Raw genomic sequence first — 71840 nt, 5'->3', positions numbered from 1 at the left:
CTGGGACAGCAAGGCAGTGCCCTGACCCCAGCAGTCGTTCCCATAGCAGGTGCCATGATTACAGGACAGCATCCTTGGGAGGCACATCTTCAGAACCATCATGGATCTGTGTTTAAAGACCGTCTGAGACTGCAGAGAGCTCCCTGACACCACCACACCAGGTCCTCATGACGTCCTCTATGTCACAGCCAAACTTGCTCCTCCTCTGTGAGTGCCACCGCCCCACAGTGCCGCTATTGGGAAACAGAAACCCAGTCATCCGAGTTCCTGGGCTTGAGCAGTCTTCCTTCCAGCCGGTCACATTAATAACTATGATAAGGCCTCACCAGGAGGCACCTGGTGAGGCAGGATTTGAACCAGGACCTAGTTACCGGTATAGACAGCCATACATCAATGTGAACTGAGAATAACTAGGAGGTTACCAGAGCCAACCCTTGGGCCCAGAGTAAAAAATGGGGGCAAGTGAGTAGCCAGGCCCACTCAGAGGCATCTCCCCCAGCTTCTTATCCATCCGTCTTTTCATATATTAATCAGATTTGCAAAGCAGTGGGCAAGGCAATACCACTCTTAGGAACCTTGCTTGAGCTTCTCAGCAACTCTGGCCATATGGGGAGGTCAAGTACCTAGAGATGGTGCTGTGGGGGGTTGAGTCCCACAGACCTCAATGAGGAGGCAGGGCAGGTACTCTCTGGGGTCGCCCTGGAGAGGGAGAGAAGATAGGAGCAGTTAGGGCAAAGCTTGTCTGGATCCAGGTGGTGCTATTGATACCTGAGGTGTCCAAAAGGGTGGACAGTGGGTTGGGACAACAGAAATCCCAGGGGTTGCTCATGCTTGCTAAACTGTGAGTATTGGCTCCTGTTAGAATTGATGCTAAAGCCCAGGCACCCAGGGTGGGAGACTGCAGCTGGGCGGGCAGGTGGCCAGGCTGGCCCCACCCACCAGTAGGACAGATCTGAGGATGACATCTGCTGGTCCTACCCTCAAGGGTGACTGGGCCTGGCAAGGACAGAGGAGAGCCAGTGCATCTGACAAAGAGGTCTTTAAAACAAAAAATCTAAAAGATGACTCTCACGTAGGCAAAAAGATGTTCAGACAAATTAAACCTGCTTAGGCCAAATGCCTAGGTTAGAATCCACTACCTAAAGCCTTGTGGCCTTGGGCAAGTGTCCTGGCTGGAATGGGCTGAATGGTGTCCTCCAAAAATATATGTCCACACCATAACCCCTAGAACTTGTGAATGTGACTTTATTTGGAGAAAGAGTCTTTTTGCAGGCTTTGCATCCAAGGGCAAAGTGTTACAAGAGGCACTTGGGGGAGAGAGGCATACACAGAGGTAAAGCCCTGTGAAGATGGAAGTGGAGATTGGGGTGATGGTAGTCACAAGCCAAGAAATACTGGGAGCCACCAGAAGCTGACAGAGGCAGGAAGTTTCTCCAGGAGAGCCTTGGAAAGCAGCTCAGCTCTGCAGGCACTTCAGCCGTTGCTGTCTGGACTCCAGAACTGTGAGAGAATAAGCTTCTACGTTTCAAGCCACTCAGATAATTTGTTACTGCAGCCACAGTGCACTAGCATATATAAAACAGGTTAATCATATCTGCTCTTCACAGTCATAAGTTATAGAGGACTAAAACAGGAGTGCTCATAAAAGAAAGTATGTAAAGATCCAACAATGGGGGATCCGCATAGGTCACGTACATTCATAAAAAGGAATAGTATGCAGCCATGCAAGAAGCTTGTGGACAATTGTCACTGATGAGACAGATATTCACATTATAATATCAAGCCAGAAAAACAGAGTACCTGAATAGTAAAGTACAAATGCATGTGAATCCAATTTTGTTTTTAAAACTATGCCCAAAAAAGGAAAAAATCACACTGACCATCTTTGGGTGATATGATACCAGTTCTTTATTTTCTGCTTTATTTCTTGTAATTTCCAAATTCTCCTCAGTGACTATTACTGTTATTATAAGAAAATAAAAGAGCTGTCCCCAAATTTTCTTCCTGCAAATATCACACAATTGTGCAAGGTCGAGGGGCACTGAGGTGGCTCAGTCAGTTGAACCTCCATCTCTTGGTTTGGGCTTAGGTCATGATTTCAGGGTCCTGGGATCAAGCCCTGAGTTGGGCTCCAGGCACAGCCAGAAGTCTGTTTGGGATTCTTTCTCTCCCTCTCCCTGACCCTGCCCTCTCTCTCTCTCTTTCTCTCTCTCTCTCTTTCAAAAATAAATAGTTCTTTGAAAAAATTGTGCAAGTGTCACTAAAGACCCACTTTGTTTCCAGCTATAATCTCATGAGGTCCTTATAGAAGCCCCATGAGTAGCTCTCACTCTTACTCATTTTGTAGGTGAGAGAACCAGGCACCAAGAGGTGATAGCCCAACCCCAGAGCCAGCCTGTGGCAAATCTGGGCAAGGAGCACCTCCAGCCTGCCTTCTGAGCCTTGGGGGGCCCAGCAACCCATAAGGATGGCCACCACTCTGGCCTCATCTCCTTTCCCTGACCACTCCCAGGGCTTGGCCATGTCCTTCAAGTCAGGATGGCAGATCAAAGTCTCAAGTGCCCTCCAGGCAGAGATAAATAACAGAGAGAGAGAGAGAGAGAGAGAGAGAGAGAGAGAGATCCTAGGATTCTGCTTTCTTATTTTTAAATGAAATGAAGGATAAATCATTTCTGCTAACTGTTTTTACCTGGCTGTAGGAAATGATGCATCGCCATCTTTTAAAAGAAAATTAAGCCTTTAATTCCATGGCACATGTAATAAAATGGCACTTCAGCTCCCTGCCCTGAATATATGGCCCATCATGTCCTAATTTACTATTTCGAAGCTGCCTGAAATGTTCTGAAGTTATTAATGTGGCAATATATTCAAGCACAAAACCCAGCCTTCAAATGCTGTGAAGCACTCAATTAACTCAATGGATGGCCATGTGGGAGCCAAAGAGGTAACGGCTAGAGGCAGGCCACGTGAGCAAGGTGCACAGCTGGCCTGGCCCTGGGCCAGAGCCTCAGTTTCTTCCTCTGGAAAACAGAGATGATGGGACCTAACTCACAGGTGCAAGCTGCCTGATGTGACCCCGAGATCCTGAGGAACACCCTTGCCCTCCCTTACCTGGATCTCTGACTGCACTACCATCTCATCTCTGCCAAGAATGCCCCAAACGCCATCCTCTCTATTCTGACTTGCTCACCATCTGCAGGGGAGCTGCTGCGCATCCATGAGCGTACCAGTGCTTAGCACGTTCACGCAGCGCACACAAGGGGCAGTTCAACCCCAGGTTCTGAGCTGGCACATCCCGCTGCACTTTGAAGACCAGGCATTTATGACCAGGGAACCGGCCCAATGATCCATGCAAAGGTATACTGGGGTGAAGTCTCAACATTAGAGAAAGGACGGGGGCCAGGGGCTTCTGTGTCTGTCCCCTTCTGCACATCTCTTCTCTCCCCACAGCATGTGGTGCTAACCCACATGGCCATGGCCAACTTGCAGCCAGCATCACGAGCTCTCCTTGATGGCTAGCACCTGGAATGGCCACTGCAGGTGTGCTTCTGGATGGGCCCACCCGAGTGAGAGCCCTCCTGCAGTGCAGAAACTTCCAAACAGGCTCAAAGGTACTGCTGGGGTCCCTGGGGTTAAGGACTCCAGACCTTTCTGTGGGCCCCCTCAGCAGGCTGGCCCAGCCCCCGGAAGGTACAGGCAGCCCTGCCACCCTACACGTTCTCCAGGATAAGGCTCATCTGCTGTTTAAGGGACAGAGAGCGGGGACTGTTCAGTTAGTCGTCAGCAAACTTGTAAGAGGAATTACAAACCTACGTTTGGAGAAGGCAAATGTCAACTTCTCAGGTGTGGACGTGATCCCGTAGCAATGGCGGTGAGCAGAACTCCCTCTGATTGCTGACAGCTACTGCTGACACCAATTTTCTGGAGGAGCCAGGATGTCTGGGCAACCGCCAAGTGAAGAGCAAATTATTTACATAGCAATAGGACCTCTTTCCTAGGATTGCTGTGATTATTAAAATGAGTCAGTGTGTGGTGATCAATCAGTCACATAGACATGGTCACCACCTGTCAGTTGTGGATACCAGCCCCTTGCATGGCGGTTTCCCAAACATACACAGATTCTAGGTGGCAGACAGTGAGTAAATGCTCAGTACTAAGAGGCCTGCTTGGGTGTCTTCCTCATCCCTCACACTCAAGCCTTCAGAGCCAAATTCTATTCCAGATGACCTCCTCCTTGCTCTCCTTGAATCTCAGGGCCACCATCTCTTGCTCACCGGACCCCTACATGTCCTTCTGATTGGCGCCCTGCCCCCATCTCATCCTACAACATTCTGCATTCCATTCAGCAACCAGAGAAGTCTTTCTAAAATGCCCATCAGATCCTGGTGGCCCTCCGATTAAACCCACCACTGGCTTCCTGTAACACTGAAGAAAATGCAAACACTGTGCCCTTGTCCTTCAAAACTCCACACTCTTTGCCTCAAATACCCCACCCCAATCCCCAAATTTAAGCTGCAGGAAAGCAAGGACCCTGTCTGTCTCCTTCACTGCTGTATCTTTGCTGCCTGGCCCACAGTGGTCATAAAACAAATGCTTCTAGAATAAAGGAAGGCTACAAATCCAGGCAAACTCACTACACTGCTTTGCACCACTAAACAAGGGAAGACACTCAAAAGTAATCACTTCAACTAAGCTAAGTTCAATCCCTCCTCCTAACCTAGGCTATATCTCTAAGGGGCCAAGGTGGCCTGGAGGGAAAGTGGCCCTAGAGGGACCACCACATTCAGCTGCACAGGCTGTGGACTGCACAAATCCAGGGATGCCGTTGATATAGGACGATGCTCCTAGAGTTTTCAGATGAGGCAGTGGAGCAGCTCTGCCCCCCCCCCCCACACACAACCTGCTCCACTGGGGATGAGCCCCCTTTGAGCCCCCTTCCTCAGCCCTGTCCAGACCCTCCTGTACTCCTCTGCCCTCAGTTAGTTTCCTCCCTAAGAATTTTCAGAGCAATAAACCAGAGAAAATTGCAAGTGATCATCTCCTGGGAAGGGAAGGGGATAGAGCGTTGGACAGGGACTGTGGAGACTTTGGCACGATTAAATCCAGCTTTGGGTCCTGTCTCTGCTGCTCACTGTGTGCTCTTGAGCTCAGCGTTTTTCCAAGCCCTGGGCTGCCAGTGCACAGAAACGCTTAGAACCCGTGAGCTGTGCCGGACTGGGTATCCGAATGGCAAGGCTGGTAAAGACATGGCAAAGCCGGAACCTCGTGGCCGACTCAGTACACAGCAACTCCACCAGCATGAGGAGCTTCGCTTCCGAGAGAGTCAGCACACCCTTGCCTGCTTTTATTCACCATAGAGGTAAGCACGAAGTTACCATGTCGCTTCTTGCACGAGGCCACTGCAGCTTGGAAGGTCAGTGGCTGCCCGCCGCCCCACACTGGCGATGGTGGGACAGTAACTGCCCTGGCCCTACAGGTGAGCCTTACAGCTCCTGTGTGGCAGCGGTGTTCCCAAGGCCCTGGAGCATAGGAGTCAGATATCTTGCTCTTGACAACTCAGCCCACTAGGTCTGCAGGGCCAGGGACCGCCACTCCCACCCCACCCCACACCTGCCCTCCCATCTGCTCTGTGGGGTCCATCCCAGTGTCTAAAATCAGAATGGGGAAGAGGGTAGGCCTCCCGAAAACAAAATCTCGACCCCGTAACTGAGCTTGGCTGTCAAGTCACAGGCTGACGCTAAGTCTGAAAACAGGGGACATCACTGACAGTGCTGATGACAGCCCAGCTGGGAGAGTGGCTATATTTAGCCACATGCTTGACCTAAGATGCTATCGGGAGCAGAAGCACAAGGTTGGGGAACAGGAAGGAGGTGGTATAGAGAGCCCCCACCCCGTGCCGCCCCAGCTGTGCAGCCTTGATTAACTGCTCGGGTAAGTTTCCACTTCCCGAACAATCTTTGTTTCCAGCGTTAGGGAGGCTTTGTGATTTCCAAGTGCTTTTGGCCTGGAGGGGGAGGCTGAAACCAATCGGCTCTATTTGCAGCAGGAGGAATTCAGCACAAGAGAGTTAAGAAGCATGTTGGCCACGGGTGACAAAGCCAGGTTTTGCTTCCGTGGCCCTGGGTGCCTGCACCAGGGGGAGAGTCTCTGTGCCATGCTTCGGTGCCAGGAGGGGAACCCAGGCTATTTAGCAGGATGGATCCAAATCCCAGATTGCAATGCTCTCCCTCCTAAAATTTTTGAAAAGATCAAATGAAATAGAACATGAAAAGTATACAACACAGCAAACGGTGTGACTTTCTCCCCCTTTCCCTCTCCTACTGGGCCATTGTACAGATGAAGAAACAGAACAGAATACTCCAAGACGGTGATTTGCCTGAGGTCTCAGCCAGGGTCTCAGCAGTATCCGTGTTGCAGACACATCAATATTTCTCATCTCTGGGTTTGACCTGTGTTAAATGGTCCAAGAAAATCGAGGTTGGGGCGGAGGTGGTGGTGCTAATTTCCCAGAAGCAATCTTACCTCTGCTCTTTGAAGTGTCACGAAATTGGCTGGAGACTGCTCCCATCAGCAGCACGGCACGAGGCTGCTGAAAACACTTTTAGCACCTGATTAAAAAGGAGCCTTCCCTTCCTGAGCAATTACCAGCCTGCATCTCCCGGTTTCATCCCAAAGACAAGGAAGATGAAAGGCTGGCCTCCAGATGCTCACCCTGCAAAATACTGAATGCCCTGACCATGCCCGCCGTGAGGTATGCCAGGCCCAGCTTGGGCAGAGGTGGTTGGAGCTGCTGGACAGCAAGCAGGGCTTGCCATGGCGGTCACTTGTGTCCTTTCAAGCTCTGACACGGGCCCCCCACCTGGGCTGTAGCTGCTGTGGTCTCAGTCATAACCAAGGACATTTCTGTGAGTGGTACGCTCCATTTCCTACAGCTCATAGTAGCAAAAAGCCATAAAAAGGAAATACTCAATGTTGCCAGAGATGTGGTCAAACAGGCAGGCTTCCCATTGCTGGTGACAGCAGAAAACCATTTGGCAAGACGTGTGCAAAAATCTTTGCTCCAGTAATTACACATCTACAAATATATCTTAAAACAAGTCTAAATAAGATTAAGTCTTACCTAAAGACATCTTTACTGTGGCATTTTCCAAGGAGCCAAATACACTGAAATCCTAGAGTATGGAATATTAAACCATTAAAAATAATGTTTCTGAAGAAACCAGAGTAACACAGAAATCTTTTTATTATAATGCTCAATGGCAAAAGAGCATTATGAAATTGTCCTGGTGAAATTGGCCACAACTATATAAAAAAATTAGTGACCTCAACTGTATAAAAAAATTAGGGGGGCACCTGGATGGCTCAGTCAGCTAAGCATCTGACTCTTGGTTTCGGCTCAGGTGATGATCTCATGGGTCATGAGATCAAGCCCCACGTCAGACTCCGGGCTCAGCGAGGAGTCCGCTTGAAAGATTCTTACTCCCTGCCCTCCTCATTCTCTCCCTCTCCCTCTCTCTGTCTCTCTCAAAATCAATAAATATTCAAAAAAAATTAGAGAACTTATGAGTGGAGGTTTCTATAATTAACAGACTTTCTTTTCTTTTTTTTTTTTTCAGACTTTATTTTCTGTAGCAGTTTTAGGTCCACAGCAAAATTGAAAAGAAGTATAGGCTCCCTATACTCCCTACAAGCATAGACTCCCCCACTGTCAACATCCTGGATGGGGTTTCTCTTCCTACTTTTTCCTACTCTTCCCAAAATTGTCTATTATGAGAAAACTACATTTTGTTAAGAAGGAAGTAGGAAAGAAGGGAGGGAGGAAGGGAAGGAAGAAAAGCAAGAAAAGGAACACCTCATACCAAATGAAGAACGCAGACAAGGTTATGGCTTTTCACTTTCCAACACTCTTTATTTCACCAGCCATTAGAATTCCTCACCATTAAAAAAAAAAAAAAAGAAAAAAAGAATTCCTCACCATTTTGACTTGTGACCTCATTCCCCCAGTCCACATGCTTCTTCCCAGGGAGGGGAGACCATGTTAATAAGGCTTTATCAGCAAAGCAGCCCTCCTGAAAACTCCAAATTTCAGCAGGCCTCTAAGGGAAGCTTCCTGAGCTCACTCTCCCACTCTCTACACCTTAGGCTGTACACACATGCACACACACACATGCACACGCACCAAGGCCAAAGGGAGAACATAGCAGCAATGTCCACAATAGCCAAACTGTGGAAGGAGCCTCGGTGTCCATCGAAAGATGAATGGATAAAGAAGATGTGGTTTATGTATACAATGGAATATTACTCAGCCATTAGAAATGACAAATACCCACCATTTGCTTCGACGTGGATGGAACTGGAGGGTATTATGCTGAGTGAAGTAAGTCAATCGGAGAAGGACAAACATTACATGATCTCATTCATTTGGGGAATATAAATCATAGTGAAAGGGAATAAAGGGGAAAAGAGAGAAAATGAGTGGGAAATATCAGAGAGGAGACAGAACATGAGAGACTCCCAACTCTGGGAAACGAACAAGGGGTGGTAGAAAGGGAGGTGGGTGGGAGGTGGAGGTGACTGGGTGACGGGCACTGAGGGGGCATTTGATGGGATGAGCACCGGGTGTTATGCTATATGCTGTTGGCAAATTGAACTCCAATAAAAACAAAACAAAACAGAACAAAACAAAACAAAACAAAACAAAACGGAGAACATGACCTGCAATGTCAGCGGCCCGCCAGCAGGGGCCGAGCGCTCCAGCTGGGTGGGGGCCAGGGCCGTGTCTGTATCTGAGCCTCCAGTACCCAGAACCAGGGACACAGGAATCTTAAATGAATGAGTGGATGCATCAACAGGCCCATTTCTGGCCCTCTCTTTGCAGCGTTAACTTGGGAAATGGGATGTTCTGGGCAGTGACGGTGGAATTTACATATATTAGATCCTGCCACAGGAAGAACATTTAATACCTGGCCCACTTTAATCTCTGATAGGTCATTCTAAGAGCCAATTCCATCCAATTCTGTGCCACAGAAGAGAGAAGCCAGGACTGAGGTTTACCACCCACACACCACATAACCTTGGAGCCCATTCCTTCTCTCTCAGGGCCTGGCTCTCCCCAGATGTAGAATGAGGAGGTAGGATGACCTCTTTCCAAGATGCTATGATCCCATTAAAGATCACCTGAATATATGATGAATTCTCAGCATGGAAGCACTTACAAAATATGACACATTTTATTTCTTGTTTCATACATAATGATATGTACAAAGAATTCAGGGTAAGTTCCTTAGGAGATTTTCTAATTAGAAAATAAGATCCTTAGAAAGCCATGAGAGCTAAGAAGTGAGCTAACAGTGGAAATCCACTTCTTGTTATTTTTTTTGGTAAGATATAGTGCAAATTCTGACCCCCAGGTGTGCCTGTGCCACACACATACACACACGCACACACTGTCGCACACTCACACATATGCCCATAGGCATTTCCCTTCACCACTCCCACTGCCCCCCTCAAATGACTGTATTGTAAGTGCACATGGAAAATGTTTAGGAATGAGGCCACCCAGTAGAATCTAAAAAGGGAAAGATGAAACATGGGTCTCAATGAGGAGAAACGATACCTGGGAAGTGGAGGCAACCAGCTCCTTGTGGGATTTAAAATAGATCAAACACTGGGCTGTTTTCGTCTTTCTGGGGAGGAAAGCATTCAGGGGTGACCTGCTGACTTTTTGCCCAGAACATGTACTAAGGGCAAAGAGGCATCCTGGCACTGCTTTCTGTTGCCTAAACAGGTGGCCCCAACCAGGCAGGGTCTGTCCAAAGAAGCTTCTTGCTTCAAAGACCACAAGTAACATACCACTCTCCTAATCTGAGCTGCTTCGCACGGAATGCCCATCTCAGGTTGAGCATGGAACAAAAGACCGAATACACATCGCTTATTTAACCTGTATCAAAACTGCCAGATCAATATTATTATGCCCATTTTATAGATCAGACCACTGAGGCAGAGAGTGGATTAACAATGTGCCAGTATGGTCAGTAAGAGGCCAAGCTGGACTATGTAGTCTGGTACCAGACCCTTTCTCTTGTCTGACTGCTGTGTAATCCCCTTTTATCTGGAAAGGTTGGGAGGGGCATGGAGAGGTGGCCAACATTTCTCAGGGGAAGTGGAGAACATTCCCTGAGGTCACAGCTCTGCCTTTTAAGTCTTGCTCTTCTTTCATCCCTTCCGTTCTTGCATCTCCACATCTCTGGCAATGGAGTTAGACCTGAGATAAGAAGCTGCTGAATACTCAAGCTCCACACCCATCTTCACAGACCCTCATGTCTGGGGAAAAAGTTCATGGGAGTTCTTGGGTCCAGAGTCAGGAACCATGGCTCTGAGTTCCAGCTCTGTGCCCCCTCTAGTGTCTGACTCTGGATGAGTCATGCTGCTCTCTGGGTCTTGGTTTCCCACCTATGAAACCTAAGGGATGGAAGAGGTCATGTGTGAAAATGCTTTGTTAAGGCCAGCAGTAGCAGGAGAATCTCCTGGAGGGCTTCAAAAACAGAACTCTCTGAGACAACCCACAGAGTCTGAACCAGTGGAGCCTGAAAAATCTTCATTTCTAACAAGCTTCAAGATACTGCTGCTGCCATTCCAGGGTCCGGCAAACATCCAGATAAGAGTGAAGGGACACGCGGTGAGAGGTGTGTTATGGAGCTGGAGGGCAGGGTCTACATCAAAGGGAAGTTGTTCCCCTTGCCACCACCCCTCACTTTAGGGCAGTGTTTCCTAATTCCACATAAAGATCATCTGTGGTGCTTATAACAAAACAAGACAGATTCTTCGACCCTGACCCAGATTTACCAAATCAGAAGCCCCAGGGAGAGGCCTGGTAATCCATATTGGAACAAGCTTCCTGGTCAGTCTTATCATCAAGGTGGTTGGGAAACACTGTAGCTTAACCACTAGTTCCAGATGGCAAAGATTTCCTGTGAAAGCAAATGGTCTATGTCCCTCCCCTCCAAGTGGGGACATGGTAATAAGTGACAGCCTCTTTTCCGCAAGGAAGAGGTATCCTCCCGCCTCCTAGTGAATACCTTATAAGTCCTGCAGGGCAGACTTCAGGGGTTTCAGCATTAGGACAAGTGTCAAAGAAGGAAGGGGACCTTAGTGGACTTCAGTGTGGCCCTCATCATCAGCACCAGGAGAAATCTAACCGGAGCAATGTAGTCATTCACTTGTATGTAGGCAGCTGTGTCCCATCTCTGGTCCCAAAAGATCCCCACACCAAGGAACCAACAGCACAGCTTGAAGCAATAGTTCCCATCCTGGCTGCACATCAGATTTGCCCTCCCCTGTATGTGTGGCTGAATGTGGCCCCAGACCGATTCTTTTTTAAAGATTTTATTTATTTATTCATGAGACACACACAGAGATAGAGAGAGAGGCAGAAGGAGAAGCAGGCTCCATGCAGGCAGCCCAATATGGGACCCAATCCCTGGACCCCAGGATCACGCCCTGAGCCAAAGGCAGACGCACAACCACTGAGCCAGCCTGGTGTCCCAGCCCCAGCAAAATTAAATCAGACACATGAGGGGAGCCAGCATCACAATATAATGCCCCACAGGTGATCACCATCTGTAGCTGGGCCTGCATTAAAGGGAAGAGGTGACACCCCAGCAGCTGCACACCTTCCCAGGCTCTCACCCTTGATCACCCATCAAGTGGTCAGCCCATCAAAAGTCAGTTACAAACCATATGGCATGTTCAATATAAAGACTCTAATTTAAAATAAAACCTCAAGGGACGCCTTGGGTGGCTTAGCGGTTAAGCCCCTGCCTTCGGCTCAGGGCGCGATCCTGGAATCCCAGGATGGAGTCCCACATCGGGCTCCCTGCAGGGAGCCTGCTTCCCCCTTTGCCTGTGTCTCTGCCTCTCTTCTCTCTGTGTCTCTCATGAAGAAATAAATAAAATCTTTAAAAAGATAGAATAAAACTTCATTAAGTGATGTTTACTTGCTTCTTTAAAAACGGATATTTTTGAAAAGATGCTCAACATCACTAACCCTTAGAGAAATGCAAATAAAAACCATCTCATACCCATTAGGATGGCCACTCTAAAACTGTTTTAAAAAGAAAGAAAAGAACACGTGTTGGTGAGGATATGGGGAAATGGGAGCCCTTGTACCCTGTTGGTCCCACCAACACTAAGCCACTAAGAAAAACCACATGGCAACTCCTCCAAAAGCTATAATTAGAATTACCCATAGGATCCAGCAATCCCATTTCTGGGTATATACCCAAAAGAAATGGAAACAAGATCTAGAACAGATATCTGTACACCCATGTTCATAGCAGCACTATTCATAATGGCCAAACCCTGGAAACAAACCAAGTATCCATGAATGGATGAGTGGATACACAAAATGTGGTCTATACACACAATGGAATATTATTCAGCCTTAAAAAGGAAGGAAATTCTGACACATGCTGCAACATGGATGAACCTTGAGGACATTATGTTAAGTGCAATAAGCCAGTCACAAAGAGACAAATACTGCATGGCTCCACTTATATGAGGTACTAGTGCAGTCACATTCATAGAGACAGAAAGTAGAATGGTGGTTTCCATGGGCCAGGGGAGGGAGGATGGGCAGTTAGTGTTTAGTGGGGACAGAGTCCCAGTTTGGGATGCTGAAATAGTTCTGGAGATAGATAGTGGTGATGGTTGCCCAACAGTATGGACATTCGTACTGCCAAAGAATTATACACTTAAAAATGCTTAAGATGATAAATCTTATGTCAAACGTATTTAGCCATGGTTTGTTTTTTAATTTTAAAAAGCTTGATATTTTGTGGAATTGCCTGGGGTCTGCTCCATGATAAGGTGGATTTTATTTGAATCAAGTGCCTAAATCAGGACTAATGCTAAGGGAAGCGTGGCATGCATGTGTCAGTGTTCAAAACACCTTCTATCAAAGGCACAAGAGAACCCAGCCTCTTGCCAAACACAGAAACAATCCACCAGAGAAAAACTGTAAGGGAATAAAAGTTGGTCTCAGAGGGTCGGCCCGTATCAATGCCGGGCACGTGTTTACCAGTATGTTCTGTTCACTGACCCTTTCATGCTTTCATTCATTTATTTACTCTTTTGCTGTACAAACAATCGCCAGGCCCTGGGGCAGGAAGGAGCAAGAGGAGCCCAGAGTATAGGCTCTATGTCGGTGAGCTCACAGCCCAGCAGGTCCTTCTGGGGAGAAGTGGCCTAGTGTAGAGGAAGAAGGAAAATGACAAGTGAGGGAGAAACAGAGAGAGGAGAGGCCGTGGAATCTCTCACAGGCTGCTTTGGAGCAGTTGGAGGGGAACAGATAGAAGTTCCCTGTGGGGCTTTGTCCGGGAACAAGGTTTCCAGGAGGCCCAAGGCAGAAGGTCTGGTACCTTCTGCAAACCCTGGCACACAGGAGGGACCCAGCAAATGTTGGCTTGTGACATGTCAGAGCAAGGCCCATCGTATGAGAAGTACAAAAGTGCCACCCAATCTGGGCCTGGGAATGAGTTTCAAATGCAGACCAAGCTGCCCGTGCCTCTTGGCCTGGGTGGGCAGGTGAGGGAAAGAGAAATGGGGGAGGCTCTGACTCTGCCCACGGGTGCGTGCTAGGAGGCCTCGCTACTCATCAGAGATATTTTGGAGGGACAGCTCTTCTGAACGCCTATCTCTTTTCTAAGCCAGGGATGGATTGTTTTCATTTCATTCAGAATGAACAGCAACGCGAAACTGGATCCAATTTCTGATCAGTGTCATTTCTCAGGCTTGCTCAGAGAAGACAAAATCCATTAAACTACCCCCCCTGTTCCCCTATGAGAGGCACTGAGCTCCCCATAGCAGCAAGATGGGAGCTCTTGAGGGTAAAGACTCATTTTATGTGGATCAGTGACTGGCTTATTGTAGGTGCTTAATAAATATTCAATCATAACAATCTTAATTACTGGATTACATCATGTCTGTCTTAGGGTGGGATATAAATAAATAATGCCATAATAATAATGAGGCTCTAACGGAGGGCTGCTCAGTTTGAGCTCCTACTACTTCGCAGGCGGTTTTAATAAATTTGGGTGGATTTCATATTTCATAAAGACATATCTGCTCACAGCAGGTAAATGCTTCTGGAGATAAGCCTTATATAGTATTAATGCCTGCAGAACACGTCCTGGTTTATGTCCTGTTCAAGGTTTAATTCAACACAACATAGCTCCCAGTTCTCCAAGCGATTGATGGTATCCAGTGGTGAGGAGGGTGGCGGGGCTGGGCATTCAGGGCTCTGGCCCCACTGCTGGCTTTAGGGAAGACGTTGAGACAGGCCAGCTTTATTGTGTGAGCTACCAGTCTCCAACACTCTCTAGACCACCCCCTGCTTAGAAAGCAATTGAAAACACCAAAGTCTTCTCCTGACAGGTTCCGTAAATGAATGAAGTTATCTAAGGGCTAGCTGGAGGGCGCATGCCCGGCCCCTCCAAGGGGCAGCCCTAGCCCCTCCTCCCATGCATGAATGCCATCCAGTGGTGCCTAATCTTCCATTAAAAAGAGCCAAACAGGCCGCTACCCACAAAATCTCCTGGTCTTTAAATGCTGCTAACCAATCCAAATTATTTTAAAGCAAAACCCTCCTGCAGCCTTCTGGGCCACACCTGGCTTTATGAGAATCTGGGGTTTGAAGCTGAGAGCCAGGGATGTGTAAGCCATGGTATGTGCTGGTCCCTCCATGAAGGCCAGGAAAGAGCCCAAATCCCCTTCCTAATTGTTGGGCATCTGAGGTATGCACTAGCTTTGTTGTCTGCTGGACACACCGTGTGACTCCCATGAAATCCCCAATACCCTGCCCTCTCTGCTGGAAAGTGTGACAAGGTTGTTGAGACTTCCTCAGAGGACTGCACTAAGAACCAATGTTTCATAAAGTGATGGCGAGCCCTCTGTAGACCAGACGGCACCATCTGTGCCAAGAGAAGAGTGACTCATGGATGCCCAGGATATTGTGTGAAACCTCCCTGAAGTCCAGCCTCTGGAAACTTCTGGAAGCAGAGCTAGTCTTGGGGTAAGTGGAGATCTGAATGTCCCAGGTAAGGGAAATGGTGACCTGCAAAGCTACTCATCCACGAGTGTAGACTGGTTCTGTCCTCACCTTGCAGGTTGCTTGAGCCAGCCCCTGTCCCACTGTGCGTGTCCGCTAACTACTCTGTGCCCTAAAACAGGACAGGAGAATGCAAATGAACCTCCCCCGGTGGAGCTGAGGTGCCTGGAGTAGGTCTTGGCATCCTCTATTCCCCAACAGGAAACTAAATTAAAGGTACATGAGCTGGGCGGCCCATCTGTGATTGGGAGCACCTTCCACTTCCCTCCTGGGACCCTCTGCAGCAGAGGCAATGCCTTAGGGACTTTGGGATATGCAAGGATCTGAGAAGCAGTATTTGCCCTAGACACGGTCATCACAGCACTGGCCACAGGGGCGTGACCTCCCCAGCCCTTGGGAGAAAGTAGACAGCTACGGACTTTCTAGAGAAACTCCTGCCCTGGGGTATTTTTAGTACCACCATCCCATATAGCCATTCCAGGGGTGTTAACATCATGGGTGAAATTAGCCACTCACCTTTGCCAGGGGAAGGTGGCTCCAGCAGGGCGAGCAGGTGGGGGAACTGAAAGTGCCCCACTAAAACTCTGCACTCAGGTTTCCTCAAGCTGGTGCAACTATGATCTCTTATCAAAAGTAGGAACAGGTTTTCTTCACCCTGCTACAAATCATCTCAATGAAAAATGCATTATCATTTTTTTAAAAAAGGAAAAAACACACACATTCTGTTTATAAAACAATATCTGTTAGTTGTATCCTTTTACCTCATGCTTAGTGATATGTTACTAGAGAACATCTCTTGATGTGACTACAGTTTTATAGGGTTTTTTTTTCTTTCCATGAATATGCACATTTTTGCTTGATTACTTAATCAACCACCATAAATATTTTCTTCTATTTTAAGTTTTTAATTTTTAAGCATAGCCTTACCCAACCAAACTCTAAAATTGGACATTAATTGTTTCTGGTGTTTTGTATAGCAGCCAGCATTTGTAGAGATGATGGCCTTCTTGAAGCCACTTAATATCAAATAACCCTAAGTGAGGTTACCAGACAGACTGGAGTCTACGGGTTGGGCCAGGCAGCCCCAGGTGCCATCTCCTTTGCCACGTGGCCTGAGGGACAGTCTCAGATCTCACCCTGGATCCCGCGGAGCCACCTGACCACAGTGTTCTCAGACTCCCTGCTGTGTCTCTCTCCTTCCCCAGAGCTTCCATCTCCCCCTCAGCTCACTCTGGCCCTCTTTCTCTCCTCCCTGCCCTAGGGAATTTTTTTAAATTATAGAACTTTTCAAATGTCTACAAAAGTTCAGAAGATAGTAAAGCAAATGCCCAAGGCCAAAAAATCATGGTTCATGTGCTCTAACCCATGTCCCCATACTGCATGACTTAGAAGTAAGTCCTAGACATAATTTCATTCCATTCATAAATATGAGTGTAGGTCTTGCTAGATAATAAAGCTTCTTTCTTTAACATAGTATTACCACGCCTAAAAATATGAGCCATGACCCCTGAACATTATCAAATACCCAGGCAGCACTCAGATTTTTCAAGTTGTCTTAGGTTTCCTATGTTTGTTGGAATCAGGATCCAAAAAGAGTGTATACGTGGCATTTCACTACTGTGTCTCTTTAGGGAAGCCTGGATGGCTCAGTGGTTGAGCACCGGCCTTTGGTTCAGGGTGTGATCCTGGGGCACCAGGATCGAGTCCCGCATGGGGCTTCTTGCATGGAGACTGCTTCTCCCTCTGCCTGTGTCTCTGCCCCCCTCTCTCTCTCCCTGCCTCCCTCTCTGTGGGTGTGTGTGTGTCTCGTGAATAAATAAATAATATCTTTAAAAAAAATAATGTGTCTCTTCAGTGTCTTTTAATCAAGTGATCCCACCTACCTCAATTTCAATGGTTTATGTGCAAAAGAAATTGACCACTTGTCCTGTAGAGTTTTCCATACCCCGATTTTGCTCCTTGCTTCCTCACAGGGTCATTTAGAGATTTTCTCGGTCCCTGTTAATCCTTTAATCTGGTAGTTAAATCCAGGGTTAGGAACTTGTTATGATTCAGGCTTGATTTTTTTTTTGGCAAGAATACTTCATGGGCAATATGTATTTTCATAGGGGCCCCATGATGGTTGTCATTTTAACCCACCGTTTTGTCGGGGGGTTTGAAACTGATAATATTCCAATTCTATCCTTCCTTCTTTATTAGATAGACTGTTCTTCATCCATCATCCATAGCTCCTTGGACTATTCTATATGGTTCCTTCGGGGAAGTCAGGCAAGGTACTCAACACTATTCCACTTTTCAAAAGAAAGAAGCTGCTCCGTATATCTGCCCAGGGGGCCACGGAGGGTGGCTTGAGTTGTTATTTTTTTCAGTATTGTTATGAACTCGTGGGCTCAAGCAAATTCAACGTGTTTCAGTCCATATGGTGTTTTCTTACACTGTTCTACTTTCGCTGGTGGGAACCTCTTCATGTTGGCACCTTGTTTTTTTGGTATCCTCTCAGGGGGTTTTCTTAGCCTGTCTGCCTTACAATGTGACAAGGGGTTCCAGACTCTTTCTTATACATTTTCTGCTCAGGGAACTTTTGTTCTTTTTAATGAGAGATCATGTTTAGAGACAAAAATCTTGATCCGAAGGAGATTCATTGCTATTATGTTAGTTGTGCCTTTTTATTAAGCAATGCTGTTCTTTTTTAAAAGAAAGTAGGGGATCCCTGGGTGGCGCAGCGGTTTGGCGCCTGCCTTTGGCCCAGGGCGCGATCCTGGAGACCCGGGATCGAATCCCATGTCGGGCTCCCGGTGCATGGAGCCTGCTTCTCCTTCTGCCTGGGCCTCTGCCTCTCTCACTCTCTCTCTCTCTCTCTGTGACTATCATAAATAAATAAAAATTAAAAAAAAAAGAAAGTATATTTTGATTTTACGCTTGATTTTTTTATGTTTGATTTTATATACTCTCTTTACTCTATATTGATATTCAATATAAATATAGCAGTACTGGGTTTTACTTACCATTTTGACTTTAATTTTTTATTTATTTATTTATTTATGATAGTCACAGAGAGAGAGGCAGAGACACAGGCAGAGGGAGAAGCAGGCTCCATGCACCGGGAGCCCGACGTGGGATTCGATCCCGGGTCTCCAGGATCGTGCCCTGGGCCAAAGGCAGGCGCCAAACCGCTGCACCACCCAGGGATCCCCACCATTTTGACTTTATATCTGCATCTGTTTTCTCTAACACTAAAAAACAAAAACAAAAACCTTTGCTTTATAATGTCATTAACATACTTACTAATTTGTTTTATCTCTTTCCATCTATATTTCTGAGAACAGTTCAAAATTTTACGTAACAGTTAATTTTGTGTTAGGCTATGTCCTGATTATGGATGTTAAGTCAAATTAATGTATTCCCAAATAATTCTAAATCATTCCCCTCTGTGAAATTAGGCCACCTACACACTAAATTCATTTGTTTCATTTACTCTAATTTTTAGGGATTGCCTTTTTTAAAGTTTTGGTTTAATCTAGCTTTATAATCTGGCAGGTACCTACATGGCTCCACATCAAATCCACCAAACACGGGACTCAGAGAAGCTCAGCTCCTATTCCCATTGTCGCACACACCTTTGCCTTCCCTTCCCTACAGGTAACCATTTATGGGTTTTTATTTATTCTATCGTTTTTCTATAATATAAGCAAAAATATATAAATACTCACAGATTTATATCCTCTTCTTTTTAAGTAAATGGCAGCATAGGGTCCTGAGAGTCTCCCTCTAGCCCTGGGAGCAATGGAGAAATGCTCCTCATTGCTTTCTACAGCTGTGCAGTGCTCTACCCTGTGGTGGAGCCCCACTCATGGTCCTCCATTCATCAGTTCCTCACCGAGCTCCCAGGTTTCTCAATCACTGCAAACTGGCTGTCACTCTCCTACCCAACTGAGATCCAGCTCAGGTGCTCAGAATTCCATCACAAAAGAGCCTTCTTCATCAGCATGTCGCACTGTGAGTAGCTACCTGGGTCAACCATTTGCATCCTCTAGTTTACCATTAGCAATAGTCATGTGAAGGAATTATCAAACTGAAGTTTGGAGAAGCCAAATCACATGCCGGAGATGACACAGCTCTTGTTGGTAGGTCTGGGAATGGAATCTGTACATCTCTAAGGTCAAAATCTACAATCTTAGCCACTCAGCTATACATACTCTCCTGGCCATGCCTCCCAAAGTTCTGCCAAGTTCTGCCAAGTATCATGAAGATTACAAGTGGAAATAGGTGGCTGGATCTACCTGGCACCTATGACCCACATCCAAAGGCTTCCAGGAGGCGAGACCACAGAGAGGCAGCAGGACAAGTGGGAGCCTACTGATGCTCAGTGCCGAACTCCTGAATTCAGGCCCCAGCCTCATCTTCTCCTATTTATTTAACTCATGTCCTCAGACCTCTTACCTATAAATTGACCTCAGAGATTCAGTGAGGATAAAGCTTCACCCTGAGTGGGAAGCCATTCTGGAGCAGTAACTCCTGGAAAACCACCTGTCACAATAGTGGAGTTGGCTGTGCTTGCTTAGGAGCAGCTCCTTCTTCTCCAGGGGTAGGTAGTTCCTGGGCTAGCAGGGTGAGCCCCACCTGGGAACTTGTGAGACATACACACTCTGAGGGAGGGTCATGGCAATCTGTGTTCTCAGCAGCCCTCCAGCTGCTTTGAGAACAGCTGCCCTGAGATAAGGCCCACACTCTTAGTTGGTAATGGTGGGGTGAGATGCAAGGCGGTAAGGAGCCCCCTCACCTGCACTGCTTTCCCATTCATCCACTAGCATGTGTTAGGTGGGGACAAGAAGGCAGACAAAATTAAAATCCTCTTGGAGCTTGAATTCTGGAGAGAGCATAGACAAGGCATAAACCCATGACCGAAGAAGGAGATGGTCCCATTAGGGATTGGTGCCATGAAGGATATAAACAGGATGGAGGATGGACGGGAGCTGAGAGTGAGAGTCAAGAAAGGTCTCTCGAAGGAAGTGACACTTGAGCTGACACTTGAATGGGGAGAAAGAAGAAGCATTGTAAAGATCAGGGGCAGAGAGCTCCAAGCAGAGGATCAGCAGGTGCATTGGCCCTGAGGCAGGATGGAGCTGCATACATGAAAAGGAGCAAGAAGCCTGGAGCCAGGGTGAGAGAAGTGATTCTTATATTGGTCCATCTCTGAGGTCAAAACTATCATACTACTCCTGGACCAGAGGTGAGTATGGAACAGTTAAACAGTGGCTTTCCTCCCCAGCTACTGCTGGGGGACAGAGCAGGCAATGCCTGGGAGTACAGAACAGCAAGAGAACACATTTTGGCTTTGCACCCCAGGCCTACCTTTTTTTTTAAAGTTTTTAAAATTTATTTATTCATGACAGAGAGAGAGAGAGAGAGAGACCAGCCCTGCCTTATGATCCTCTTCCTCCACAGCCAGGCTGCTCTGTGAGTTCCCTCCATCACCTCTCTGCACTGTAAGGAGAAACAATTCTTCCAGGAGGCCCTGCTTCTACGGGCACTTTAGTGATTATATCCCCAAGAAAAAGATTCAGTCCAGGGATACAGAGTGACCTGGCTTTGAGACCAGCTCTGCCATCAATTACATAATTTGGGACGAGGGATTTTTCCTCACTGACTTTGTTCTGCAACTGGAAATGGAGATAGGAATGGTCTGCCCATCCCCCTGGGTGATTGTGAAAATTAAAATATCCACTGGATAGGAGACAGGTAACCCAGTATCCAGTGGGTGCTTGGAAAATAGTAACTATCTCCCCTTTTCTTCATCGGCAAAAAGTTTAATTTCTTAAGGTTCAATATTTTACAGATAATGAAAGAACCAAATAGAAACAATGATACTAGTAATCTAGGAATACACAGTTCCTGCTTAACTTCCAAACTCAGAGTGGTTGGTGATGGACACTTTGGGACATTTTCACCATAACCACATCAGCTCTGATCCCAGGAACAGACTGGCCTCATGGAAGCAGTGGGTAATGAGGGTCAGGGTCACAGCCAGGAGAAGAGCAGCCTAGCTCCGCCCACTAGAAATACATGGTATGAGCCACATGTGTTATTTTAAATTTGCCAGTAGCCACATTAAAAGAATAAAAGGAAATACGTGAAAACAATCTTAATAATATATTTTATTGGGATGCCTGTGTGGCTCAGCAGTTGAGCATCTGCCTTCGGCTCAGGGGGTGATCCCAGGGTCCCGGGATCCAGTCCCGCATTAGGCTCCCCTCAAGGAGCCCGCTTCTCCCTCTGCCTGTGTCTCTGCCTCTCTATGTCTCTCATGAATAAATAAATAAAATCTTTTTTTAAAAAATAATAATATATTTTATTAAAGCCAATATCAACACAAGACCCAACACACTATTCTATACAGAACACGACTAGGGAGATCTTTCACATTCTGTTTTGTTTCAGGGGGGACTTTTTTTTTTTGCACTATCTTGGAAATCCAGTGTGCATAGTTTTACCCCCTTCAGCATGTCCCAGTTAAGACTGGCCAGGTTTCAAGTGCCAATAAGCCACACATGCTTGGCGGTGGCCAAAGGGGATTCAGTGGCACAGTAGTCAACACCTAAGACCCATGAGCCAATCTGTCCTGCCCCTGATTCTGTATAGTCTCATAAGCTAAAAATGACTTTTACATATTTAAGTGGAAAAATCAAAACAAGAGTATTCTGTGATATGTGAAAATGATATAAAAGTCAAATCTGTGTGTCCATAAATAAAGTTTTATTGGAACCCAGCTATGCCCATTTGTTTACAGATCATCTCTGACCACTTTGCACAGCCAAGCTGAGCAGTTGTAACAAAGACCTTCTGGCCTGCAAAGCTGACAACCTTTGACTACCACAGGAAAAGTTTATGGACCCCATGTTAAAGAGTAGAGCACACCTCTTCACCCCCTGCTCCTTTTGACTCCAGACTCTCAGATCCCTCCATATAGGAGAGATGACTTATATAAACTCCACATGCATTGTGGCTGACCTCTCAGCTGGCCACCAGGATTTCATTGGTGTTCGATAACATTTTAATAAACTGGATTTTACTTCATTTCATAGCACAGGTTCTATTTCTTGCATTGAAATCATTCATTGGAAAGTCCTAAGCAAAGAATTCTCAAGGAGAGAATTCTTAAGGAGAACCCCCCAGCCCAGGTGACTCTCAATGGACTATGACACTACCACCTGGCACCGGGCTAGTTAGGCTAGAAGAGCGACAACCCTGGGGAAGGGGTACCAGCAATCTGAGCCAGTGGTCTGTTTTCCAGCTGTGAGCTGCAAACAGGATGCCCCCCTCCCACCTCCATAAATCCAGCCTCCCTGAGCTAGGCACGCAGTATCATGTAACATCCCTTCCCAAAGGAGCCAACTCAGGGTTCCTGGTAAGAAAATCCATCTGAAGGGAGGGGTCTGATTGCTCCAAGCCCTCAGCAGGTGAGTAGCCCAGCAAGGCTTGAGCTCCAGAAGTATCCTCCTACAGTGACGTCTCATCCTGCCATCAGCCCTGAGGATATACTTTCACTGTGGTGACACTGAGGTACAGAATCCCCTCAGTTCCCATAACAAATCAGTAGCTAAAGAGGTGCCCTGGCAAGACTTTGCTCTCTTGCCAGAGACAGGCAAGGAAACCAGGTGGATGGAAGACAGCCATGCTCCCTGGATGTGGGCTGGGACAGTGTCGGGGGTAGGGGGGCACAACAGAGGTAGACACACCGGACAGGCAGACAGAGGGACCCTCATCTGCATCCTCAGTTCACTGAATGACATCCAGGACCACTGCAAGCCTCAGTTTGCTCAGAAGTGGAGGTGTGAACAGACATCAACACTGGGATATCATGAGGATTCAGTGAAAGAACACACAGGCAGTGCCTGCACATAATGCACACTCGGGAAATTACTGGTTTCCTTATCGTGTCTTAGCTTAGCTCCCTGACAGGTAGCAGTGTGTGGGCTAGAACAACATGGCGCCAGGCCCTAAGAGAAAGAGCGTACAGCGTCTAGGTTAATTTAGGTCAAGGCTCAGGATAGTGCAGGGCCTGGAGTAAAGGTTTTGTAAGTGCTAGCTGGCATTATTATTGTGTTGCTATTATTAGGCCCAGGAAATGCTCCACCCTCCTGAAGAACTTTTTGCAAATAAGTCCTAAAGAAGGCTGGGGCCTCCTGATGAGCAGGCCAGTGTAACCACAATAGTGGAAGAGCTGGGGAAAATGCCTCCTGTCATTCGCAGGGGACATGTGCTTCAAACACCCTGCCCTGGAAATTCTGCATGGCTCTCGCTACCAACTTTTGAACATTCCTGAATAACACAGATGCAAAGCAGAGCTGATTTGCTGCAGAATTAGGTTAGTAAGCACCATGTACATGGAGGCCAGAGCAAGGCCATTTTCACACTTGCTGTCAGGCAGGAGGGCCCTTCCCACAATGTTCCCGGGGTTCTGCTGCGAGCTGGGGCCAGGGACATCACTGCCAGGTCGGGATGCCGTAGCCCGCCGCCTGAGGACAGCTTTATTTATGCTCCTGCAGAATATACATGCAGGTCTTGTTTTTCTGGATGACTAGGGAGCCAGCTCACATAGCGTCCATGGTTCTACATTTAGAATAGTGTCTTCATTCACATTCTTTCCACGCAGCTCACGGCTCCTGGACTGGGAGAGAGTGGTCACTTTGCCTGGGCCTGGGCCCTGGAAGCCTGCCAGCTCCTCTCGAGCTCCCAGTCTCAAGCTGGGGCTGAGGTCTCTGGCAGTGCTCTGTGCTGGGGTGATCCACACCGGTTGTGCCCACCGAGACGGAACCAGATGCAGAGTCCATGGCATGGGGTAGGTAGGGCACATTCTGGGATATGTCAGGTTCTACAGCGGTCAGCTGTGGTCAGGCGAACCAGACAGGGCCGCTGGCCAAGCTCTGAGGGCTCCTGCTTCCAGGAGCAGGTCAACTGTGTTTTATTGTTCTCTCCCGACCCCTCCTGCTGACGCTGACAGAGCTGCCAGCCACGGTCCTGCCCCCTGAAAGTCCCCTGGGTCATCCTACTGCTTTTCTTTCCTCAAACAGCCCCTTCAAGCAAACACCGCCAGCTCCTGCTGCACTTCAAAGCTCACGGCTTCTAGGACCCAAACCAGACATGTGGTCAGGCTCTCTACCTGTGAAGAATTAAAAGTAAGCTGGGGAAGAAATGTGCTAAGGAGCGGGAGGAAAGCAAGTTAGGAAGACCAGGGCCCTGCTAAATGGTTTCACACTCCAAAGCAAACTCCCCCATAAAATGGGGTTTAATGATGGAGCCTTCCCTAAAATCTGGAACAAAATGATTTGGGTCATACACGGATAACATGTGAACTGGCTATGAATTTGTTTCAATGCGTAATAGAGGGAAAAAATGAACCAGGACATCAAGCCTATGTTTTTGCAGGGATTGCTATTTACCGCAAAGCTGTATTTTTAAAAAAGTCAATCTACATTCTTCTTAGAAAAACATAGTAAGTGATGGTATGGGTGGGTGAAGGTGTGGCAAAAATCATTTTAAAAAACCAAATGACTAGCATTTGAGAAGCTTTGCAATATGCGAGTATATCTGTGTACATGAATTTATTTGATCCTCGACCCAGCAGAGCTGAGGCAGTCTGTCCATCCTAAAGATGAATAAACTGAGGCACAGAGAGGTTAAGTGATTTGGCTGGTGTCAGATAGCTCGGAAATCTAAGAGTTCAGGGTTCCGAGTCTTTGGTGTTGTGTTGTGTTGTGTTGTGTTGTTTTAACAGTGGCTCACCTCTCAGGTTGATTCCTTTCATTGGCCAAGTTGGCTAGTGTTGGTTTTGATAAGCAAAGGAAGTGGGTGGTGGGATGGGGTAAAATCCAGGGGTTCATTTTGAGCCTCCCTCAAACTGTCTCTGAGTCCTGATGAGTGAGTAGGTGTTCCCGGAGTCAGGTCCTAAGTGCTCAGGGGCAAAAAGCAAGTTTCAAGGGTCCAGGGAAGAAAAGGGGCCGGATAATCCTGCTGGTTGGGGTCTGGCCCCTCCGTCTGCAGGGAACAAGGAACTGTTCTTTCTGAGTTGGTTCAAACTGAAGCGCATGGACCCGGGTCCCTGTGACCCTGGCTACCAGCTGATTCAAGGCTGGAGGTGGTGCCAGGCCCTGAGTTAGGGCTGAGACACAGGTTGCTGGCCATGAGGAGCCCACAAGGCCGGGGAGTGGAGGAGGAGCAGTTCACAAATAGATACAGAGATACTGTGCAGTGCAGACTTTCAGGGGCTTTGAGCACCTCATATGGCAGGGCACCTGGCAGGGACCAGCACCCCCGCTTTGCCAGGCTACCAGGGAGGGGGAACACGAGAAAGGGCTCTTGGACACAAAGACAAAAACTCTTGCCTTAAATCCTGGCAGTGAGTGGACTGTCACAGGGCCGATTTGGGGAGGGGGAGGGGGAGGTGGGGGGCTCCCAGGGGTCGGAACAGCATGAGCAAAGGCAGAGGCAGGAAGATGTCTGGGGGTCTGCAGGCAGTACGGAGAGCAGGTGAGCCCCAGCCAAGACAGAGAAGGCCGCGGGGAGCTGGGAGGGGCTCTCTGGGCTGCGGGACCAGACCTGGCCCCTAGGACGGGGCTCGCCCACAGCGGGGTGCGCTGCAGCCGGGCTCCCGAGTGGGCACTTACCTTGCCTCTTCCCTGATCACTTCCCATCTTTCTGGAACTCTGCCCCTGACGTCCCAGCCTGTGGCTGGGCCTGTTATCTAGCTGCAAGGGCCCAGGGCCCAGCGAGGCAGTGTCTTCCTCGAGGAATGCGGCCGGGCCTCGGCGGGGATGATGAAACCGGCTATTTCTGCCGGGACGTCCGCAGGGCCCCCGCCCCGCCCCGCCGCGCCCCGGCCCGGCCCGGCCCGCACGCACCGCGCTCTCCACGGTCCCTGAACAAACGTCGCCCTCGCACCTCGGGGCCTGTGGGGCCAAGTGCTGACACGGCTTGCGGAGCCGGAGCCTCGGCGGAGGCTGGCCTCTCGGTCAGGGCCGGCTCCGCGCAGGCCGTTGCTCACTCCCCAAGTTATCTATGACCCGCGGCCGGTCTGGGTGTAAAAATAGCTGCTGAGGCTGCTTGTTTAATCTGACTGTTACTCGACACCGCGCGGGGGCTGCGGGCGCCGCTCGCCTCTTCCCCGCGGAGCGCGGCACTGGGCGGCTGCTCGGGACGCTCGCTTCACCGCCTCGCCGCGGCCGGACCAGCCCGGGGCTGCCCAGGGGCCCAGGTGCAGGTGCGCAGGGGCCCAGGGGCGCAGGGGCCCAGGGGCGCGGGGCGCGGGGCGCGGGCCGAGCGGGAGGCGCCGGGTCCGTCCCGCCCGCGCCCTGCCCGGGAGGCGGAGGAGCCGCAGCGGGACGCGCGGAGGTAGGCGGCGGCCGCGGGGGGGGAGGGCTCGGGTCCCGGGTCCCGGGGCGCGGGGCGCGGGGCGCGGTCCTGGGGGCCCCGCCGGGGTGGCGTGGGGCGCGGGGGCCGGGCGCCCGGAGCCGCGGCGCAGACGTGGGGCTCGGTCCTCGCGCGCCGGGCTCCTCGCTCCCACACGTGGCCCGCGGACGAGCCGAGGTCTCAGGGCGCCGAATGGGGACCGGCCCACGGCCACGGGCGGACCGGAGGCTCCGGTGCGAGGCCAGGACCCAGGGGACAGCGGGTCGCGGGGCGCTCGGGCCGCGAGCTCCGAGAGAACGGGCCTCGACCCGATTCACACTGGGCCAGACCTAAAACCGTCTCTCTCCTTTCTCGTGGAGAGGAACGGATCCCCCGAGAACAGTACTGAATAGGTGTGGGACACTAGAGAGCCCTAAAAAATTATGATTTAGGACTTGGAAACTCTCCCATGAACGTCGGTCATGGAGGAGGCCAGGCGTAGAAGGGGGCGGCAAGGTCGACGTGGGGAATCTCTGTACCTTTCACCAAATCGCTCGGTTCCACTGCAGACCTAAGACTCTCTAGAAAATAAAAGCTATTTTCTAAAACTAAATTATAGACCACTTCTTTCAACGCATCTAACCCAATTATAACAAACTGTATTTGAAGTAATATTTTCTAAGACCCGTAAGTATAGGAATCCTAGAGAGTAGGTTAAACAAAGGTTTTTGTTATATGAGGTCCAACTTGCCAGCATTTGAGTTCCCTCTGCAACTGCGGCTGGTAAACCACAGCTGCGGGCTGGGCACCTGGTTTTGTAAATAAAGTTTTATTGGCACACAGCCACATGTGTTCATTTGCATTTTGCCCATGGCTACAAAGGCTGAGGCCTTTCGGCCAGCTAGAACGGAAACATTTACTATGAGGCCCTTTACAGAAAAAGTGTGTGACCCCTGCTGTACAGGAACACTCCTTGAGGTGGGTCATCTGGTACCCACACAAAAAAGGCAGGGAAATTTCCAGCTGTTAAAACAGCTAGACCCTTCAGTACCAGTGACCGGCTCAGGAACCCCAGTCTGGGCTGGTTCTTCCAGTCTGGCTGGTACAGGAAATGTTCCGTTTGCCCCTGGGATGTCAGCTTTGCTGTGGAGTGTGGCCTGGGCTGAGCAGAGCAGATTGTGCTTATCGGGATGGTTTATAAATAGACATCTCTGGGTGACCCAAGTCCAGCATGTTTCTGCCCCTGGGTCTTTGAGAGGAGAACAATCGTGCCTGCTATTTGGTGGCCAGAAGCTGGTTGGGATGGGAGCAACTGTGACTACTGGGAGGCAAGAAAAGAAAGGGGGGTGATGAGACGCTGGGTCCTGGAAACAGGGGCTTGGATCTCCTGGAAACCTGGGGAGACAGGTGTGTGTGGAGGAGACTGGGAACGCTACAGAGGGCCATCAGTCCTCAGAGGATGAATGCATTCACCAGTATGCAGGCAAGTGTCTTGGCCTCTTCCTCTTCTTTGCTCCTGACCCTAAGAAGCCCTAGATAGAGACCCTTACAGAGAGGGGAAGCCCCATGTCTAGAAATAGCCCTTTCCTCCAACCTATGCCAGAAATCTCAGTAACCAACACCTGCCAGCCACCAGAGACAGGGCTAGGCCATCTTCTTCATTGTCTCTTGGGATTTCGCTCCGTCCGCCAAGGGTTACTGGAGAGATGCAAAGGGCTTTAAGAGAAGGTGGCCCTCGTGGAGACATCAGAGCTGACATTTCCCAATGAGCTACAGAGGATCTTGGTTTTATTTCCATTTGACGGTTTAAACCACCTTTCACCAAATCCAGCCAATCTGTAACCCTACAAACTCAACTGTATGTTTCATTTAGTTACTTGAGAACACTGCTTGTCAAAATACCTCTTAGTTTCTGCTTGGTTCCCAGGGGTTGCAAGAGACAAATTGGTGAGGACAGACAGGGTTGGGGGGAACAAGGGATCTGTCAAGGCACATGGATCAAGTCCCAAAAATGGAGAGCATGGAGCACTGCTGAGCCGTGTGTCACCCCCAGCGTAAGTCATCGATATCCTTATGGAACATCCCCTGGAGGGGTGCGTGTGGGAGCAATACATGTTTCTGATTTAAGGTGGAGGCAGAGCAGGTTCTCAGCTGACCTAGGTTCTCAGGTGGAAGCCTGCAGACCGCTTGGCGCAAAGTGCATTCCCTTCTAAGCCTGTGTCTGTCAGCCTTGGAGAGCTTGACCACGGAGTCAGAGCGTTCGGGAATCTGACAGCAGCAAGAGGATCTGAGGAGACCATCAAGCAATGATAGCTTTCTCCCCAGGACTTGACGGACAGACCTCCCTTTCCTGGTAGGAGAGGGCAAGGGACCCTTCTGGGCCAGAGCATGTGAAAGCGGGGAGCTTCCCTGTCCTCCATTCTCTACATGGCAGGCCCTCAAAGGTCTGGCCCAGAAGGGCTTCCAAATCCCACTGAGACACCTGTACATGGTGGCGGCAGCAGCCCAGGGGCTCTGTCGCCTGGATGCTGTTTCCTGCCTCAGTTGGTCCCTTCGGTCCCTGAGGAGCCCCTTCCAGGGGTGGGGCTTGAGTTTCCGAGTGACTGCAAGGCTGAGCTAACAAGAATTTTATTTCAGCCATGTCTTCACCTGGAGCCTCGGGAAGGCCCGGGGCAGAGGAAACCTTGAGATCAAGTTGAACGACGCACTCCCTGCTGACTGCCAATGCAGAGGCCGGGTCATGCTGGAGTGGCCCCTTGGTCTGCCCTCTCCTGGGGCAGTCTGGCCACATGCAGCACCAGGTCCCCTCACCTGCCTGTTGGCTCCTCTCTGAGGCAGGTCAAGCCTAATGGCTGCAGAGGCCCCAGAGTCAGGATTCAAACCCACTGAACTAAACCCACCGGCTCAGAGCCGCTTCTCTCCCTTTTTCCACATCGTTTCCATCAGGGCTGGCCCCGGCTGCCTGATTCTCATGTGCAGAGCGCTTGCATAGATTGTCTGAGGTTTACTGCCGGGGTCGTCAAGCGTGGTAGGTCTTAGGATCCCCTTCGCAAAGGCAGGCACTGCAGTTCAGAGAGGTTTAGTAACTTGCCCTGGGAGGCACAGCTAATGAGATGCTAAGATGCAAACCCAGGACCGGAGTCCAAAGCCCATCCTCTTCTGCATCCAAAAGAGTCTCTACGAGGAGGCCAGTCCACTTACCAAAGGGTCAAAACTGTCCTCCAAAAAGCCGTGCATACTCAGACAGGCTGCTTCCCTTAGAGCCTCAGAGATTCCCTGATGCTCCCAAGAGGCCTGCTGGAGGAGCTTTGAGGGGCTTTAGGGCAGGGCAGATCTGGACCAGCTCCACCCTTCTTAGCCAGCCCCTGGGCCTCAACTTTCCTCCTCTGTCAAATGGGAATGCCAACCAATCAGAATCCATCTCAAGGGCTCCTTTATGCATTAACTGAGCAAACATATGAAAAGTACCAGGCACATAATAAACAGGATACCTGGTTTCTCACTGCCCTATTTGTCAGTTTTTTTCCTCTCCTGCTTAGACTCCAACTTGGATCTTTTCCTTCCAGAGGTCACTCAAGAGAAACCCCACTGCTGATTCATGTTCCTTGCTTAGCTGTAAAGTAGCTGGCGCCATGGAGGACTGACCCATCCTCACAGTGACTGCTGGACATTCACACATCATTGTTACCCTCCCTCGTATACCAAATAGCATTGTGGCCCTGTGCACCTTCACCACATACGGTGGAAGACTCTAGAGGGGAAGCGAGGTTCCCACCCACACAGCAACCTGGGCAGTATCTGGGCGACTCAGTGCACATCAACATCAGCCCCCTGCTCTGCCCCCCAACCCCTCCCAAGGGAGAGAAAGGAGATTAAAACTACTTAATTTTAGGTAATTTAAATTTACTTAACTTTAACTTAAATCTCAAGGGCAAGGGTAGGAGTCTAAATTTTAACTGGAGTAGAAGGCTTCCCCCAATTGCTTCTGGTGACTGCCTAGGAACTCCAGACTCACTGTTTATGGGGAACGCCCTACAAGCACCAATGCTGTGAAAGGTCAGCCAAGATCCAGTCTGAGAATGAGGGAGCTGAGTGGTTTGCTAAGGCAGAGAAACCAGGTGGAGAGGACACACTTGGCAGCGGATCCCAGAGCAGGGAAGCCCGATTGGCACGCTGGTCAGTCACCACCTTGCTTAGGGCCCCCTTTTACATTGGCAAAAGGCAATGTCATCCTAGTGACCCTCGCGCTCCTGCCCTAAGTTGGGCATGATGCATGGTGGCAAAGATAGCAACATTTACAGATAGTTACCAGGGCCCGGCCACCTTGCACAATGCATTAGGTCCTCACAATGACCCCATGAGGTAAGTACTACTGTTAGTCTCACTTTACAGATGAGGAAACTGAAGCACAAATAGGGTGTGTAATTTGCAGAGGGTCACTCACAGCTAGCATAACCAGGAGCCCTGCCCAAAGGGATCTGGCATTGGTCAGTGCCATTCCCACTATGCTATACTTCCCCCTCTCTGGGGATTGGAAATGATGCCAGCTGGCATTTAGTGAGCACCTACCATGTGCTTTGCACATGTATACTGATTTAATGCACTCAGCAATCTTGTTGGTGGGTGTTAGTAATACCGTGGTCGATACGTGATTCCTTCCCTGCGCTGTCAGCTTCAAAAACCCAAGGTCACTGGACTGGTGGAAGCTTCCATTCATTGAGTCCTCATGCTCTGTAAGTCTCCTCTGGGCTCTTGATATTTTTTCTTTTACCCCCACCCTTCACAACCACCCAGTGAGGTGGGAACTGTTGCAGATGAAGCATCGGAAGCTCAGAGAGGGGAGATAACTTGTTGAGATCACCCAGGGCTAGGAAAGGGGAGCCTTGGTCTGACTCTAGATCTTGTGCTCTTCCACCACCCTCTGCTTTGTGCCCAGGCAGGACCAGGTGGATGCTCATGCACACACTGGCAGCCAAAGGTCTCCTGCAGCTGCCTTCACACAAGCCCTGCCCCGTGACACCTCTTTCCTTCCAACTTCTGGACCCACAGCTTGCATTCACCTCTGCTGCTCTCTCCTCCTAGGTGACGGTCCCTTTAAGAGGACAGCATCTCTGATCCACCTCTGTACTCCACACAGGCCCAGCTTGCCCAGAGTTGAGCCTTGAGTGAGGCAGACACAGCCCAAACCACAGTGGTTGATGACCATGGGGCCCAAGTGGCCCAAGAGCCCATGGCTTATCAGTACAACCTCCCAGAAAAAGGGATTGCAGCCTCCAACCTAGGGCAGCGGTGTTCCAAGTGCGGTCCCAGAACTGGCAGCACCAGCATCTTCTGTGCCCCACCCAGACCTCCTGAGTGGGCATCTCTGTGGTAGGGCCCAGCACTCTGACAGCCCTCTGGGGACTTCTGAGAAGGACCACTGCCTTGGGGAAAGAGGGGACGTTGTTCCCAAACATAGTTCAGTGTTTGGGAACATTGTTCCCTGCATTGTTCCCAAACATAGTAGGAGATGCTCCGAGAAGCTGATCTTTTCCCATCAACTTAAGCTGTAATCTTAAATAACTTTGCCTGTTGGAAGAGCATTGTTCAGTGTTAATTTTTAGAAGGATAACCTGGATGTCCACATCTGATTCTTTTCCAAGCTTCCCCTGAGGAATTCCACAAAGAAAGCAGGATGATTGTCTCTCCTTCCCTGGAAGAGTTGGGCTCTCTGCTGCCACTCCCCTTGGAGAAAGGACAGCTGTCATCTACCAAACAGACGTCTCCCATCTACTTCCAACTTCCAGCAGGAAGTGGGAAGGCCAGGGACAGCTGGGCTCTGACAAGTGTGTGTGTGTGTGTGTGTGTGTGTGTGTGTACACGCGCACACCCACATGGAGTTTAGAAATTCCTGGGTTTAGGACTTCCTTGACTCTCCATCCCAGAAAGTCATGCCCTCCTGGCTGTGCAGGGACAAGCAAGATGGCACCCTGCAGTATGCTCCCTGAAGGATAGCCAGATACGACAGATGCCATTTCTAGCTTTGCCAAAACCAATGCTCCCTGATGGGAAGAAGAGGAGAGCCACTGAAGGTAGAAGAGAAGGTACTAAGTGAGAAGTTGTTGTCCCTCCCCACCCCGTGTGGACACCATGGCAGATGGAGACACCCTCAGCAACTCAAGGCATCCCTCTGCCTTGGTTGCCTAGGAAGGGCAGAGCCATGTAGCACCTGAGTCTGACTCCCCACATGGGTACTCTCTGGCTATGTGACCTTGAGCAAGTTCCTCAACCTCTCTGACCTTCAATTTTCCTGCCTCAAATTCCTTTGGCACCAGCCCTACCTAACTTGCCTCTGGTTGTGACCTCTGAGCAAGACCTTGTAGCAGGTAGTAGGAGCTGGATAAATGGCATGGACACCCAGAATTGTCCAGCAGAGTGCTGGCACTCAGCAGTGCCTCTTCTAGCTCAGCTTCTGCCCCTTTGCTGCCCAGCCTCATGGTATCAGTTTACAGATGGGGAAATTGGGCACATGGTGAAAGCTGTAGCACCCCTGACCCTGTGGTCTGGATGCCCTGCCCAGAATCTCCCCTCATCGCCCAAACCTGGGACACTCCAGGGCTCCTCTTAGGGGGTACTCTTCCCCAAATTTCTTGGCTATCCTTCCAGGGGTTGGAGAGAGGATGGGTGCTGAGAGACCTCCACTCTCAACAAAGCCAAGTGTCTCTTCCCCTGGGACACCCTGAAGGGGCCTCCTCTTTGGACAAGGCTCTCCAAGATGGAGTTCAGGCCATTGGCTACAACCCTTTCTCCCTGCAAGACTGCTTCATCAGTCATAGAGATGTCGTGAGTCCTGGGCTGCTGGGTTCCCCTACCCATAAGCTCCAGCCTACAAAAAGGAGATGGAGGCTCAGAAACACAAAGAGATTTGCCCCAAGTCTGTCTGACTACAAAGCTCATAACCAGAGAGACCCACTTTCCAATGAGACACAGGGTAGGCTTTCATGGCGTCTGCACCCCTTATGCAGAATCTCAGGTGTGAAGGGGTGTGAGCAATAGGACAGCCTGTGACCAAGGGTCTTAAGATGAGCTCCAAAGAGAACCAGGAATGGAGGCTACAGGAAGCCAGGGGTGGGGTAGTACTGAGCAGAGGTTCTCAGCCTGCAGGAGGCATTTCAGAAGCTCCTGGAGGAACCCTTTGAAATGCAGGTTGCAGGCACCCTCTCCCTCTCAGCAGTCCCAGGGAGTGGGACTCAAACCCACTCAAACCCCATGCCCTCAGGGAGTAAACTTCTCTGGACTCCAGGTTCCTCCTCTGTAAAGAACAAGGCTAATTTCCACCTCTCAAAGCTGTTGCAAATATTAATTGCATAGTAATAAACATGAACAATAATATTAGAGTATATAAAGGGCTTGTCTTATGCCAGACATACTTAGTACATGGGGATTTCTCTTATTCATTCATTTGCTCCTTTGACAAAAGCACAGGCACTGAGCAGGGCCAGGAGACACAGCAAAGGCAAGGCCCAGCCTGTAAACCCACCACCCGAGGTGGTCTCCTCCCCTGCCCAACAAGAATCTGATCAGACCCTGCCAGTCACAGCGGCTATGTCTGGGGTCCCCATTTCTCCATCCATATGAAAACCCAGCATCGCTATAAACAGAGCAGCGGCAATGGAACCGAAGCAGGAATGCCTGGTGTTACTGGTCCAGAGAAGTTCATAAAAAAACACTGTAGATCATTATTAGGTCTGAAATCACCTACCTACCAAATTGCAAATAGGTTTTTTTTTTTTTTAATGAAAGAATAGAATAGAACAGAAGATATCAGAGTAGTACAGATAAGTAGGGTGAATTTTGCTTCATGGACTTTCCTTGATGTCTAGTTGATCCTTAAACAATGGGGCGGAGGGAGTTAGGGGCACCAACACCCAGCCCAAGCAGTAAAAAATCTGAGTATTTTGACTTGCCAACAATGTAACTACTGATAACATAAACAGTCAATGAACACATATTTTGTGTGTTATATGTATTATACGCTGCATTCTTACAAAGAAAATATTTTTAAGAAAATCATAAGGAAGAGAAAGCCCACTTACAGTACTGTACTGCATTTATTGAGAAAGTCTGTGCATAAGTGGACCCACGCAGTTCAAAGCCATATCGTTCAAAGGTCAACTGTATGTCTCTGAGAATTTTCCATGCCGTTAATGTAAATATATTTCCTACTACATGTTGAGGGAAAAACAAGCAAGTATGAAACATCTGCTCCTGAGAGATATGTAGCAAAGGGCATGCACATAATTCCCTTGGTGCCTGTGACCAGAAGGTAAAACACAGACCTGTGGTGCCTGGGGCTCCCTGGGCCTCCTTCTGGGACAGGCATCCCCCCCGCCCAGGGAGAGAACCCAGGACCTAGTGAGTCAGGGGGCTCCAATCATCTGGGGACTCAGGCAGTGGCTGCTGCAGGGACCAGTTTCATGACCATTCCTTTCTCCATTCTCTCCAGCACGGGGAGCAGCCCTGAAGGGGTGGGCAGAGCCAGAGCCAAGGTGGGTCTTTACTATTCCTATTTTACAGGTATATGTAGAAGTAAAGTGACTTGCCCAAGACCACCTTGGCTTGGCACCAAGTCCCCCACTCTTTCTACTCCCTGAAAGTGCTTATTTGATTACCATCTCACTTCAGCTACTACCGTTTCCACAATTCAGGGCAAGATGTTCTTGGGAAATATGAAGGGATGACCAGCTGGACTGACTGACTGACTGATGTTCCAGGGGTGGGTCTATGCTTTCTCCTTGATTCCATAACAGCAGTTCTCAACCAGGGGTGATTTTGCCCCAGAGGACTTCAGCAAAGTCAATACTGCCAAGGTTGAGAACCCATTTTTTATACACAAGGTAGGTAGCGTTGGCTCCATTTTACAGATGAGAAAGCTGAGGCTCACGGACTTGCTGTAATTTGCCAAGACCATCCCCAGTGACTGTGTCAGACCCCCAGGACCTGGCTCACACCCAAGTAGACCCACCATTTTGGTGGTCCCCACGTTTCTGAAAGAGCTGTGTGTCCCCCTTCCAGAGGCTGCTCAGCCCCAGGTCATGCAATCAGGGAATGGGAACAGAAGCCAGGATGCGCAGCTCACTGCATCTTGGAACTCAGCATTATCCACCTCTTTCATGTACGTCCCCTGGCCTCCAGATCTTGCTTCTCCCCTCTCCTCCTGCAACTGGGCCACCCACTGGGTGTACAATGCCAGGTGCTGTCACTCTTCTGTTGTGGTGAGCTTGGCGAGAGCAGGCCAGGCATTCCCTATGCCAGGCTCCCTGACCTCTACCTGCAGACATGGGTGATGCTCAGAGGCTCCTAAGGAAATGTCCCCTCCAGTCACAGCACACTGATAACCCAGGTGGGAAGGGGATGCAGGCTGGCCGAGCTCATGGGAGAAAGACTCTCTCTTCCTGAGCTGTCTGTCGCGGGCAGCAAAATGCCCACAGTAGCTATGATTGCCTGCCCACAATGGGCTCTATGAGCCCAGCAAGTTCAGACATGCTGGTTCCTTCAGCCACATTCCTTTTGACCACTGGACCCCATGCAGCAGGGCTTTGAAGTTCCTTGTGCATGTGATGTGATTCAGGGAGGATCCAGACAATGCCAGGCCAGTGCCACAATCAGGGCTCCCCAGTGCCAACCACACTGTATTCCCAGGGCTGGAGGAAGCTGGCCCTGTCATCTCCCAGGGCACAGGGGTCTGGGGATCAGCCTAAGAGCCCTTGGCTTCCCCAGTCCAGTTCCTAGGTTGGGGCCGTTCAACCAGGCCAGGATGCAGGTCAACACTCATCCCCTGCTCACAAGTTTCAGACCAGAGGAGCCAAAATGGCCAAAGCAGATGCACGATGACCCATGAGCAAATCAAAGCTGTGCTTTCCGTGCATGAGAGACACCATCCAGTGGAAGCCAATCAGAGGCCATCTGAGGTAGATGTGGCCCAGTACCCTCAGCGACTCACCACAGCTCCACAAGGTGAGGTCCAGGTCAGTCCCGGCAGGGCCACATCTCCAGCACCAGGACAGGTCTGGCACACGGTGATGCTCTGTGGGAGGTGGCCAAGGGAAGGAGTGCATGTGTGACAGACCTTCAAGTTTGCCTTATGAGAGCCCATGTGTTCTTCCAGCAGAATGTAATGACCTTGAAATTTCTGATTTCCAAAAGTTAAAAGGATAGAGCAATCATCACACTAGGATAGCTGAGGAGGAATCATCATGGGGCCAGGAAGCAGGACCCTGGAGCCAAAAGCAGGCAACCCCAGCTCCAGCACTCGGCACGACACAGCAAGGAACCCAGGTGGTAGCCTCAGTTCCTGTCCCTGTAAGGTAGGGAGAGGCGCTTACCCTGAAGTGTTTTCATGAGGAATGGGTGAACACAGGCACACATAGTAGCGGGCCTGAGGCCTGCCACACTGTAGACACTCGACAGGCATCTGCTCCCCCTTCTGGAGGACCCCGACTGTAGAAGCCAATTTTGCCATCATTGTTCACCATTGTCTACAAAATGTAGACAAGGGCATTGTCTCTGAAACTGCAAGGTGGGAGGGCTATTGGCAATTGCACAGAGGGGTCAAGAGCTTGGCCCAAGATTGATCAGCAGGGCAGTGTTCCAGAGCAAGGCACCTGCCTGGTTTGGGGTAGGGTGGTGAAGGCTGCATGTGGGATGTCTGGGTATTCATGAGCTGGACCAGGACCCATCGGCACACAGACAGGGGACTGTCATGATTCACTACACTCAGCTGTTCCTCAAGGCATACCCGCCTCAACATCTCAAAAAAACCACCTAGATAGAAGACCAAGAGGCATCAATTCCAATTTGTTAGGGCTTTCTGGGTGTGGTAAAGCCACCCCCTGTCATCTCCACCAGCTTCCTGCTTCCCCTTACTGAGAAGTGAAAACACCATTCAATTAAGGTAATTAAATCCACCCAAAGAGCTCAGGTTCAGAAACCACACTACAGGCAAGTGGTCAAACCCAGCAGCAAAGCAAACCCCAATAGCTTCCTGTGCAAAGACAGGCAGGGACCAGAGGGGAGTGAAACGACCTCCTTAGCAGGTCGAGAGCATCCCTGCTGGCTCTACAAGGCCCACCTGAACCTTCCTGCCGTCTGCTTTCCCCAGCAGGAGGGCCCTCTGCTTATCCCCCCTGAGCCCGTGGACCAGAGGGTCAGGGCTGCCTGTCAGAGGAAGCGTGGGGTAACCAAGTTGCAAGCCTGAACTGAATCCCAGCCTGCGTTCTCTTCTCTACACGCTGTCTGCACCTCTCTGTGTCTTTCCTTCTCTACCCGGAAAATGGTGACAATAAGGCCTGCTCGCCCCACTTCATAGGGACTGCAAGGTTCAAACAAGATAATGTCCACTGAATGTGTCCTGAACTGCAGGGTGATATGCAAACATGAGTCATCCCATACTGACTCATGGTGTTGGCCTCCTCTGATGGTGATCCACTTTGGGTCCCAAAAGCTGGTGAGGACCCCAGATTGTGAGATAAAAAAACAGGATGTCCAGTGAAACTTAAATTTCAGATAAACAATGGACACCTATTTTTTAGAAGTATGTGATGATTAATTTTAGGGAGAACTCTAATACAAAGTATATTCCACTATTAGACAAGACACACTCATACTAGGTTGGTTGTTTATCTGGAATTCAAATTTCACTGGATGTCCTGTATTTTTAATTTGTTCAATCTGGCAACCAAGCCAGGACAAACCACCAATGGCTCTCTCCCTTGCTATGTCCAACTCCAGAACCACAACAGGCCTGGATCCCAAGCCCAGCTCTGCCACTCATCAGCTGTGTGACATGGAATATTCGCTTCACGTCTCTGAGGGTCCACAGTCTCATGCCAGAAAGGAAGCTGATAGTGCACAGCCACGCAGGCAATTATGGGGCTGGATCTGGGGCCTTGGAGCAGGGCTCTGGTTCTGTGGGCCCCTCACACTTCAGCTTTGGATCTTGGATGAGTAGCTGTAGGTGGAGCATCTGAAGAAGGGCCTGTAGAGGGTGACCAGAATGAGTCCCTCCTCCAGCCACCTCCTGTCCTCACTGTCTGGGACCGACCAGCAGAAGCCGAGCTGCATGCTCTCTCAGGCCTGGGCCAGCCCCAGCCAGGAGCCCCGTGGGAGGAAAGGAGAACGTGGGGTGGCAGTGCTTTAAGCTGTCCTGCACCACACTGCATGCTCACCGCAAAGCTCTGTCCTCCAGACCTGGCATCCAGGAGGCTCACTCAGGATCAGCAGCTGGAAACCCTGGTATGACCACCACTCGCTAGCAATCCTGTCAGTCAAAGACAAACCAGGTCGGGGCCCTCTCTCCCAGGAGTTCAAAGCCTTGTTGGAAAGCTGGATTTACAGCAGATAAAGTGGAATACAGCAGTGCAAGTGGTTAAAAAACCCAACAGGGAAGAGGAGAGCTGAGGATAAGCAGTCAGCCATTGGTGGCCAAGAGACAGAAAGAGACACAGCAGGCAGGTAGCACTCCCAGGAGCCAAGCCGGGACCCACCTGGGCCTGTAGCTGCTTCCCCAGTGCATGCACCACAGGCCTGCAGGGAGGGAGTGTGAGGAGAGCTGGCACTTCGTGAGGGTCACCCAGAGGCATTTGTAAGGGACCAGGAGAGAGAACACTGTACCTGCAAAGAGCAATGTATTCCAGTTCAACCACGTGACATGGGAAAAAGCATCAGGTGAGGAAACATTTCAGAAGAGGTGGAATTCAGTAAGGACCATGCAAAGGATATTTTGTTGCTCGTCGGGAGAAAAAGCTGATTCACGAGGATGTACGCTCAGATCTGGTTTATTTGATATATTCTGATTCAAAAAGATGACCCTAGTTGGGCACCTGGGTGGCTCAGTTAGTTAAGCATCTGCCTTCAGCTCAGGTCATGATCTCAGGGTCCTGGGATCAAGCCCCATATGAGGCTCCCTGCTCAGCAGGGCGTCTGCTTCTCCTTCTGCCCCTCCCCCTGTTCATACGTGCCTGCTCTCTCTCTCAAATACAATCTTAAAAAAAAAAAAAAAAAAAGATGATCCTGGCAATAAGGGAAAACAAAACACATCCTCATGTATAATTCTCCTTGTCTCAAGGCCACAGGAGCACATACAGGCCCCCAGTTCCCCACCGAGCAACTATAGGATGGGGTGTCACCAAACCCTCCTTACCTCTCCCCAAGGGCTGAACTGGAAAGTCCAGTCCACTAACTTCTGCATTCTGATGCTTTACAGAGCCTGCTTTACCTGATGCAAGCTTGACCAACATTTAGCATCAGTGGATGAAGTGCTGGAGAACCTGATAACCAAGCCAAGGCTGTGGGTGTTCTCCAGGGTTGCGTGTACAACACAGGGCAGATGCCAACAGTCATCTGCTGACACCTGCAATTTAGATAATGTATCAGTTAATGACCATTTGCAATGCGGTTGTAAACAACACCCCAGTTAATGTACTCAACAAATATTTGCTGGATGCTGGCCCTCCAGAAGTAATCAAATTATCCCCGACTGGAGTCCTGAGTGCAATTCAAATGACAACCAGGAAAATGGAGAAGTCACGAAGTCACTTCTTACTTCTCCCTGATTATCCTGAAACTCAATCCTGACTTAAATGGTCTGTGCCATGGTACAAATGAATACCTTTCACTGTGCCAACCTGGGAGCCGTCTCTAAAACTGATCTGTTCCACCCGCTTCCATCTCTTACCACAGGCAGATTTTATAAATTTTAGGGCTTGGAATCAAAAAGTAAGTTAAATGCACTTGAATCCAAATTAACTGATTTGAAATTTGTGATAATTCTGGAATTATCCAATTACAATTGACTTTCAATAAAATTAGTCCTGCTAAGCAGTCAATAGTGTAAATAGATGACTGAAGTGGAATGATTTGCCCACTCATTTAACAGATTTCTCTTGTGCTATGCACTATGCTCCCTAAGGATAGACTGGAGAGCCAGACGGACACAGACGGACCCAGACTCCTTGAAACTCCCAGGTTATCAGGAAAGATACACATTAAGTAATAATCACCCAGTTAACCATTTCAGTACTTGACTACGTTACAGTAAGTATTGCAAGGGAGAGGGAATAGCAAGCTACAAAAGCATATAACAGGAAGACTTAAAATAGCCTAAAGAAGCTGCCTTACTGAAGGATCATGTGAACTGGGTTCTGAAGCATAGGTAAGACCCAAGCAGGTAACAGTGGAAAATAAAAGTAAAGAATTCCAGGGAGCAGGAGCAATGTGTGCAAAGGCCCTGAGGCATGCTCTGAAAGCCAAGCATGAGGAGGGAGACAGCCCAAGAGGAGGATGGAAACGGAGGCTCTTTTTAAGGAAGCTCATTTTCATTCTTTAAAACTGGGAGACCGAGCAGCCCTGGTGGCTCAGTGGTTTAACACTGCCTTCAGCCCAGGGTGTGATCCTGGGGTCCTGGGATCGAGTCCCACATCAAGCTCCCTGCATGGAGCCTGCTTCTCTCTCTGCCTGTGTCTCTGCCTCTCTTTCTGTGTGTGTCTCTCATGAATGAATAAATAAAATCTTAAAAAAAAATAAAAAATAAAAATAAAACTGGGAGGCCATGGAGGGATTCTAAGCAAGAGCCTGACATGAACAGATTTGAGTTTTACAAGATGTTCTTGAATGCAGTGTTGAGAATGAATACAGAATAGCCCAAGGGAGTAGCCCAAAGCAGTGAGCAGGACAGATCCACACTGGCCTCTAAAAAGTGTGCTTCAGCGGCAATGACAGAGATCCTGTGAGACAGTTTCCCTAACTGTTCACAAAACAAATGCTACCACATCCTTCTGCGCCCACATCTTAGCCAGGTGCAAGTCGGATTGGTTCCATCCTTAGCCCTAAGCTCTATACTTCGGGGGAGCAGCAGGCAGTGGAATGGGCCCACTATTCCGTGACACAGAAGGGTCAGTCCGAATTTTTCTGATGGCCTTAATACCCAAGGGCTGTGGTTCTTCTCAAGAGAATGTGTCCTTCAGTCTCACTCCTTCTTTTCTCTGTTTCAGTTTGCCCTCCAGAAAAATTGAGCATAAGGATACCCAGCTCAGAACATTACCACATTTATTCAGTTTCTATGTTGACAAGCTGACTCCACAAAAGCAAATCAGACTTCTCTTCTGAGTCAAGCAATTTTCTTTGTAGTTGAGGAGAAAACAAAACAACCACCCATTCCCAAGACATATGGATTTTTATGTGTGACCTGTGACAATACAGCATGAGCTATGGAAACAGGACGCCCAGCATGGTGTGAGGACAAATGACAGTCTGGGAGTCAGGGACGAGGCCGGCCCCACAGTGGTAGACACAAGGCCCTCTGTGGGCCTCCAAAGAAATGTCCTCCACAAATCTGAGTGACTGTGATTATTAATATTATTAATAAAATACCATGGACTAGGTTAACATCCAGGAGCTGAGAAGAGGAAGGTCCTTCAGGAAGCCCCAGTGGTCTGCATTGAAAATTTGCATAATGGATTTATTTTAATTAGTTTACACTTCATTCTGAGTACTCTTAAAATTCTCCTGGGCAGCTTTTTGGTTCTTTAAGCTGTCAAAATAGATACTCAAGCCTCCTGCCAACAATAAATCGAACACTGTGCTACTGCTTGCTGAGTGGATTCAAGTTCTGCCACTTGAGTTCTCTTTATTGCAAAACCTGAGTTATTAATCCACATGGGAAAAGGCCTTTGGTCAGATTCGACTAGCAAAAAATAGTCCACAACTGTGCCAACCATATTAGAAATCCCAAAGGCTTAAAACAGGTTCCTAAAGATTTAATGAATATTGAAAGCAATAGATATGGGCTCTATATTGTTTTCACCAAAAATGCCTATGTCTGGAATTTTGTTGAGGTCAAGTGTGGATTTAAAAATATATATTTGAAACCCAACTGTATTATTGACATTTAAAGACATGTTTTGCACCTGATGCATCTTGACCAGTTGGTCAGTTGGGGTCACTGACACTATTTTTCTTCTTTCTAGATGGGCTATGATGATAGCAAATGTAAGCATGAGAAGAAGTTTTAAAACTACAGATCCTAAATCCCAGCAAAGCAGGCACATGCAGCCCCCACTGCTGTAACAGGTATGGAACCAACCCAAAGAAACACCTTCCATTGTCAGCTACTGTGCTGAAGGGCTCCACTGGGCGTTGGGAGAAGAGGGAGTGGGACCAGGCTTGGAGACTACTTTATGAGTGTCCCATCCCAACCCAGGCAAATCAAATCAGAATTGACAAAGCTATCTGAATAAAGGTCTCCTTCCTGAGCCAGAAGAAATGTGGTTACAGCAGTTCTTTCTTATCCATGGTTTTGATATTTTGCAGTTTCAGCTACCTACGGTCAACCACGGTCCAGAAGCACATGATCCTCCCTCTGACATATGGTCAGAAGTCAATAGTAACCTAATCCTACATCACAGTGCCCAAGTCATTCGTCCCACATCATCTTGTCACGTAGACATTTTATCGTCTCACATCATCACAGGAAGGGTGAGTATAATACAATAAGATTTGAAAGAGAGAGAGAGACCACATTCACATAACTGTTATTATAGTATATTGTTACAGTTGTTCTATTTACTATTGAGCATTGGTAATCTTGTACTGTGTCTAATTTGTCAATTAAATTTTATCATAGGGAAATCGTAGTATGTATAGGATTCAATACTACTATTCGTAGTTTCAGCCACCCACTGGGGGTCTTGGAATGTATCCCCCATGGATAAGGGGGAGACTACTATATTTTCCGAATACTCCAATATCAGTGAACATCTTTTATTACTGTTTGGAATTATGACACAAACCTCAGACCAGTTAGGGTTCTTTGACTATGCACAAAAGAAACAGAAACTGGACAAATTCAATTGAAATAGGTGGTAAAAGGAAATTGGAGCCCTTGCAGACTCAAGGTGAAGGCTGAAGTTCCAGGCTGGGAAAAGATGAGCAGACAGACAGCCACTGGAGAGAACATCCAAGCGTATTTCCATCCTGGTGTCATCCCAGGAGAAACAGGACAGGGGCATGGCCTGGGTCTCACATCTGCGCTTGGCCCAGGGAGGTCTCAGCAAGCACCTTGACTTTCAGCCCCACCAACACTAAACACAGTGGGGAGAAGAAATTGCCCCCCAAACCATCAAATGTTTTTACTCAGGGGAGAAAGATGGAAGCTGAGTGTTCAAAAAAATAACAAGTATCTGCTAATAGTGAGGCGGGGGCGGGGGTGGATTTCATTGCCTGGAGGTTTTTTACTTAACTCCAAGATTCTAAATTTAAATCTCCAACTATTTTATTTTCCTCTAAAATGTGGAAGTATGGAAACCCCAGTATCACCATTAACAAGTACAGCCATTGCTAAGATTAAGATCCCAGCATTCAGGACACCTGAAGCCTCCCCTAACTATATACGTAGAACCTCAAGGTCCAGAAAACTTGACTCACAGTGGTCGAAGCCATTAAGATCCCCCACCCTACCCCAATAACACAACTTCCAGAAGAGGTAGTCCTGGCACATGCTCACAGCTCAGCAATGCTGTCAGGGACCCAGGGCTACTCTGCTCACCAGGCAAGTTGCCTTTTAATTGTCATTGCAAAGTCAATGCCTTGGTGTTATGAGTTGAGTTGTATCCCCCAGACTTTTATATGTTGAAGCCCTAACTCCCGGGGACCTCAGAATGTGCTTTTATTTGGGAAATGGGGTGATTGCAGATGTAATTAGTTAAGATCAGATCATAGGGTGGGCTCTACTCCAACAGGACTGGTGCTTTCATAAAAAGGGGAAATTTGGACACAGAGACACAGACACAGGAAAGACAATATGAAGAGAGAGAAGGTGGTCATGTAAAAGCCAAGGAGAATAGCCTGGAACAGAACCTTCCCTCACAGCCCAGAGAAGGAACAAACCCCACTGACAGCTGATTTGGGACTTCTAGCCTCCAGAATTGTGAGATACTAAATTTCTGTTGTGCAAGCCAGCACTCTGTGGTTCATCGTTGGCCATAGCAAACAAACACACTCTGTCTCTGGCTTTGTGTCTGCATTAGAAGCAGGAGGAAACAGCACCAACAGAATGGAAACAACAGGGACTATTCCTTTGATCAGAAAGGCCAGGAAAAAAAAAAAAAAAAGAAAGGCCAGGGACTCCTTGGGGGCTTAATGGCTGAGGGTCTGCCTTCGGCTCAGGTCGTGACCCCAGGGTCCTGGGATCGAGTCCCACATCGGGCTCCTCTTGGGGAGCCTGCTTCTTCCTCTGCTTATGTCTCTACCTCTCTCTGTGTGTCTCTCACGAATAAATAAATAAAATCCTTAAAAAAGAAGGAAAAAAGAAAGGCCAGAACTTCCCCAACATCAGAATGCTTCCATCCCTGTGACAGGCGCTGTGCCACCCAGAAGGAGAAGCCAGTGGGAAAGGGAGTGAGGTTGGCCAGCCAGCAGGGTCTGAAAGCTGAAGCAGAAGTCCTTGGCCTTCTAAAAGGCCTGGACTCTCCTCTCTGGGGAGACACAGCCCTGATTTTCAAGGCAGGGCTAAGGAACATGTAAATAGAAGCTTTCACAGAGCTGGCTCATCCAGTTCACTAGAACTCAGGGTCCCTCCTTCCTCCAGCACAGCCAGCTCAGTTTTCTCATTCACAAAACCAGGTCAGCCTGCCAACAAGTCAGCACTGGAAACTCACCATCAGGCTGTGGTCAAGATACAGTAAAACAAGCAAACAAAAAGCCCAAAGAAGGCTGGCCTTCAGGACCGAAACACAATGCCACTGGCACAGCAGCAACAGACCTGGGTGGGACATCTCATGCACTATCCCCCATGGGGGACCAGGAGAGGACACGGGATGCCTGATGTGCAGGCCCTACCTCCCCCTTGGGAGCATCTTCATCTTCCATCCCCTAAAGCCCTGGTGGTGTCATCACTCTGACCAGCCAGGCAAGAAGGGAAGCATGCAGCCTTGCCGGCTTCTGCTGCTGATGTGAACGGAGCTACCATGTGACAATGTCATCTGTCAGCTGAGGACTCAGAGCACCCTGCCAGATGTTCACTGTCCCAAATGCCCACCACTTGGGCCCACTCTAGGGTCTATACCTGCTATTTTATCTAACTTTTAATGTATTCATTGACTTGTTCCCTGTCTGGGCCAGAACTGTTCCAGGCAGTGGAAGGATGTACCCCAGCAGTAGTGGTCAGGGTCCCAGCAGAAGCAGCTTCCTCAGACAGGACCCAGAAGGAAAAGCAACATACCACCTCACACCTATTAGGATGGCTACCATGAAAAAAAAAAACAAAAACATAAAATAACAAGTGCTGGCAAGGCTGTGGACAAGCTAGAACTCTGTGCACTGCTGGTGAGAATGCAAAGTGATAGAACCACCATGAAAACAGTAAGGAACTTCCTCAAAAGATTTAAAATGGAATTACCATATGATCCAGCAATTCCATGTCTAGGCAATTCCACGTGCCCAAAAGAATTGGAAGCAGAATCTTGAACAGGTAATTTGTATACCCACGTTCATAGCAGAATTGTTCACAGTACCCAAAAGTGGAAACAGCCTAAATATTCATTGAGAGATGAATGGATAAACAAAAGAGAATAAACATACAGTGGACTATTATTCAGCCTTAAAAAGGAAAGAAATTGAATGGAAGTGGATGATCCTTGAGGACATCATGCTAAGTGAATTAGCCAGTCACAAAAAGACAAATACTGTGTGATTCCACTCATATGAAGGACCTAGAATAATAAAATTCATGGAGACAGAAAGTAGACAGTGGCTGCCAGGGGCTGCATCGGCAGCAGGTGGAGGGTAGAGTGGAATTGATATCTGACGGATACAGAGTCTCAGTGGGGAATGCTGTCAAAGTTCTAGAGTTGGATGGTGGTGATGGCTGCACCAATATGAATGCATTTAACACCACTGAACTGTATACTTAGAATGGTTAAGTTGGTAACTTTTATTTCATGTGTATTTCACCACATTTTTTTTTTAAAAGAAGAAAATCTAATGAAGAGACCATAACAGAGGTATAAGAATTAGGGAGAGCCCAGCATGTGGAGCCACTCAGGAAGTGAGGAAGCCATCCTCCCCACATCCCCAGGGGGCAAGGGGAGCAGTGAGAGTCTGAGCCCAGGGGAGGGGGCCGTAGTTAGAGAAGACTGCAGCATTGCCAGGACCCCATGCCACAGCCAGGAACAGGGATGGAGGGAAAATGCTGGGGAATCTGGCTCCCTCCAGGCTCCCCCCAGCATCTTCCACTGGTCACCCAACTCTCTAACTGGTAAGTTAGAGAGTTCAGGAGCCCAGGTGCTACAGGCTCTTGGGGACTGTACCCTCTTGGGCACAGTGAGAGAATGTGGGGAGGGGACACCCCCTGGAATGTCAGGGAAGACCTCTCCACAAAAATGGCACATCTGAACCACAGGCACTGTACCAGGCAGGGTTCTCCAGAGGAACAGGACCAATAGCATGTGTAGATATAAAAAGAGATTTGTTTTAAGGAACTGGCTCATGTAGTCATGGTTGCTGGCGGGTGTGACATCTGCAGAGCAGACTGGAGACCCAGGCGGATTGGTGTTGCAGCTCCAGTCCGGAGACCTGAGGCAGAATTCTCCCGTGCTCTGGGGAGCTCAGTCTTTGAGATGTGGCCCACCCACATTACAGAAGGTGGGAATCTGCTTTACTCGTAGTCCATTGATTTAAATGTTAATTACATCTAAAAAATACTTTCATAGCAACATCTAGATATATTTGCCCAAAAACTGGCCACTGGGGCCTGACCAGGTTTTGACACATAAAATTAACCATCAAAGGTACGATTACCCATCTAGACCAGCATGTAGTTCTCATATGGAGCCACTAAGTTGGATATCCTATTCATACCCTACACGTCTTTCTTTTACAGAGAAAAAAAAACCACACTGTGCAATTGATTGCATCTGGTCAATAGGAAGCTCTAGTTTTGTGGGAAGAGGGCTGCTCTTCCAGAATCGTCACACAGAGGCACCCTCTGGCTGACCAGGGACAGTCTTCCCAGCTGGTGGATGATGCAGGGGAATAAGAAGTGCACGGACGGGTTCAGCGACTCCTCAAGCATCGGCAGTGTGCTGGACGATGCGGACAGGGAAGTGAGCAGCCTCACAGACCGGGCGTTCCGGAGCTTGTGCATCTCAGAGGACACATCTTTTAACGACTCTGACCTGACCCTGTCCCCGGATATCAGCCGCCAGGTGTTTGGAAATTTTCACCAGGGAACGGTGAGCCACACCCACAGGAAGAGCAGCATTTGGAGCCAGTTACCATCACAAGGCACCGAGCATGCAGGCTGGGCGGCCACATTCCAACAGCTACCCAAGTATGTTCAAGGAGAGGAAAAGTATCCCAAAAGCAGCCCCCCACTGACACCAGCCCAGAGGAGACTGGAGGTGCCAGTTTCTGGCCTGAGGAGCAGCAACAAGCCTGTTTCTAAAGTGTCATCGCTAATCAAATCTTTTGACAGGACCGAGAGCCAACATTGTGACAGCCGGCCTCCTACCAGTAAGCCCCCAGCTCTCAAAAATCCCCCCAAATTTGCTCCTCTTCCAGAAAGTGGCATCAACTTCTGCTTCGATTCTGCCTTTCTGACTGTCAGGAGGGTGCCTGCTGAAGTCTCTAGTGCCCATCAGAATAGCCATCAGCCTGGCAGGAAGCACGGAGAGCAGGAGTCCCCCAAGAATCCTGAAATGGCCAGTCACAACTCCAGCAGCTTCCTCCCAACACCCGAAAATGTGGCCAACTCGTTTGAGCCAAAGTTCCCTTCTTCGCCCCACAAGCCAGCCAAGGGCGAGCCTGGAAGGGGTAAGGACTGGCCTCGCAAAGGGACCTTTCTTCATAGTGAAAACAGTGCTTTTGAGTCATGGAATGCCCACCAACCGAGGCTGCCTGAGAGAAAGGAGGCTGCTGACCCTGTCCCAGAAAGCAAGGCTCCCAAGCACTATGAGGACACACCCCTGTTAAGAGAGCCCCTGGCCCCTGAACACCATGTTTCCCCCTGCCAAGCCCAGGCCAGCTGTAGTCAGGATGAGAACAGGCTGACAGCAGGGGCTCTCACCACATCTGGATCCTGGGGAGCTAGAGATCCAGGAGCCCAGATATTCCCTGTGGAGGGAGAAGCTTCTAGCTCACAGCCTGACCCTCAGGTGAAGCCGACCCAGGCCCCATGGAGGAAACCAAAGCCTAGCAAGGGAAGGAAAGAAAGTCTACCAGATGCTTCGGAAGAGAAGAAGCAGGCCACCAGAAGAGGCCCAGCCTTGTATACAAAGCACAATCCCCAGGGACAATTTCCAGAAAACGAGGCTCTTGACATGCCCATGGACCCCAATGAGCATTACAGTCCTCCTTTTAACATCAGTAAGCTTCTGACCCCTGTCATACCCACCAAGCATGTCCTGGATCCACCTGACAGTCAGCTGGTGGAGATAACCCCATCTCCCTCAGGACAGCTCAACGGGTACCAAGAGAAGGAGCCCAGTGAATGTCAATCTTGGGACACCTACAAATCCAAAGCCCCTAGCCTGTTGTTCAACCTTAAGGATGTGCGGAAGCGTGTTAAGAGCACATACAGTCCGTCACCTCTCTTGAAAGGCCTTGAGGAGAAAACCAGAGGCAAGCAAGAACCCATGAGCAATGGCGTCATCCTTCCCAATGGGCTTGAGGAGAGCTCTCCAAACGAGCTCTCTAAGGAGAGGCCAGCTGACGGCCCTTCTGGGTCACACATCAGTACCCAGAAGGACCCTAAGGCTGACCCTGGTGCTGCCTCTGAAGACAGCTATCTAACTCTTAGCTCACCTCCAGCTACCACCCAAGCCCCCTTCTGTGTCAACGGGGAGGGAGATGACAGAAACAGCTACGAGAAGGATGACGGAGAACCAGAGATGGGCACTGCCAAGTCCGCCGAGTGTCCAGACTCTGGGGAACGCTGCCCCAGGAAGCACCTGTCCCTGAGGCTTTGCAGCAGAGAGCCTGAAGCAGGGAAGGCTGCAGAGAAATCAGGGACCCCCAGCCTAGAGAAGGGGTTCTTGAGATCCGTGTCTCAAGAAACAGAATCCGAGAGAGAGGCAGGATTCCAGAATCCGAACTTTAACCAGAAATTCTCCCCAGGGCCCCTCTCTCCCGAGGAAGAAGATGTGTTTTACAGTGACACACAATCTGATTTCATGCCAGGCTTCAAAAGTAAGGCCAAATTCAGCACCAGCTCTTCAGACCAGTCCTTTGCCTCATTTGAGGATCAGCAGAAAACGTGGTTCAGCGAGAGCCAGCAGGAAGACAGGAGGAATGATGGAAATGCAGGAGACAGTCAGAAGGATGAGAAGGAGAAGACGATGGGGAAAGATGAGCTGCCGCACTGTGCCCTACGTAACGGGCCGGTGTGCATACAGGAGCACAGCAAGGGGGGACTGCTGCAAGGAGAAGGGGAAGGTTTGTCTGGATGTAGGCCCAGGAAGACGTCGAGAGAGGAAGCTAACTTCAGAGGCACTTGGATGGGGGGAAGTAAGGATACAAGCAAAGACCTTACCCCCTCACCATCTTCCACTTCAAACAAGCACATACTGTTTGCAATTAAAGACAACACCCTCAGGGCCACCCCCGTGATAAAACCCATCATGCTGCCCCTTCTGAGGACCCTGTCATCAGAGGACCCACTGGGCAGTAGCCACAAAGAGGAGGACTTGCCAAAGCCAGGCTGGGGAGAAGAGGCTGGTGGTCTCTGTGGCCCTGAGAGCCAGGAAATGGCCAATACCCCGACACCCGCTAGCACGCAGGGCACACACTTGAAGCACACAGCCTGGGAGGGCATGGACCATGGGCAGGTGCCCAGCATGGTGGGCTGGATGGAGACTCCTCAGCCAGTCCCAACAAGAAATGTCCCATCTCCTCCACTCATGGGAGAGGATAAAGGGCTGAAGCCACGACAGGTTGCGGCAAAGGAAGGCAAGAACAGTTCCATGGACCAGGGGAAGCCGGATGCTCCAAGGCGCATCCCCACCATCGCTTTGCCCCAAGGCGACCCAGAAGACCAGCCACCCCCACAGCAGCTGGGGATGTGCTGGGAAGAGCACACACAAGATTTCAAAAGTCACTTATTGTCTACACCTAGAGCAGGGCCCCCAGGGAGAAGATTGGTTCCTGGTGAGATGGCAACTTCCCCTAATGCCAGCTCCCTGGATGAGAGCAGCGCGTGCTCCCCTGCCACCAGCAGCATTTGGGACGATGCTTCCCAGGCCCCCACCAAGCCAGGCCTGCTGCCAGGGGAGCCTCCTCACCCCAGCCCCTGGGCCAGCCCCTACTCTGCTGGGGTTGCCCGCAGGGAGGACCTGACACATGCCCTCACATGGGAAGCTGGCTCAGACCCCCAACTTGAGCCAAGCACAGAAGACCTCCGGACACTTTCTCCAAGAGGTTTGGTGCTGGACACGGCCACCAGCTCTGTGGGCCTCCCTGAGAAACCAGAGCCTCCGGCTCAGCTGGAGAGAGCGGCCGGCAAGCCACCTGCGGTGCCCCCCAAAACAGAGAAGGCCCTACGGCGGGCGAAAAAGCTGGCCAGCAAGAGGAGAAAGACCGACCAACTGCAAGAAAAACATGGTGAAACCGGAGAAGAAAAGCCCTGCCTGGAGGACTGGGAGCAGAGGCCACCGTCCCCTGGAGAGAGACCCCGACCCAGGTTCCCCACGGTCCGCTCCCTGCCGCCTCCCATCCACCGCCACTCAGTGTCTGCCTTCTCAGAGCCACTCAGGAGGCAGCCTGGGGGACCCCAGTCCCTTACACCTCTGCCCCCTTACCCTGCCACCCAGAAGGTCCTCCAAGATCCCCAATCTGGAGAGTACTTTGTCTTCGATCTGCCACTCCAGGTGAAAATCAAGACCTTCTATGACCCAGAGACGGGCAAATATGTCAAGGTCCCCATCCCATCCTCTGAGGGAGGTTCCCCCGAGCTGCCCCCACCCAACACACCTGCTGCTCGCTACATGCTGTACCCCCACTTCCGGCCCCTGCCCGTGACAGCCTTGATGCCCCTGCGCTGCTCCTCTCAGCTCTCTGCCCCCACCTTCTTAAGGCAGGGCCTTCACCCCACCGAGGCGGCCAGCCCTGGGTCCCAGAGAGCCTGTGAGGCCGGCCTGCAGCTGGCCCCAAAGCCTCGAGGCGACCCCACCCAGCACCCCGCAGGCCAGTGCCCTGAAGCACCTCCGCGGTGCCTGGGGGAGGAGGGAGATGCTTCACACCTGGGCATCATCTCCACCAACGACCTAGAGGACTTTGCCACAGAAGGCGTTTCTTGAGAACCACAGCAGACTAACCCCCCTCAAATAAACCCAGAAGAACTTACTTCCCCTTTCCCCAAAACAGTCACTTACATACACACACACAGACACACACACACAGACACACACACACACACACACACACATACACAAATCAACACATACTTAGCCATGTGGGATCCCTAAAGTCTCAAAGGAAGTGGGGATTCTGAGAAAACCCCAGCTGAAAGGCTTCCTGGGCCTCCCCTCCCTGGGAGGGCACAGTTTGCATGACCGGGTCCCTCCTAAGCTCCTTCCCTGATCCTGGATCTGGCCTCCTTCCCTCTTCCTTCTCCCCTCCCTTACTCTGTCCCCCTCTGGCCATGCCACTGCGGTGGGTCCAGCCTATTCCTAATGACCGTAACTGCTCTGCTCCGGCATCCCACCTAATTCTTCTCAAGGGCCAGCTCACGCAGTGAGAAAGCTCCCAAGACCCCCAGAAACAGCACACTGCACTGTGCCCAGCCCTGCCCAGCGAGCAGACCACCCAGCCCAGCCCCTCCAGGTCCAGTGGGCCCAGAGAAGGGCCTCCATCCCTCCCCACTGCAGGAGCCATTTCCAGCTCACCAGGCAGAAATGGCTCAGGACTGGCCCCAGGCAACCCTGCAGAAATGTTTATTTGGATAGAATGGGTTTTCTTTACTGAGGAAGCTTTCCTCTGAAAGCTATTTTCTGATAAAGAAAAGGCTACCTTTTAAAAAGTGAAACAAGCTTGTGGATATGGTTCTGTCCCACTCCCACCTTCCATCTCTGGGCAGTGGCGGGTCTCCACTGGTAGGTTAAGTGCCTTGTGCTCTCCCAGCCTTCCCCCACCGCCAGCCACGCGGGGGCTTCACATTTGAGCAGAGCAGCCTTAGCACCTAATGTCATTCTGATGCTCCTCCTCGAGCTCCCAGCATCATCCCTGCCTTCCCAGGGCTGGGCTCCCCATCAAGGCCTGAGTCAGGCCCCAGGTATCCCAATTTCATGACTGTTATCTGTGCCCTGTGCTCAAAAGGAAATTGTATTTTCCCAACTCCCTGGCCTTCGAGGAAGTGGAGGGAAGTCTCTGATCCAGGTCAAGGGAGCAAAATGCAATAACCATCTCTGCACCTCTGAGAACAGGGACGGTCTGTGAGCACAAGCCCACTGTGGGCAACTGTGCTGAGAAGGAAAGCAGGCTGGTCCTCATGGGCTTCCACCCAGGGCATTCGCTGAAGCAACTTCATTCTTGTGCTATGGGAAAGACAGGGGCAAACACATCTTCCCTCCTTGTTTAGCAAGGGCAGCTGTCATGGCAGCTGTCGGGACTGTGCTGCCCATGTCCCATGGGACCCCACTAAATGCATCATCCTTGTTCTTTTGGCAAAGATGCTATTCCCAGGCTAGAAAAAATGGCACAGAACTCACCAAGTCCCAGATTCGCACAAATACAAGGGCTCTAGCTTATTCTTGGTCATGAATTGGATTCAGGAATTTCTACCTATTTGTTTTCCCAACAAGTACAGCCACACCTTAATTTCATTGTGAAAATACTACACCAACCCCCTGGCTCAATGCCGTGATGAGTCAACCAGATGATTAGCCAGGAACACAGGCAGGCTGCCGTCCGAGAAGTCTGGTTCCCAGGAGTCACTCATCGGGGTGCAAGTGAGACAAACAAGCTACGATCTTGGCTCTGCCACTGTGGCTTAAGCATCCTCCCACCTTGCTTTCATCTTATTCAAATAGGAAATGTGATATCTCATTTTTAAATTCTCAGGGCCCCAGGGAAAAGAATAGCCTAACAAAAGTAGAATCCTTCTGTTAAATAAATAAATAAATAAATAAATAAATAAATAAATAAATAAATAAAAATTTTTTTAAAACCATAGTAATGGTAACTGTGTCCCCACAAGGAAAAATATATTTTCACTAAGGGTAGCTCATGTTTGCGGAAGCAGTCATCATCTGTCTTAGAAACAACAGAAGCAGAGCTACGGTAGAGCTGAAAGCATAAAGGCAGATATTTGGAGATGAAGGCCAACTTCCCTGTGAATGTGCCAGAGGAACGGCGAGAACTGCGTCTGGCAGAAAGCAACATCCACTCAAGGTGCAGGGATTCCTGGGACACCTGGCTCTGCAGCAGGTCAGCCGGAGGGAAGACCTCCACCTGACAGCAAGGTGCCTATGTTCCTAGGAAGCAGGTAATGCTTCCAGGGGACAAAAGCAATGAACACCAACTCATTTGGAAATCATGTTCTCTTCCCTCCTTCCTCTTTCCCTCTCTTCCTCCCCTCCTCTCCTTTTCCCTAACTCTCTGTTTTACTCTCTCCCTCCTATTACAAACATTTTCAGAGTCCCTACTCGCTGCCAAGCACTTCACTGGGCACCTAAAGATATACCATGATAATAAGATCTGGTCTTCACACCCAGAGAATTAAAATCTAACAAAGAAGAAAGACAGTTATAGTCCTGCATGGTAAGCAATTTAACAGTGGTCTGAGGAGAATCTTTTTTTTTTTTTTTTTTTTTTTTTTTTTTTTTTATTTATGATAGTCACACAGAGAGAGAGAGAGAGAGGCAGAGACACAGGCAGAGGGAGAAGCAGGCTCCATGCACTGGGAGCCTGACGTGGGATTCGATCCTAGGTCTCCAGGATCGCGCCCTGGGCCCAAGGCAGGCGCCAAACCGCTGCGCCACCCAGGGATCCCGGTCTGAGGAGAATCTAACTCAGCCTGGAAGGATAAGGGGCTTCCTACAGGAGATGGCACCCAAGCTGAGTCAGCAAATACCAAATAGTACATGAGCTTCTGAAGAAACCAGAATTTCCCCAGCTTTAATCTATCCATCAAACAAAGATGACATTTGTTAAATACTAATAGATTTGCCTTACGATGTCAAAGTATAATGGCTTAGCTAATTGTTAATTTTTTTTAGCATTTTTAATCAGCACAAGAATGAAACCAGGGTAGCCTCACAAGATAGACCTTTGTTGATATATTCCTTCAGCTTCTGAATTAATATTTCACTCTTCTGAGTTACCTGGAAAAAAAAAACATTATTTCTACTATTGTGTTTAATAGAACAGTGGCAAGAACTGTGAAAACAGTTATTTGTGGAAATTATAGGTCAAGGCCATGCTTGCATCTTCTATTTAGTGCACGGCCCTCCTGTGAGTTATGACTCCTCTAAGTATTTCCTGAGGAAGGTACATAAATGTACTTCAAGGGAACAATCAAAAGTCCTGGGGCTATTCAGTAGAAAGTGACCAGGAATTCACACTGTCCATCACATGCTATGTGCCAGCCCTGGAGCCGGGAGCTTTGAGACTGGCCTCCATCCTCTCAACAAACCTCTGAGAGGTATCCTTGTTTGCAAAAGCACTGATCTGCTGAGTAACTTCTCACAGTCACACAGTCACTGAGTGAGGGGGCCACACCAGGAACTCGGGCGGCTCTCACTCTCAGCAGGTGGACACTCTTAACACCCCTTATGCTTCTCGAAGTGTGGTCAATGGATAAGGAAGCTTCCACATTACCAAGGAGTTTGTTAGAAATCCAGAATCTCAGTCTGCATTTTCACAAGAGTCCCCACTGATACATTTGCACATTAAACTTTGAGAAGTGCGAGGAGACTCTTTTTGGCCTGGAAGGGTAAAGATTCCAGGAGATGCGTCCATGCCTTCATGTCTATAGCTTCTCCAGGGGCATGGAAAGAGAGTTACACATTGCGGGGGAGAGCTGCAGGGAAGCCGATTCACATCCCCTATACGAAGGGTGTGTCTAGTAATACAGCCCTCTCTACCTGGCTACAGGGGCTTGAGGTGCACTAAGCTCCCCAACACTGCAAATGTGCCATAGAAGCTAGTGACCCCTTTTCCAAGACACGGATAGATTCAATGCCAAATATGTCCTAACTACATCTTTTGAGTCCCCAGGCTGCATGTGGGACTCGGGTATGACAATGTCATGAGTCCAAAGTCAAAACAGGGCATGGCCACAGGAGTGAAATATAGAAGTGAAACATTTGCAATTTGAAAGAGGAGCTCTAGGGATGCCTGGGTGGCTCAGTGGTTGAGCGTCTACCTTCGGCTCCAAGGCATGATCCTAGGGACCTAGGATCGAGTTCCACATCGGGCTTCCTGCAGGGAACCTGCTTCTCCCTCTGCCTGTGTCTCTGCCTCTCTCTGTGTGTCTCTCATGAATAAAAAAATAAATATTTTTTAAAAAAGAGCTCTAGGCAAAACCCAAATTCTATGCAGGCGAAAAGCATTTTGGCCCAAATAACATTGTAACATTGCACATGATTGTCTTATGTGGGCCATCTATATCATTCAGATATAAAGTCCAAGGTAAGCAGAGCCCCGGGCCATATCACTAGAGCCTGTCACCACCTGCTTACATGTCCTTAGTATCACCCTAGCAGAGCCATCCAAGCAGAGGCCTCCTTCTTGCACTCCTCTGTGTAGATCCAGAACTGCAGCTGATTCTGGTGGGGTTTCTCTCCTTCACCTGCCAGCTCTCAGACAGGAAGCTCAAGCCTTTCTGGGCTTTACCATTACCTGGGCACTTGTTAAGGACAGCACCAGCTCCACTTCCAATTCACCTCATCAGCCTATGTGGGAAGTGTAAGTGGAAAAGCTCCCCCAGAGACTCTGGTACATTCAGATTCATAAACACCATCCTAAGAAGTGTTCCCACACAAAGGGCCCTGCACTGCCCAGGCCTAGAGTTCTAGCCAGTGGAGGGATATGAGGAGGAAGGGCACATCTGGGTTTGCCTATGGGCAGGGAGAACACACAGGCACTCCCTCTCCGGGTGGAAAGCTGTGGATGGGCAAAGGCACAGCCAGGGTCTGGGACTGTCCAGCATAGCCACCAGCCCTGCCAGAGCCAGGTATTCCTTGAAGTTCTGAAAGGAGGCATGGCCTGATCTCAGAGGAGAGGAAGGGGTCATTGTGAGGAACAGGGCTCCCTTCCAAGGTATTCCAGGGTGGTTCTCTCAAATGGCTGCTACAGACAGTTTCTTCTCAGTTCGTGAGCAGAGATGACCTGCAGGTTTTACTATGGGATTTGGAGCTGCAGATCCTGAAGAACATTAGGCACTACATTTCTGTGACAAAGCAGGTCCCAGATTCTGAAACTGTAGTATCTGCAGCAAACGAGGCAGGGATTTCCGGAATTACAGAAGCGCAAGCTCATGTCCTTGAAGCTCTGAAAGGAGGCCATGGCCTGATCTCAGAGGAGAGGAAGGGGGCATTGTGAGGAACGGGGCTCCCTTCCAAGGTGGTAGAGCCAGCACTCCTGGCACACAAGGAGATAGTGGGGGGTTAAGGAGCCACACACATCATCATTGCCAAGCAAAGTCAGTCTTGCTGTTTGCATCATTTGTCCAAATGCAGTCTAGATTTTAAGTCCTTTCACTGTTCTAGCACTGTTCTCAAGCTCAGTTTATTTTGGGCACTGCCACACAAACACCATCCTCCAGGTACTCCCTGCCATCGGTTCTCCTCCTGGGTCCCAGCCCTGACTTCCATCTCTCATTCCCATCCTTCTTCCCAAGTTCTGAAGTGTTCCTTGCTCTCTTTAGAGCCCTCCCTTTCCCCTTTGTAAAAAGGTGTTGAGTGATGTTGTTGGTGCCTATCATCCTGTCTTCGATGGCTAGTCCTATATTTTCTTCTGAGTTTGGAAAATTTTAGGCTGATGTGCTCTTCTTTCACATTTACAAACTCTAGATGACATTATCAGTCTCACTCTGCATTCCTGTGCTTCCAGCAGCCCATTCTTCTCCGCTGATGGAAAGTCCCAGCAAGCCAAGTCAAGAACTGACCAAGCGGTCTGCTTTTAGCAGAGACTCTCAGCCAACACTGCCATAAGTGGAGCCCCACCTTTGCTCTTCCTTGCAGGGGTCACCTATTGTGTACCCATGTGTGCAGAGTATATGGAGGGCCCTCTGTCCAGCCAAGGGATCCACTACACTGGGCAATGTGATTTCAATGGCCTCTTCACCAGTCCTGACCCATACACATTCACCATATCTCTTCTGCCAAGTTTGCTGACTTCCCAGAAGATGGATATCTCCTGATGGAGACTTTTTTGACACATGTTCAACATCACAATTCATTGGGAAAATGCAAGTCAAAACCACAAAGAGGTATCACCTCACAGCCATTAAGATAGCTAGTATTTAAGAAGAGAGAGAGAAAGAGAAAGAAAACAACTGTTGGTGAGGATGTGGAGAACTTGGAATCCTTATGCACTGCTGGCAGGAGTAGAAGATGGTGCAGCTACTGTAAAACACAGTATGGCAATTACTCAAAAAGCTAAACAAAATTACTATATGATCTAGAAACTTCATTCCAAGGTAGATACACAAAAGAATTGAAAGCAGGAACTCAAACAGATATTTGCACACTTGTGTTCATAGCAGCATTATTCCCACAACAGCCAAAGGTTGGAGGCCACCCAAATGTCATTTATAGATGAACAAACAAAATGTTGTCTATCCATACAATGGAATATTATTCAGCCTTGAAAAGGAAGGAAATTCTGACACACGCTTTACGGATGAACTTTGAGGACACTTTGTCTGTACAGTAAACCAGTCACAGAAAGACAAATACTGCATGATTCCACTTTTATGAGGTGCCTGAGGAGTCAAATTCAGAGACAAAAGGTAGAACGGTGCTTGCCAGGGGCAGGGGAGGGAGGATGAGGAGTTGCTGTTTAATGGCTGCAGAGTTCCAGCTGGGGAGATCACAAGGGTCTGGAGATGGTTGGTGGGGAATGTACTTAAATGCACACTTAAGGATGGTTAAAATGGTCAATTTTATGATGTGCATATTTTGTCATGATTTAAAAAACAGAACAGAAACATAAATAAAGCCTTTGTCCAGCACAAACAGCCCATTCACCTCGCGGCCTTAGAGCAGGGTTGGAGTTCAAAGAAAACCATGCCCCTCGTGGGGATGAGAACAGACTGGGCTCCGCCTTCTCCTGGAGACAAAGCTGCAGGGGCCAGAGGAAGGCAGGATTCAGGACTGTGGGCCAAACCAAGGGTGGGGGGCCTGTTCAGACCCACATTCTGGTGATGGCAGAGCAACTATATCTAACTCCAAAGAGAGAAAAGGGGAAAGAAAAAGCTCCGGGGCTCTCCTATCAAACAAGGTCCTCCCCTTCCTGACTTCCCAGATCAGCGCCACAATGGCCATTCCCTGGTGGCCAAGCCACAGTCCCCATCCCCACTGCTCCCAATCTCTTGCCCCCATTTCAGTCAGACCCCAAAGCGGTCAATTCTATCTCCAGGCATCTATCAATATGCACCATTCATCTGCACCCCATCAACCCTCATCCTGACTGCTCTTAGAGCCTCCTCACTGCTCCCACTCCCGATATCACCCCTTTCCAAACCACTCTCCCTACAAGGAATCCAAAGCCCTGAATAATGCCCCACCCTGGGGATCCAATCTGAAGATGGCAGAGGAGTAGGGTCCCCAAGTCACCTGTCCCCGCCAACTTACCTAGATAACTTTCAAATCATCCTGAAAACCTAAAATTCGGCCTGAGATTTAAAGAGAGACCAGCTGGAATGCTACAGTGAGAAGAGTTCGCGCTTCTATCAAGGTAGGAAGACAGAAAAATAAAGAAATAAAAAAGCATCCAAGGGGGAGGGGCCCCCGAGGAGCCAGGCTAAGGCCCTGAGGCTAGTGCCCCCAGGACAGGAAGGCCCAGTCCCGGAGAAGCAGGAGCTTTACCAGTCTTACTGGACGGAAAGGCGCTCACAGGAAGCTCAGGCAGGATCCCAGGAGGGGCAGGGGGGCCTCCAGTCCCCCGGGGTCCCTAACAGAGGAGGGGCGCCCGGGGAGAGCGCGCCGCACACCGCGGGGCCCAGCTCGGTAAAGGGCTGGAGCGCCCGGCGGGGCCCCGGGAGCAGCTCGGCGGCGGCTCCGGGCGGAGGGGGCTGCGCCCTGCTGCCTTGGGGAGCTGCGCCCCGGGAGTGCGATCCAGCAGCGCAGGCCCCGGATCCCAGGGCGCCGGGGGACACCGCCCACGATACTGGGCTCCCCCCTGGGACAGGCGGAGCAGGGGAGGGCACAGGACAGCGAGGGCGCTCCTGCCCCGGGCGCCCCCCAAGCTGTGCAGATCAGCGCCCCCCGCCCCTGGGAGCATCCAGACCATTGTGGACTGGGAGTTGTGGGTGGTTACTAGGGGAGCTGACTCCAGGGCTGGAGCGCTGACCACCACCAGTGTTGCTGTTCCTCCTGGTGTCACCCTGTGCCTGGGACGGAGCGGGATTGGGGGGGGGGGGTGTTGCCAGGGAACAGGGGCCTCACAGGATAAACAGCTCCCACTGAGCCGTGCACACACCTGAGAATCAGCACAGCAGGCCCCTCCCCCAGAAGACCAGCGGGAAGGACAGGGGAAGAGCAAGTTCTTGACCGAGCAGTGCTGGAAAGCTCCAGGGAGAGGTCGAGGGATTTCCACCCCCTCCTTGTTTTTGTTTTTGTTTTCTTTTCTTTTTTTACTTCCTTTTTCCAGTACAACTCGTTTTTAGCCACTCTGCACTGAGCAAAATGACTAGAAAGAACTCACCACAAAGGAAAGAATCAGAAACAGTACTCTCTGCCACAGAGTTACAGAATTCGATATCAGAAAGCCAGTTCAGAAGCACAATTATAAAGCTACCGGTGGCTCTGGAAAAAAACAAAAGGATTCAAGAGAATTCATGACTGCAGAATTTATATCTAATCAGGCTGAAATTAAAAATCAATTAAATAAGATGCAATCCAAACTGGAGGTCCTAACAACGAGGGTTAATGAGGTAGAAGAAAGACTGAGTGACATAGAAGACAAGTTGATGGCAAGGAAGGAAGCTGAGGAAAAAAGAGAAAAACAATTAAAAGACCATGAGGAAAGGTTAAGGGAAATAAATGACAGCCTCAGAAGGAAAAATCTACATTTAATTGGGGTTCCAGAGGGTGCCAAAATGGACAGAGGACCAGAAAGTGTATTTGAACAAATCATAGCTGAGAACTTCCCTAATCTGGGAAGGGAAACAGGCATTCAGATCCAGGAGATAAAGAGATTCCCCCACTAAAATCAATAAAAACTGTTCAACACCTCAACATTTAATAGGGAAACTTGCAAATTCCAAAGATAAAGAGAAAATCCTTAAAATAGCAAGAGACAAGAGATCCCTATCTAATATGGGAAGAACTATTAGATTAACAGCAGACCTCTCCACAGAGACCTGGCAGGCCAGAAAGGGCCAGCAGGATATATTCAGGGTCCTAAATGAGAAGAACATGCAGCCAAGAATACTCTATCCAGCAAGGCTCTCACTCAGAATAGAAGGAGAGATAAAGAGCTTCCAAGATAGGCAGAAACTGAAAGAATATGTGACCACCAAACCAGCTCTGCAAGAAATATTAAGGGGGACTCTGTAAAAGAAAGAGGAAGCCCAAAGAAATAATCCACAAAAAGAGGGACTGAATACGTATTATGATGATACTAAATTCATATCTTTCAATACTAACTCTGAACGTGAATGGGCTTAATGATCCCATCAAAAGACACAGGGTTTCAGACTGGATAAAAAAGCAAGACCCATCTGTTTGCTGTCTACAAGAGACTCATGTGAGACCTAAGGAAACCTACAGCTTGAAAATGAAAGGTTGGAGAACCATTTATCCTTAAAATGCTCCTCAAAAGAAAGCAGGGGTAGCAATCCTCATACCAAATAAATTAAAGTTTATCCAAAAGACAGTAGTAAGAGATGAAGAGGGACACTATATCATACTTAAAGGATCTATTCAACAAGAGGACCTAGCAATCATGAATATTTATGCCCCTAATGTGGGAGCTGCCAAGTATATCAATCAATTAATAACCAAAGAAAAGACATACTTAGATAATAATACACTAACACTGGGAGACTTCAACACGGCACTTTCTGCAAATGACAGATTTTCTAAGCACAACATCTCCAAAGAAACAAGAGCTTTAAATGATACACTGGACCAGATAGATTTCACAGATATCTACAGAACTTTACATCCAAACGCAATTGAATACACATTCTTCTCAAGTGCACATGGAACTTTCTCCAGAATAGACCACATACTGGGTCACAAATCAGGTCTTAACCGATTCCAAAGGATTGGGATTGTCCCCTGCATATTTTCAGACCATAATGCTTTGAAACTTGAACTCAATCACAAGAAGAAACTTGGAAGAAATTCAAACACGTGGAGATTAAAGACCATCCTGCTAAAAGATGAAAGGGTCAACCAGGAAATTATAGAAGAATTAAAAAGATTCACGGAAACTAAGGAGAATGAAGATACAACTGTTTAAAATCTTTGGGATACAGCAAAAGCAGTCCTGACAGGGAAATACATCCCAATACAATCATTCCTCAAAAAATTGGAAAAAAACTCAAAACACAAGCTAACTTCACACCTAGAGGAACTGGAGAAATAACAGCAAATAAAACCTACACCAAGGAGAAGAAGAGGGTTAATAAAGATTTGAGCAGAACTCAATGAAATAGAGACCACAAGAACTGTGGAACAGATCAACAAAACCAGGAGTTGGTTCTTTGAAAGAATTCATAAGATAGATAAACCATTAGCCAGCCTTATTAAAAAGAAAAGGGAAAAAAGACTCAAATTAATAAAATCATGAATGAAAAAGGAGAGATCACCACCAATACTAAGGAAATACAAATGATTTTAAAAACATATTTATGAGCAGCTATACGCCAATAAATTAGGCAATCTAGAAGAAATGGATGCATTTCTGGAAAACCACAAACTACCAAAACTAGAACAGGAAGAAATAGAAAAGCTGAACAGGCCAACAACCAGGGAGGAAATGGAAGCAATCATCAAAAAGCTCCCAAGACACTAAAGTCCAGGGCCAGATGGCTTCCCAGGGGAATTCTATCAAACGTTTAAAGAAGAAACAATACCTATTCTACTAAAGCTTTTCTGAAAGATAGAAAGGGATGGAGTACTTCCAAACTTGTTCTATGAGGCCAGCATCACCTTAATTCCAAAACCAGACAAAGAGCCCACCAAAAAGGAGAATTATAGATCTATATCCCTGATGAACATGGATGCAAAAATTCTCAACAAGATACTACCCAATAGGATCCAACAGTACATTAAGAAGATTATTCACCACGATCAAGTGGGATTTATCCCCAGGATGCAAGGCTGGTTCAACACTTGTAAAGCAATCAACGTGATAGATCATGTCAGCAAGAGAAAAAACAAGAACCATATGATCCTCTCAATAGATGCAGAAAAAGCATTTGACACAATACAGCATCCATTCCTGATCAAAACTCTTCAGAGTGTAGGGATAGAGGGAACATTCCTCAGCATCTTAAAAGCAATCTATGAAAAGCCCACAGCAAATATCATTCTCAATGGGGAGACACTGGGAGCCTTTCCCCAAAGATCAGGAACAAGACAGGGATGTCCACTCTCACCACTGCTATTCAATATAGTACTAGAAATCCTAGCCTCAGCAATCAGGCAACAAAAAGAAATAAAAGGCATTCAAATTGGCAAAGAAGAAGTCAAACTCTTCCTCTCTGCAGATGACATGATACTGTACATAGAAAACCCAAAAGACATATATTGATCTCTGTACAGGGAAAAAAAAAAAGAAAGAAAACCCAAAAGACTCCACCCCAAAATTGCTAGAACTCATGCAGCTATTTGGCAGTGTGGCAGGATGCAAAATCAATGTCCAGAAATCAGTGACATTTCTATACACTAACAATGAAACTGAAGAAAGAGAAATTAAGGAGTCAATCCCATTTACAATTGCACCCAAAAGCATAAGATACCTAGGAATAAACCTAACCAAAGAGGTAAAGGATCTATACCCTCAAAACTACAGAACACTTCTGAAAGAAACTGAGGAAGACACAAAGAGATGGAAAAATATTCCATACTCATGGATTGGAAGAATTAATATTGTGAAAATGTCAATGTTACCCAGGGCAATTTACACGTTTAATGCAATCCCTATCAAAATACCATGGACTTTCTTCAGAGAGTTGGAACAAATCTTCTTAAGATGTGTGTGGAATCAGAAAAGACCCCGAATAGCCAGGGGAATATTGAAAAAGAAAGCCAGAGCCGGGGGCATCACAATGCCAGATTTCAGGTTGTACTACAAAGCTGTGATCATCAAGACAGTGTGGTACTGGCAGAGAAACAGACACATAGATCAATGGAACAGAATAGAGAACCCAGAAATGGGCCCTCAACGCTATGGTCAACTAATATTCAACAAAGCAGGAAAGACTATCCACTGGAAAAAGGACAGTCTCTTTAATAAATGGTGCTGGGAAAATTGGACAGCCACGTGCAGAAGAATGAAACTGGACCATTCTCTTACACTAGACACAAAGATAAACTCAATATGGATGAAAGATCTAAATGTGAGACAAGATTCCATCAAAATCCTAGAGGAGAACACAGGCAACACCCTTTTTGAACTTGGCCACAGCAACTTCTTGCAAGATATATCTATGAAGGCAAGGGAAACAAAAGCAAAAATGAATTATTGGGACTTCATCAAGATAAAAATCTTCTGCACAGCAAAATAAACAGTCAACAAAACTAAAAGACAACCTACAAAATGGGAGAAGACATTTGCAAATGGCATATCAGAGAAGATATTTGCAAATGGCTAGTATCCAAGATCTATGAAGAACTTATTAAACTCAACACCAAAGAAACAAACAATCCTATCATGAAATGGGCAAAAGACATGAACAGAAATCTCACAGAGGAAGACATAGACATGGCCAACACGCACATGAGAAAATGCTCCGCATCACTTGCCATCAGGGAAATACAAATCAAAACCACAATGAGATACCACCTCACACCAGTGAGAATGGGGAAAATTAACAAGACAGGAAACCACAAATGTTGGAGAAGATGGGGAAGAAAGGGGAACCCTCATGCACTGTTGGTGGGAATGTGAACTGGTGCAGCCACTCTGGAAAACTGTGTGGAGGTTCCTCAAAGAGTTAAAAATAGACCTGCCCTATGACCCAGCAATTGCACTGTTGGGGATTTACCCCAAAGATACAGATGCAGTGAAATGGCAGGACACTTGCACCCCGATGTTTCTAGCAGCAATGGCCACAATAGCCAAACTGTGGAAGGAGCCTCGGTGTCCATCGAAAGATGAATGGATAAAGAAGATGTGGTTTATGTATACAATGGGATATTACTCAGCCATTAGAAACGACAAATACCCACCATTTGCTTTGATGTGGATAGAACTGAGGGTATTATGCTGAGTGAAGTAAGTCAATCAGAGAAAGACAAACATTATATGGTCTCATTCATTTGGGGAATATAAGAAATAGTGAAAGGGAATAAAGGGGAAAGGAGAGAAAATGAGTGGGAAATATCAGTGAGGGTGACAGAACATGAGAGACTCCTAACTCTGGAAAACAAACAAGGGGTGGTGAAAAGGGAGGTGGGGGAGGTTGGGGTGACTGGGTGACAGACACTGAGAGGGGCACTTGACGGGATGAGCGCTGGGTGTTATGCTATATGTTGGCATATCAAAGTCCAATAAAAAAAATACATACAAAAAAATAAAATTAAAAATGCCCCACCCTGATCCAGAGTGTTCCAGGATTTCCTGATCACCTCAGCAGAGCTGGCTCTAAAGGAAGACATGCAAGACTGTCACATACTGGGACCTCAGTTCTAAATGGCCTCATGACTTGTCTCCTTGGACTCCAGTTATACTGGGCTTCTCTGAGTAGATCAAATGGGCCATTTCTAACCCTTTGCACATTCTTTGACCCCTCCACAGGGTGTTGGATCTGTGTCTCCTTGCCTGCTGGTCCATGCCCAACAGGATAGAGTTGGTGTGCAATCCCAAGCCCAGATAAAAAAAAAAACACCACACCAACTTCACCAGTGCCCTGGAACACATACTCCTTAAGTCTCCAGCTGCCATGGAGCAGTCCATATAGCCTGGCTCACTCCTCTGTAAAGAAGCCAACACTGACCATGTTAAAATGGTCTGGAGAGGCCCTGAGACCACATGGAAAGAAAGGGAGAGACCCCAGCTCTCCTGTTCCAGCTCCTACTTCTGGCTGCCTGAGCCAGAACCATTTCACCAAGCCATTGCCAGATTGATTCCTCACCCACAAGACCATGAGAGATAATAAAGTGATTGCTGCTGTTACTTTAAGCCACTAAGCTTCAGAGTAGTTTGTGACAGAGCAAGAGATGACTGGAACTCTCTCTTTCCGCCAACCTCCATTCCCTGTCCACTCTCGCCCTCTCCCTGCCAGCTTCCTCTTGTCTAACTTCTGTGTACCCTGGGGCCCTCCAACTTAGACTGCATCTTCTTGGAGGCTGTGACCACCGCCCTCGCTCCTTCCTGACCAGGCACCTCACTTTCCATGGCTGCTGGTCTGTGTGCTTCCCCCATTACAGCATAGATTATAATTGCCTGTTTAACTGTCTCCCTCACCTACTCAACGGTCAGTTTTGGAGAGAGGGATTTTGCCTACATCATCATCTGCATCATTGATGCCTAGCACCACTCTACCCTTGGTGCGAGATCCAAGGTAGGCAACAGGTGAACATCACTTAATTCAGTGGTATTCTTATTTTATTTTATTTATTTTATTTTATTTTAATATTTTATTTATTCAAGTAATCTCTACACCCACCATGGGGCTTGAGCTCACGACCTCAAGATCAAGAGTCCCATGGTCCTCCAACTGAGCCAGCCAGGTGCCCCAGGGATTCTTATTTTAAATAGAAGTGTTGAAGCCAGTGAAAAGGATCTTTTGGGAAAGCAACTCATGCCATCTTGATCTTATTTCCTTACCTTCCCAACTAGTTGTTGACACCATGTGGATGAGTCAACCCACTCCCAAACCAGAGCAGGCACTCTGCTCTCCTGACCCTGTAGGAGGAGCAGCTGGGCAGGCTGTGCCCCACAAATGGGGTCTCAGGGACCTGAGGCCCAAGAACAGATGTCCCACAATGTATCCCATAAGTCAGCATTCACATTTAACTAATTTTCTTTGATGAGAAATTCACACCTGCCAACAAAAGGAGGCCAACGGCTTGCCTGGTGCTCACATCAACATCCAAAACTCAAATTAGAAACCAACTATTATTTGGTTTGGTGATGATGAAATGATGAGGATATTAGACAAATTGCATTAAATGAAAGCAATGAGTGGACCTGAACTCTGTGTTTATTGACATGGGAGGACTCAGCACCAGACCCCAGTCTTCTGAAGTATTTCACCATGTTTGGCTGCCAAGTGGGAAGGCCAGGCTGGTTTAGATGGGGTTTAACTCTTAAGGAACTGAAGGAAAGTCAAGGTTGTCCTCCTTCAGGACAAGGAGGATAAATTCACTTGGTTCTCCTCTTCTCATTTCCCCTCAATCCAATGAAACTGTCTCGTTTTAGTTCCATAGATGGAGCAATAAGTATTATGACAGGGAAAAAAATGACTCTAAAAGACAAATAACATCACGACCTAAAATGCCTACACATCCAGTTTAACTCTGTAGATAGGATTTTAATATATTTTTTTAAAATTTTATTTATTTAGTCATGAGAAACAGAGAGGAGAGAGAGAGAGAGGCAGAGACATAGGCAGAGGGAGAAGCAGGCTCCATGCATGGAGGCTGACGTGGGACTCGATACCGGGACGCCAGGATCACGCCCTGGGCTGAAGGCAGCGCTAAGCCGCTGAGCCACCTGGGCTCCCCCTAGGATTTTAATATTATCAAGCTTGGAAGAGCTTTAGAAATCCTAGAGGAGACACTGCTTGACATCTTCACATCTCAATTTCTCTAAGAGGTTTTGAAGTAAGGTGACTCCAAAGTTTCTTGGGAAGTCAGATCAGCGACTAAGAAGGCCCTAAAAGTCTCAACAGCTGCCTTTGGGTGCATTCTTGAGGCTTTAAGAAGTTAAAATTAGAAGACCCCAGCTAAGAACATTAGTTAAAGGCCCCCCTTACCACACCATCTCCCCAGAGCATGTTATTATGCTGACAGGTCCAGTCCAGGGAGAGACCTTTCCCTGTCTGCACTCTGCAGGAGAGATAGAGAAGGCAAGGCAGAAGCCACCAGAAGCAGAGGGAAGGAAGAGAGAAGCTGTATGCTATTCCCCCCCACAATTCCCACAACATATTTGAATATAATCTGAATCTTCCAAAAGATATAATCTTTTGGCAAATCTTCCATCTTTTGGCAAAAGATGCTAAGAAAAAGAATTTTTCTATATAAATCTGAGTGCCCTTATTGCTGGCCCTGGGGGAGATTTGCTAAGTCCAAAAGGACTTTCAGTATAGCTCCCTTTTCTGTGCCACCTGAGCAGGGACTTCTGTCTGCCACTTGAGCAGGAACCCCAGCAAGCCAGAAGAGATGTGTCCCTCTAAGGTATGTCAGTAGGCCCATCCAACTTGGCCATCTTTATTTAAATCAAGAATCTTTGGGATTTTTTAAATGAAAACTTGGTATTAACAGAAATCTTCTTAAAAATAATTTTATCATATTTCATGAATGACCTCCTAACTGAATTTACCAAACATTGAAATGAAGCATTACCACTACTAAGCTACATGTTGTGAAAGCATGCCTCATCTGCCTCTCCTGTGGCAGCAGGGATTCCTCTACATTAAGCAGCAATTTTAGACACTGGACAGCAAGAAGCATAGGACTGTGATCCTGAAGAGAAGGGAAACAGATAAGGTGAACCCCAAGATTTCACCAGTTTATTGTCCAAAGGCAATTCCCAGGCTGGATTTCAGGAACGGCAGTCTGGCTTTTGGGTACAGAGATCAAAGTTTCAAGAGACCAAGAAAGCCAGAATTTTTAGGGTAGAGTACTAGAGAGGAGGGGCCTGTACAGAAGGAAAGCTCTGGAAATCTGCAAAAGGGATCCCCTCAAGTCTTTGGCCAAGTATAAATACACATATGTTTGAGAGAAAACTACCAATGCCAGGAAAAGAATCACCAGAAATTCATAGATGGAACACTTCTCAGAGCTCATACAAAGTAGAGACAGTTCATCTCCCACTAATTAGAGTGGAAATGCCTCCCACGACACAGGGCATTATATGGAATTTTCGGGGGAACATCACCTTAATAGTGGAGTGAAATGACTCTTAGAATAAAGACTTACTAGACCTGCCCTTAAAAAGCTGGTAGGTGGGGTGCCTGGATGGCTCAGTCAGTTAAGTAGCCAACTCTTGATTTTGGCTCAGGTCATGATCTCAGGATCCTGGGATTGAGCCTCAAATCAGGCTCCACACTCAGTGAGAGTCTGCTTGAGGATTCTCTCTCCTCCCTCGCCCCTTCTGCTGCACTCTCTGTCTCTCTCTGTCTCTCTCTCTCTCTTTTTCTCTTGCACGTGCGTGCTCCCCCTCTAAGATAAATGAATCTTAAAAAAAAAAAAAAAGCTAGACAGCAAGCCTCTAAAGCTACCATGACCAATATGATAGCCACTAGCCAAACATGGCTATTTAATACTATTCACTAGCCATATAGGAAGTGCCTATCATTTTGAACAACAGAGATTATAGAATGTTTTCTCATCAAAGTAAGTTCCAAAGGATCCAATGGATTCCAAGTAACTTAGCTACTTACCAGACAAAACCTAATTCCATTTAAAGGGATGCAGTAAAATCCAGGCAACCAACAATACGAAAATCACAATATTCACTATTCAATCAAATATTACCAGGCATGCAAAAAAGTAGAAAAATATGATTCATAACAGGGGTGGGGTGATCATTCAATAGAAACAGACTCTGAAATGAAAGGAATAGTGGATGAGCAGATAAGGACACTAAGCAGCTATTCTAAATATATTATATATATTCTAGTATGCAGAGAAAAACGTGAGGGTAATGAGGAAAGAGATGTAAGATATACAAAATTACCCAATGGAGCTTCTAAAGTTGAAAAATACAATAGCAGGACACCTGGGTGGCTCAGCGGTTGAGCATCTGCCTTTGGCTCAGGGCATGATCCTGGGGTCCTGGGACTGAGTCCCACATCGGGGTCCCTCTGGGGAGCCTGCTTCTCCCTCCGCCTGTGTCTCTGCCTCTTTCTCTGTGTCTCTCATGAATAAATAAATAAAATCTTTAAAAAAAAATACAAGAGCTTAAGTGAAAAATACACTGGATGAGTGAAAATCAGATTATATAATCAGAAGAAAATATTAGTGAACTAGAAGATATAGCAATGGAAACTGTGCCAAATACGCTACAGAAAAAGACTTTAAAAAATTAACAGAGCATCAGCAATTTGTGGGACAATATCAAGAAGTTTAACATACATTTATTTGAAATGCTTTTTTTTAAAGAGAGAAGACAAACATTGAAGGAATAATGATTGCTTTTTCCCAAATTTGGTAATAAATATCAACCCAAAGATCCAAGAAATTCAACAAACCCCAAGCAGAATAAATCTAAAGAAAACCATGCCAATCAATGGGATTTTTAAAAATTTTAATTCCAGTTAGTTAACATACAGTGTAATATTAGTTTCAGGTGTACAATATAGTGATCCAACATCTCCATACATCCCCCAAGGCTCATCACAAGTACGCTTCTTAATCCCTATCACCTATTTCATCCAACTCTCCCCACCCCCCTTCTGGTAGCCATCAGTGTGTTCTCTGTAGTTAAGAGTTTGTTTCTTGGTTTATCTCTCTCTCTTTTTCCTTTGTTCCTTTTTTGTTGTTGTTTCTTAAATTCCACATATGAGTGAAATCCTATGATATTTGTCTGTTTCTAACTGATTTATTTCAGTAAGATAATACTTTCTAGCTGGCAAAGTTTCACTCTTTCTAACGTCTGCATAATATTCCATTATATATACCATATCTTCTTTATCCATTCACAATCAATGGACATTTGGGCTGCTTTCATAGTTTGGCTATTGCAAATAATGCTGTTATAAACATAGGGGTGCATGTATCCCTTCTGTTTAGTGTTTTTGTATTTTTGTGTAAATACCCAGCAGTGGGATTGCTGGATCATAGGGTAGCTCTAAAGAATTATAATTTGTGGGTAAATAGGTGGGTAAATTTAAAAGACTTTTATCTTATATTTACTATAGTTAAGGGGTACCTGGGTGGCTTAAGTGGCCAACTCTGATTTCAGCTCAGGTCATGATCTCAGGGTCATGAGATCCAGCCCTGCACCAGGCTCTGTGCTCAGCACAGTCAGCCTGGGATTCTCTCTCTCCCTCTGCCCCTCCCCCCACTCATGCAAGTATGTGTGCATGCGCGTGCACTCTCTCTCTCTCAAATAAGTAAATAAAATCTTTAAAAAAAAAAAGATAGCTGTTTAAAACAAAAATAATGGCAGTGCGGTGTTGGGTGCACAGCATGAGCAGAAGTAAAATATATGTCCACAGTAGCACAAAGGATGAAAGAAGGCAAAAGGAAGAATGCTGCTGTCAGGTTCTTATGCTATAGGAGAGGCAAGATAATCTCTTTTTTGAGAAAGAGAGAGAGAGATAGAGAGAGAGATTATGCTCATGTGCATGAGCAGGGGAAAGCGCAGAGGGAGAGACAGAATCTTAAGCAGGCTCCACGCCCAATGTGGAGTCCAATGCAGGGCTCAATCTCACAGCCCTGAGATCATGAACTGAGCCAAAATCAACAGTTGGACACTTAACCAGCTGAGCCACCCAGGCGCCCCAGGATAACCTTATTATTATAAGTTAAAGATCATATTGCAAACCTTCAAGCAACCATTAAAAAATAAAATGAGATGGAACTAATAAGCCAATAGTAGAGTAAAATGAATGGATATCATTCAGCAAGAAGCATGAATAAACTTAAGTTACACATAGAAACACAGATAACTTACTGATTTAATGTTCACAGGAATAAAATCAACTGGCAAAAGAATAAAAAATTTAAAAAAAACTGAAGTGGACATAGTCATATCAATCAGAGTAGATTTTACAATAAGGAATAACTAGAAATCTTTCATAATAATAAAG

At 48.1% G+C, this 71840-nt stretch overlaps 1 protein-coding gene across 6 annotated transcripts; it reads left to right on the top strand.

Moving 5' to 3' along the window:
- The first annotated feature begins 21557 nt into the window (after window positions 1-21557).
- Window positions 21558-53689, top strand: C29H10orf71 (chromosome 29 C10orf71 homolog). Of its 6 annotated transcripts, none has more exons than XM_072806344.1 (5): window positions 23847-23945; window positions 24178-24282; window positions 42496-42598; window positions 42839-43003; window positions 47406-53689. In XM_072806344.1, exon 5 carries the CDS (start codon window positions 47545-47547, stop codon window positions 51814-51816), a length of 4272 nt encoding a protein of 1423 aa, XP_072662445.1. In that variant the 5' UTR covers window positions 23847-23945; window positions 24178-24282; window positions 42496-42598; window positions 42839-43003; window positions 47406-47544; the 3' UTR covers window positions 51817-53689. The 6 variants fall into 6 exon arrangements, with proteins under 6 accessions (XP_072662448.1, XP_072662445.1, XP_072662447.1 ...); XM_072806345.1 differs by lacking the exons at window positions 23847-23945; window positions 24178-24282 and adding exons at window positions 26002-26363; window positions 37635-37848; XM_072806347.1 differs by lacking the exon at window positions 24178-24282 and having other exon boundaries at window positions 21558-23945.
- Window positions 53690-71840: the final 18151 nt, after the last annotated feature.

Source organism: Canis lupus, chromosome 29, assembly GCF_048164855.1.
Source record: "Canis lupus baileyi chromosome 29, mCanLup2.hap1, whole genome shotgun sequence".
Taxonomy (NCBI): Eukaryota; Metazoa; Chordata; class Mammalia; order Carnivora; family Canidae; genus Canis; species Canis lupus.
This window is presented reverse-complemented; position numbering and strand designations above follow the sequence as displayed.

Coding starts and splice junctions, on each gene's coding strand:
- C29H10orf71 (XM_072806347.1), top strand. CDS start 47,545: ATGATGCAGGGGAATAAGAAGTGCACGGACGGGTTCAGCGACTCCTCA.